General features: G+C 33.7%; 10 protein-coding genes and 2 non-coding genes across 14 annotated transcripts; 2 read left to right on the plus strand and 10 right to left on the minus strand.

The window, feature by feature from the left end:
- Positions 1-18: 18 nt before the first annotated feature.
- Positions 19-100, minus strand: TRNAS-UGA (transfer RNA serine (anticodon UGA)). The gene has a single exon. It is a non-coding gene; the product is annotated as a tRNA-Ser (tRNA).
- A 7,057-nt stretch (positions 101-7,157) lies between these two features.
- Positions 7,158-8,380, minus strand: LOC125223672 (uncharacterized). Its single transcript, XM_048126925.2, has 3 exons — positions 7,974-8,380; positions 7,797-7,865; positions 7,158-7,717 (listed from the first exon to the last, which is right to left on the minus strand). The coding sequence occupies exons 1-3, from the start codon at positions 8,271-8,273 to the stop codon at positions 7,457-7,459; spliced, it is 630 nt and encodes a 209-aa protein (XP_047982882.2). The 5' UTR covers positions 8,274-8,380; the 3' UTR covers positions 7,158-7,456.
- Positions 8,381-10,800: 2,420 nt separating this feature from the next.
- LOC125223477 (AP-2 complex subunit sigma) lies at positions 10,801-13,301 on the minus strand. The gene is made up of 6 exons (XM_048126645.2): positions 13,242-13,301; positions 13,044-13,142; positions 12,893-12,943; positions 12,325-12,498; positions 11,457-11,516; positions 10,801-11,094 (listed from the first exon to the last, which is right to left on the minus strand). Exons 1-6 carry the CDS (start codon positions 13,242-13,244, stop codon positions 11,053-11,055), a joined length of 429 nt encoding a protein of 142 aa, XP_047982602.1. The 5' UTR covers positions 13,245-13,301; the 3' UTR covers positions 10,801-11,052.
- Positions 13,302-15,766: 2,465 nt separating this feature from the next.
- LOC125218285 (S-adenosyl-L-methionine-dependent methyltransferases superfamily protein) lies at positions 15,767-18,745 on the minus strand. Its single transcript, XM_048119922.2, has 3 exons — positions 18,639-18,745; positions 16,682-17,889; positions 15,767-16,252 (listed from the first exon to the last, which is right to left on the minus strand). Exons 2-3 carry the CDS (start codon positions 17,857-17,859, stop codon positions 16,162-16,164), a joined length of 1,269 nt encoding a protein of 422 aa, XP_047975879.1. The 5' UTR covers positions 17,860-17,889; positions 18,639-18,745; the 3' UTR covers positions 15,767-16,161.
- An 862-nt stretch (positions 18,746-19,607) lies between these two features.
- On the minus strand, positions 19,608-21,347 carry LOC125223281 (translationally-controlled tumor protein homolog). The gene is made up of 5 exons (XM_048126359.2): positions 21,231-21,347; positions 20,640-20,713; positions 20,373-20,501; positions 20,131-20,288; positions 19,608-19,914 (listed from the first exon to the last, which is right to left on the minus strand). The coding sequence occupies exons 1-5, from the start codon at positions 21,256-21,258 to the stop codon at positions 19,797-19,799; spliced, it is 507 nt and encodes a 168-aa protein (XP_047982316.1). The 5' UTR covers positions 21,259-21,347; the 3' UTR covers positions 19,608-19,796.
- Positions 21,348-25,001: 3,654 nt separating this feature from the next.
- Positions 25,002-28,165, minus strand: LOC125219552 (putative HVA22-like protein g). Its single transcript, XM_048121563.2, has 7 exons — positions 27,986-28,165; positions 26,986-27,025; positions 26,792-26,890; positions 26,659-26,715; positions 26,500-26,563; positions 26,196-26,402; positions 25,002-25,722 (listed from the first exon to the last, which is right to left on the minus strand). Exons 2-7 carry the CDS (start codon positions 27,015-27,017, stop codon positions 25,267-25,269), a joined length of 915 nt encoding a protein of 304 aa, XP_047977520.1. The 5' UTR covers positions 27,018-27,025; positions 27,986-28,165; the 3' UTR covers positions 25,002-25,266.
- A 1,159-nt stretch (positions 28,166-29,324) lies between these two features.
- Positions 29,325-29,405, minus strand: TRNAL-AAG (transfer RNA leucine (anticodon AAG)). The gene has a single exon. It is a non-coding gene; the product is annotated as a tRNA-Leu (tRNA).
- A 7,569-nt stretch (positions 29,406-36,974) lies between these two features.
- Positions 36,975-39,108, plus strand: LOC125185524 (Tetrapyrrole (Corrin/Porphyrin) Methylase). Its single transcript, XM_048082073.2, has 6 exons — positions 36,975-37,314; positions 37,409-37,533; positions 37,770-37,999; positions 38,157-38,196; positions 38,294-38,385; positions 38,739-39,108. Exons 1-6 carry the CDS (start codon positions 37,165-37,167, stop codon positions 38,927-38,929), a joined length of 828 nt encoding a protein of 275 aa, XP_047938030.1. The 5' UTR covers positions 36,975-37,164; the 3' UTR covers positions 38,930-39,108.
- A 143-nt stretch (positions 39,109-39,251) lies between these two features.
- Positions 39,252-42,090, minus strand: LOC125185523 (L10-interacting MYB domain-containing protein-like). 2 transcript variants are annotated; one of them, XM_089064412.1, is made up of 4 exons: positions 42,001-42,090; positions 40,650-40,731; positions 40,166-40,495; positions 39,252-40,073 (listed from the first exon to the last, which is right to left on the minus strand). In XM_089064412.1, the coding sequence occupies exons 2-4, from the start codon at positions 40,725-40,727 to the stop codon at positions 39,483-39,485; spliced, it is 999 nt and encodes a 332-aa protein (XP_088920538.1). In that variant the 5' UTR covers positions 40,728-40,731; positions 42,001-42,090; the 3' UTR covers positions 39,252-39,482. The 2 variants fall into 2 exon arrangements, with proteins under 2 accessions (XP_088920538.1, XP_088920537.1); XM_089064411.1 differs by having other exon boundaries at positions 40,650-40,735; positions 42,001-42,052.
- Positions 42,091-45,997: 3,907 nt separating this feature from the next.
- LOC125219108 (endoglucanase 10-like) lies at positions 45,998-49,883 on the plus strand. The gene is made up of 6 exons (XM_089059821.1): positions 45,998-46,527; positions 47,023-47,306; positions 47,855-48,292; positions 48,445-48,586; positions 48,741-48,907; positions 49,356-49,883. Exons 1-6 carry the CDS (start codon positions 46,314-46,316, stop codon positions 49,686-49,688), a joined length of 1,578 nt encoding a protein of 525 aa, XP_088915947.1. The 5' UTR covers positions 45,998-46,313; the 3' UTR covers positions 49,689-49,883.
- A 931-nt stretch (positions 49,884-50,814) lies between these two features.
- LOC125219679 (cytokinin riboside 5'-monophosphate phosphoribohydrolase LOG1-like) lies at positions 50,815-53,813 on the minus strand. Its single transcript, XM_048121721.2, has 7 exons — positions 53,635-53,813; positions 53,283-53,380; positions 53,156-53,186; positions 52,974-53,073; positions 52,702-52,772; positions 51,959-52,102; positions 50,815-51,160 (listed from the first exon to the last, which is right to left on the minus strand). The coding sequence occupies exons 1-7, from the start codon at positions 53,764-53,766 to the stop codon at positions 51,065-51,067; spliced, it is 672 nt and encodes a 223-aa protein (XP_047977678.1). The 5' UTR covers positions 53,767-53,813; the 3' UTR covers positions 50,815-51,064.
- Positions 53,814-59,861: 6,048 nt separating this feature from the next.
- On the minus strand, positions 59,862-66,514 carry LOC125220513 (filament-like plant protein 4). Of its 2 annotated transcripts, none has more exons than XM_048122676.2 (6): positions 66,380-66,514; positions 64,509-64,616; positions 63,768-63,999; positions 61,283-63,677; positions 60,760-60,805; positions 59,862-60,389 (listed from the first exon to the last, which is right to left on the minus strand). In XM_048122676.2, exons 2-6 carry the CDS (start codon positions 64,608-64,610, stop codon positions 59,937-59,939), a joined length of 3,228 nt encoding a protein of 1,075 aa, XP_047978633.2. In that variant the 5' UTR covers positions 64,611-64,616; positions 66,380-66,514; the 3' UTR covers positions 59,862-59,936. The 2 variants fall into 2 exon arrangements, with proteins under 2 accessions (XP_047978633.2, XP_088915950.1); XM_089059824.1 differs by having other exon boundaries at positions 66,352-66,475.
- Positions 66,515-69,183: the final 2,669 nt, after the last annotated feature.

The following is a 69,183-nucleotide window of genomic DNA, read 5'->3' on the forward strand; positions in this document are numbered from 1 at the left end:
ACATATGAATAAATAAAGCGTCGACAGCAGGGTTCGAACCTGCGCGGGCGAAGCCCAACAGATTTCAAGTCTGTCTCCTTAACCACTCGGACATATCGACTAATGGTGTCTCCGAGAGGGTTGAATTTTCTTAAGGTTTGGCCGGAAAATCCCATGGTCGCCCCCTCCGTAGAAAAAAATTGATAGAAGAAGAAGACTCCTTAGCTAAGCGGCAATAGGGAGGAGGGAAGAAGAGAAGATGGAGTTATTGGAATACGAAAATAGTGGAGTTACGCCGGAATTGGAGATGTTAAGAGTCTGCGCAGAGACGGCGGGAAGAAGAGAAGATGGCATGTGGTTGGGCCTAATATTAATTGGGCAAATTTAAGAAATTAGTAGAGTGCATTTATTATTTATTAGGCTTATTATAAATTTTGATTTAATAGAGGACTTTCAACAGATATATTACTCCATTTCTCAATAGAGTTATTTCATAAAAATAATTACTAAACATATCCCTAGAGACTATATTACTTCAGGTCCTAATCAATAAATGAAATTTACAAAATAAATATTATTATGCTTATATATTAAATGGAGTATATATTAGTTGATTATATTTTTAAAGCATCTAGAGTTTGTTTTATACCGTATAACTTCAAAGTATAAGCTATACTTTTATACAATTTTATAAACTAGTTTCAGTTGAGTTGGCAAAAGAAAATTTTAGCTACCATATTGTCCATTATTAATTTTTGACCAAACCATTAATACTTGGAACAAAAGCTAAGACACTTAGTGTGTATGACTAAAAAGTTTTTAAGTTTTTTTTAGCAAAAGGCATGGAACCGATTTAGGACTTTAGGTTATTGGCTATATCAAATATAATAAGAAAATATGATGATGATCATGAGTGAAGCTGTCGTTTACGTGTACTAGAAGACGGCAAACAAAATATACGAGAACACTATTCCGCCCCCTCCGAAAAATATTTCTGGATCCGCCACTGGTTGGAACCATTGTGTACGTCTTAATAAGTTTATTCTAAGAAATATTTACTCTATCTAAGTTGGAGCTTTATTTATTTTGCCTTACAAACAGGCTCTCTTTTTTGGGCCTGTTATTGATTGTACTGTTATAGGCCCGTAATTTCTTTTCTTTTTTTTTCATTGCTGCTTTCATTTTCAATCTTAGTTGGCATACACATTGACAGCATTGTAATCCTAAAATAGCTGATTGAGATTCAGTTTCCCAAGTCCTCACAAAGGTAAGAAACATTGATCTAATTATGTTTATGTTTGAGAACTTAATAATCATTTTTAATTAGGCTAATAGTATTTCATGTAGTATGAAACAAAAAATACACTCCGAACCATTGTCTTCATAAGCTAAAGCGAACACTCCAAGAACCAATTTTCCTGCAATTCCAAAGCAAGCATTTGCCTTGGTTCAACATTTTATCGATTTAATTTACTTCCACCAAATCCCGATCTCCATCTCCCTTCTCTCCCTCTCCCACTCTTCCATTTTAATGAAAACATGATGAAAATTATGCATATGGAGCCCTTACCACACCTTAACAAAATAACTGCAAAACGGCCTACTCATAAACTGGTCCTAATTCACAACAACTTCATGTCCAAGAATCCATCCTACATCTCACTAAACAAACATATGATCATGAAAAAATCTACTAATAGTAAAATCAAGGCTGAGAAGACCAACAAAGGCCTCATCTCCACACGCCAAAAGCGTCTCCTCAGCCTCCTCGGTCCGTTCATCGACTGTGCTACGATTCAAGGTCTCAACTTCTCAAGCTTTGTTGTAGTGACAGCAGTAGTAGTTGCCGCATCTCTGTTATTGAGATTATTGGAGAATATCAAGCTCTGGCGATGGCTGGTGCATCGATACAAGGAGGCGAAAAGGCGAGTCGAAAAGAAGCCTCGTGTTGAAACAAGATCAGTGGCTGCGGGGGGTCGGAGATGGACGTGGTGGATTGAAGATTTTGTGGCCAATTTGGATGTGTCTGGTGGTGGTGATTTGTTTATCAGCACCTGCATTTTCATGGGATTGGGGCTTCTTTGGGGAGTATTGGTTCTTGTTCGAAGATTTAGCTACAAGAATGTGGAGGAATGGAAACAATTCAACCAAGGTTGGAAAGGCTTGAATTTTCAGTCAAACATGGATCTACACAAAGATAGATGATACATTTTCATATTATTGTTGTAATATTGAATTTCAAGACTTGATGAAATGCAAAATATTGTGTATGTCAAAAAATTGGCAGCTGTATAGCATGATTTTTTTAACTACTTTTAAATTTTGGGGGAAATGTCAAATTTGGTCTAAATTGGTGAATAATATCCCAATACATTATATAGTGTATATATTTATTTAAATTTTGGGTAATCCAAAATCTATGTAGATCTTTGTGTATTCAAATGAAAATCTACTCAAATTTTCACACCCTACCAAATCTACTCAAATCATTATCTTTAGGCTTGGGCAAAACAAATTTTTTGTGCCACCAAAACAAAAGCCTCGAAATAATGAATTTCAGAAAGTTATGATGCATCAGAGTCATGGAAGTAAAGATGGAGAATCATAGCTACAAAAATAGAGCTGCTCATCATCTCAAAGTTTTTCGTCATTTGCATCATCAATGATACTAATATTTTAGGGATTTTGGAGAGGAAATAAATAAGAAATGTAGAAATCTCAAATTGCAGTATTTAATGAAAGGATAAGGTATGCCGCAGGCGGAGAGTGAAGGAAGTAGCTGGATTTATATAGTAGAAGAAATGGACCATATATTGGGCTAAACAAAACTGATATTCCGGAATCTTAGCCCATATTTTCTCTACTGCAAATGCACGTTCTTGAAATATTAAATCTTAGAACTCCGATAATTATTTAAAACATTAATCTATACATATAAAAGGCGAGTTTTGGCCTTTTCTTGAAATATTTATATGTTTTGTCCTTATTCTGAAATATTTATAAGTTATGGACCAATTTGAGTATTTTAAGTAACTCATGAATATTTATTTAGATATTTTAATGAGTATTTGACTAATTTTTAAAACACTACAATAACTCATTGGTGGTTACAAATATTTAAATAAAATAATGAGCATTTAACAAATTTTGTAACCTATATTGTCTTGATTTTAAAATTATGATGTTTTAATTCCATGATCTCTCATTTACTAATTTTGTACCTATAAAAGGCATAGAATTATAGATGAAATACAATATACACACTAACAAAACATTCTTTATTCTCTCTCAAGCTCTCAACATTTTATTGCTCATTTTAGGAACATTGTTTTGCTCGATTTTGGAGCCCCATCAAGTTTATAGGTGCCTAGCAGGTTTGAGATGTTATATACGTTAGGAGGAAGTCGTTTTCATCTCTGGGGAAAATATGTCAATCCGAGAGCACTAACCGTGATGTAATTTGTCTTGCGGAAAGATGGTTTTTCTTGACTAATTTTCATTGTAATTTCCATTTCATTTATTGTTGTTTTTTTTCCTTTGATTACAAAAGTTAGAATACCGCGTGTATATGGTTCCAGAATTTTATCTCAATATTTCTTACAGTTCTTAGAGAGAGAAGAATTGTAACATCCTTAACTCAAACATACATAGTATTTATCTTCATCTTTACACAATTTATTATTTTTAGTAGAGAAATATGAAGGATTGTTTTAAACATATTTTTCAAAAATGTCAACACTTAATGTAGTCTCTTTATCATTGTCCAAATAATTGTGTTTGTCTCAATTCAATTTTAAATATGTTTAAGTTAATATCTTTAGGTGTAAAATGAATTGAGGAGTATATATTCATTGAATTTTTATTACATAGTAGTATATTTTTCTATTTTAAATCGTATATAATTATATTGTTTCTTATTTTAATTAATCGATTAACAATTTAAAATTGTATGACAAAAAAATATTCCGTCGTGCATCGCACGTGGGTTAAGACTAGTTCTAATTTAATTCCCACTTTTCGGATTATTTTTGTTGTGATTTACACGATCAGCATTCAATTTCTTCAAAGAAAATTTAAATATCAGTCTGATTCTAATTAGTTGCCTCGTAGTTAGATTTATTCAGATATACTTTTATTTATTTTTCTCTTTTAGCTTTTTGCCTTGGAAATGGATTTAAGAGATTGTTGTGTCACATCGCACAATTTTATGGTTTAAGTTATGCAATTATCTATCTTCGTTAAATCTTTTTCTATCAACTTGTATGCGTAACCTTTTCAGTTTTCAGTTTCACCATAAACAAAGCAATGAAAATTAAGGGAGGAAACGATAAGATCATACAAATGTTTAATTTATTATTTTTTAGAAACTTAAAGTGAACTTCGATGCATGTAGAGGTCCTATGTATCCATCTTAATAAACATTAATTAAATGAAATTTGATAACTTATAGTAATTCGGATGGATTCAGATATACACTTTAATTTTCTAAAATCTAGTATCATTGAAAACAGTTTTTAGCCCTTTCCAAATTAATAATAATTGAAGACTAAATCGCTGGAGCTGAATGATATGGAGGGTTAAATAAATTTGACAACAGAAAACTTGCAGAAGATTTGAAAGAAAAAAATGACTGCCGAATTTTAGGAAAAAGAAGATCTGTTTAAATAAAAAAAAATTCACTTTTAAAATGTGATATGGAGTACGCACTTTAATGCTATCAGATAAATCGTTTGAGCTCCCAATTAGACTTTTTCTAATAAATTTAATTGATTATTAAATTTAGTTAATTTATATAGTATAATTTTTTAGCAATGGAAATTTCTTAACAAGTTGCATAAATTGAGCAGAAACTAAAATTTACTCCAAATTAAAATTTAATTCCTTTAGCTAAAATACCACGGAGTATAAAAATATACTTCCTTCGTCTTATCCTATATGGAGCATTTCTTATTTGGCACGAGATTTTATACTCTATTAGTTTCATAGTAGTAGAGTCATTTCATTTTCTGCACTCGTTTTAAAAAAATAATTATAAATAGTTAAAGTTGAGGAAGAGTAAAGTAAGAGATAGAATACTTGTTTTGAAAATTAAATGGTGAGAGAATAAAATAGAGATAATGATGTTTTCATTTTAAAAATGTGTCAATTAAAGTTAGATATCCTAAAAAGAAAAATTATCACTTAGAGTGTCAAAAAAATACTATGGTTAAGCCCCTACCTTTAATAATTTTTGCGTCCGCCACTGTCAGCAACGATGTCCCTTAATCATCTCATCTCGTTCCATCAGGACAGGATGGTTAAGGGATGTCATTGCAAGTGTCCCGTCCCAAAGGGCATCCTAGTTGCGCGGTGATGCCCACTCTCCCCGTGAGTGTGAGTCGCTTTGCTATTTTGTCATTTTGTCCACCCCTCATTTATTGTCCACTTCACTTTTTACCATAAAATATTAAGTAAGTCTCATATCGCCACTAACTCATTTCACTCACTTGTACGAAAGAGATAAACTTACCAAAATTAAAAAAGATTGGTGGCCCTTCACACGAATAATTAATAGCATCTCCAAGGGGAGAGATAAATGGAAGGGTAAAGTCGTATAACTACTATATTACCTTTTCTCCATGAAAAATTATTCTCCAAAGGGAGAGGTATTTGAGAATGTATTATACTTTTTCCCATTTTGAAGAGGTATCTTTACCTCCATCAAATGGAGAGGTAAAATCATATAACCACTATATTTGTCTTCTTTTCATGAAAAACATTCTTCAATGGGAAGATATTTGAGAAGGTATTACACTTTATATTATTTAATGCATTTTATATTATTATTTTATTTTTTAAAAATAATATACCTTTCTATATATCTTTTTCCTTTGAAATATATTATTTTTAAAAAAGTAATTATAAATAAATTATATACTTCTTTTATTTACCTTTCTTTTTTGGAGATACTTATCCTTCCTTTTTGGAGAAGCTATAAGGATACCATTTGGTACCACTCAGTGTTTTAAAAATCGGACCGGACCGGCCGGTTCGACCGGTTCAACCGCGAACCGGCAGGTAGTCTGGTCCGGTTTATCCCTAAAAACCGCTAGTACATTGAACCGCCGTGAACCGGAAACCGGTTTTTCACCTTTTCAAAATATTTTTTTTAAAATTTGTTGTTGTTAGGACTTGAACACATGACCTCCTCTCTAAATACCAACTCCTTTACCACTCCACCACATCATCATTTTGTAATATTATGAACATTAATTATTCTTATACATTAAATCTGAAATTCTTTTTCCACTAAAACTAATAATTCATTTTAATTTTATATTATTTTAAGAGAATGTTAATTATAATATATTTCTTATATTTTAATTATACTTTTACAATCACTAATATTTTACAATATATGAGTTTATAATTATACATAGAGTTTAATATTAGTTTTTAATATTGTGTATTATAATTTATTATTGTATTTAAACATATGGTCATTAAAATTATTATATACTAATATAAGACTTGTTTTCTATAATAATACTATTAAATATATAACACTATAATATTTATTGATAAAATATTTAATTAAATCTTATTATTTACTACTACTAAATAAACATATATATATATATATATATATATAAACAGTATTCCGATTCAACCAATGGTTCGACCAGTGAACCGGTTGAACCAGTAACGACGCCGATTCGCCGGCCGATCCGATTTTTAAAACATTGGTACCACTGCACTATCTGAATATCTATTGAAACAAGTCAAACGACACTGCTTCGAGTCTAACTCTCTCGAGCAAAATATTATCAGTATACTATAGTGGATATGAATGGATATAGTATACACAAGTACACAACCAAATTAAAATTTCTATATGGTTGAAAGAGTTGTAGATATTTGACTACTACAACTTTTTAACATATAAAATAAAAATAAATATTTTCCACAAATATCGCAGGTAGCCGTAATAAACTTTATATTCCCTTACCCGATTACGCTCTCACACGTAGACGCAATCATTAATAAGAATGGCAATCGACAACACACTAACACACAGCTTCACGTATTCACATACTAAAAGCATGTTTTCATCAAATTCGTCTCTATGTAGTCACATATAGTACTAGTACTTTTCTAGAATCAAGTTTGGTAATTTATAACCAATGGGTCGCTCACAATAAAATGAAATATTCGAACTTACCATATATTTTAGGATAATAATAATAATAATAATAATAATAATAATAATAATAATAATAATAATAATAATAATAATAATAATAATAATAATAATAATAATAATAGTAATAGTAATAGTAATATAGTATGCGCGATTTAGCGCTTTCTCCAAATCTTGAAAGATTTGATGGAATATAGTACTACAAAAATATATCCCCAAAGAACATTACTCCTAGAGTGGCTAATTTGAAACAAAAAAGAATAAATTGATTTTAGTTTAGTTATTGAGCAGGTGTTACTATTTCCTAGTCGACTTGGACTTGATTATTCGTATCCTCTTCCTCCTTGCTTCGGCAGATCTGGCCCGTTTATCATCATCCAACGGCCAATATATCACCACGCCGCCTGATTCCTCTTCAGCTGGAAGGTTCAGATCGAATCCACGTGGCTCCCCGCTTTTCACCGATCCACACTTGGTCATCGCCTCCTGTTTCATTGCTCTGAGACGGCGGTTGGTTTCCTTGAGCTTGTCGTAGTATTTCTTCACATTCGCAATCTCCTATTTTTCAGATTAGAAGAAGATGATAATGAGAGAGAAATTACGCGATTTTCACAGAAATTCGATTTGACGAACTTACCCCTCTGAGCAACTTCTTCCGCTTTGTTTCTTCCTCAATCAAATCCAAGTAATCCTCCCTTCCTTTTGACTGCAAATCCAGAGGTTAAAATTGTAAATTAACGCCAATCAAGGAACAAATCGTGCTGAAATCCAGAAATCCAACCAATTTGATAAAATTGAGTAAATTAAGGCTCGCCTTATTCTTCTTGGAGGAATGCTTGGGTTTATCATCGGATTCAGTGGCGGAGAAGATGAGCGGCGTGTCGGGGCTGGCGGTGGTGCGAGTGGTTGGAGTTTTTCTGTGTTCAATTCTGTTAATTGAGGGCGGCGACACAAGGCAAGATCTCTTCCTCCGGCAGCCCCAATTGCAATCAGGCAGCGATTCAGATAGCGGCAACATCATGGTCTTGAGATTGAGCAGGATTTCGGCGACGGCGATTTCGTCCTCTGTTGGAGAAGCCAACGGAGAGCTGGTGGAAGTTGCGGCCTGCTCCATCTGTGACTTGGAATTTCGAAATCGCTTTCCGTAGTGATAAAAGGGGGATTAGAGGGATTTGAGAGAGAGAAGATTGTGTTGATTGAAGAGAATAGAGATGGAAGAATGGAGGGGGGTGTTTTAGTTTTAGCATTTGATTTGGGGTTAGCATAAAAGGGGCAAAGAAAATCCGTGTGTTGTGCCACGTGTCGGCTGATTTGAGATGGAAGGTCTCTGCTAGGGTTTAACCCAATTGTGGTGTGGTTTGTGAATTCAATATGACGCTAACATTCCAAATTGGGAATAAATATACACGCTCTGCTATTTATATTCAAATATGACTGGGAAATCATTTTCGCTGTAACTGACTCTGAATATTCAACTAAATAAATTCTATTGTATAAGCAGATTAAAATCTATTGTAAATTATGATTGGATAAATAGTATAGTACTTAGCACATTTCTTTTAATTTCTCTGCCATATTCTCTCTTACTTACTCTTTCTTATTTTACTATTTTTTTTTATTTTAACTATTTATTAATACAACGAAGGAGTACTTGTTACGGCGACTCTCCCAAATCTACCAATCAGACCGTTTATTACAAATTTCTAGTTTAAAAGTTATGGTCTCTTCTTTAGATTATGATCAAGAAATTGAAAATAAGTTTATTTTTTCTTAGATATAGAAATAGCCAAGATAAAATCAGTTGAAGTTAATACTACTATAATTCAATTTATTTTTTATCTGTGTACGCATATGTACTCGAGATTACTCCAAGTATTGATTTAAAAGCCGGAGAAAAAAGATTCTACCAAGTAAATTGTGTTAGCTGGTCGTAATTCAATATCTCATGGTAATATTACTCGAAAAGTTGTTTTGCCACACGCTTGTACTATCAGTTGGAAAATAAAAGCCAAAATCATACTACTATGTATTTTCACTCTTTATTTTTATGGATCCTAATTGCACTATATCAAGTACTCCATTTTGTTTCTACTCTTATTTATTATTTCAACCAGTCATTGTTTAATGTAATTAATAGAAATATTAACTTGTCCGTTAGCTAAGAGTCTATTTAGATAATGGAAGAGTTAATTGCTTCATAAATTCCATTAAATAAGAAATTATTGAAAGAAAAAGTAGAAGAACCAGCAGATGCATATTTGCCAAAATGAAATAAAAATGAGGATGTTAAAGTTGTTAACTGAGATAATACTGAAATTTGTGTATTGATCACTTAATTGAAAACTTCATTTCTGATCTTTAGATGTCTATAAATTTCTGGATGGTATAAATTTAAATCTTTCCTTGCATGAAAATTGCAGATAAAAGTGGTTTTGAAGCTTTAATATTAAAGGAAATTCAGATCTTAATTACCATACTTGGCAACCAATCGTTGATTATGGAGCGGTTTCTCTTTGCTCTTTTATTTTTTCAAACTTACCAATTGTAGCATAAGTCTTTTGTAATTTTCGGAAACAAACTTATTAAAATAATTGTTCTCTCAATCAATGCACATAATTAAACCAATTTCGCTTATTCGGATAAGAATCATTCCATTTCTAATAAATTTCAATTAATCAAGGGCAATTTGCCCCAAAAAACTTAAAGTTTGGTCAATTTAAAAAAAAAGTTCAATTATAACGTAACTTTGACATATTTATCAATTATTTCATAGTCTATAATTTGGAAGAAGTTAGGTATAATTTGACAATCGAAAATATTGTGAAGACAAAACATTAGCCTAGTTAAGAGACTGTTATTTAATACATTGAGTAAATCATGTCTTTAATATTTATGCATGTTTGTGTTACATTGATAAATTCAAAAACTCGGCATGATGAAATTTTTCGTAATGAGACACTTGAATAAAGTGTCAAAGTTATGATATAATTGGTCATTTTTTAAAATTGTAGAGTGAATCATAATTTAACCAAACTTATTCTCTTTGCAATTTTTCCATTAATCAATAAAGTGTTTTCTATTAGTTTTAATAATTTGACTGCTAATACTGCTAGGTGGTGTTCGGGTTCCTAGATAAAATGATTCTAAGATTGAATTGTGATATTATTTTAGCCATAAGGGGTTAGCTATAACTAATTATCCCAGATGATTATCCAGATTGAGTTGTGAAAATGAATCATATGAACCAAACACACTACATATTTAATATCGTGATACAATCTTGCAAACCGAACAGTTCCTAATATACATATAGACCAACTAATAATATTATGTTCCCCTGTTACCAATGGGAAAATTTTCCATGCATATATACTTCATATTTTAAATTTAATGTGTCGAAGATTCGACTTATTTTGTGGAAAATATATATGTATAGTCCATTAGGCTAGAAATCAGATTTATTCATAATAATACCCTTATATAAAAATGTTAGGAAGAAATTTGTAAACTGTAATATGTCAAACTTCTATTCAATGAAGTAAAAATACTCCTCATTAACTTTGTTTAATTTTAATTTATGCATTATATTGTCTAATTAAATTTTATAAGTTGTGATCATCACTCAAAACATAGAAACAGAATAACAAAAGAAACAGGAACCTGAACCGCCAGTACATCATGTGCATGCTGTATCCTTTTCAATTTCCTACAAAGCTCTTAATCAACAAGCATCCAAATAAAACTTCCAAATCAAGGATAATTTTGAGGGCATTCTTTACAAACCAGAAGTTAAAAATCTCAAATGATAAATATATAAGCCGATACAAGAGACGCAGGAGCTGATTTTAGCTGAATAACAGTATTGTGTAGCCCGATTGACCTCGTAGCAATCTTTAATCCAGCTTTTCCAATTCTCCCATTCTCTCAATGATTGCCTACAGTTCAGGTATAAGAAAATGAAATCAAGAAATTAGCAAGGAAGACTTCCATGGCATGAATGATTCATAAACCATTCTCTGAGGAGAGGGAAGAAGAACACCATTTCCCATTTTTCTCCGAACGATAAACATCTTTGTACATGACAGTAATAGATTAATGCAGATATAGCTACTACTGCAATTCATCTAATAACATTTAACTAACATTCATTTGTTTATATGTTAAGATGGCAGCTATATCCACTGTTAGTTTGTAGTTCAGATGAGATTAAGGGTGGTTATGTCATGCTCGCAAATAAAATTCCAAAATTGGAGTAACAATATATACCTCTACTAATAAAAATATAGGAGTATTATACCTTCTTGCTAGTTTCTTGGAGTTCCCCAGCAAGTATGAACTCATCTAGTATGAGATATACCTGTACAGTATAACGAATATTCATCAGATGTGCGGCCAATGAAATACTATGAATAAGTAGACATGATATTCTGAGTAATGCTCTGAAAAAAATGCACAAAGCACCATCAAATGAACTAAATTAATACATCCATCCGAGTTTTGAAGTGCAAAAATTCTCAGATCATACAATTATTCTCAAGTAATAACCTACAAATAGTAGGTACCCAAAGACAGGTTTGCTAGTTACTTACACACACCCACACATGTTGTTTACATTGTTCCACTGAATTTAGCATTCGGATACATATGCATTAAAAAGAATAATAAAGAAAGGGGGAGGAAAACAAACAGCACACACAGTGACACTAAAGCATTGACAGGCCAAATGTTCAATTATCATGATCATGACTGAGACAAAATTTCTTATAAATCCAAATACCAAAAGAATTAGAAATCAATCTGTGTTGGAAGCTGGGGCACACATAATTTTAGGCCCAAGATAATTGGTAGCGTCCATGTGTGAAACTAAGCTTGGATAGGTCCAACGGAAGATTTCCAGCTCATGAGGTAATAAGGTGCAAAACAAATACTTCAAAATATTGCTAACAATCAAGAATAGATACAAAACAATATGTACCCTTGAATTAACAAAGCATACTGAAACACAATCCCAATTGGCAAAGCTTAAAAGAAGATTAAACAACTCAATTGTAGGTAATGAAGCACAAAAGTTTCACTGCACTTTCTTAACGAAATATCAGACTATCCAACTGCCACGGTGAGCAAACAGTTGATCAGTAAAAGACATTGCCAAATGAGCAGCATACCTTGTGGAAATTAAATACGAGATCTAGCTCACACACATTGCTGAAAAAATGGTCCAGTATCTCGACAAATAAGTGAATGCTCTCCAAATAAGCCAATTCATTATCTGTAATGTCTACACACAATGAGAAAAATAAACCAGCATATCGCCTGTAGATGACCTTGTGGGTTCGGAACTGCAATTAAAAATTTGGTCAGCAACACATCAAGCTTCTTTAAACACAACCCAGACAAGAGCCTCGATGAATAAAATTCCGAAAGAGGTGTTTACTTTTAGCGATAGATTACACTAACATACATAGGATTGAATATTTGAAAACCATACAAACTCAAAATTGTTCACTTCATCGAAGTATAGATTAAATTAGCTTATGCTATCATCCAAAATCAACACCTCATAAGAGTATAAGCAATGAAAAAGACAGAAAGAACTAAAAGAATGTAACTTTTTGACACTCTATTCACCTTTCAATCCCCCAACACACACACAATACAAGAAATAACTAGAATAACAACATATGTGAAATGGAAACTTGAGAATCACAAACACGGATTGAGAGATATTATCACCTCCACGAAATTGGTGAATTTGGGATCCCTATTGACAACCAAACGATGAACCTGCAACAGAAAAGCGAATAGGATTTTTCAAGATTCACACATACAAATAGAGGAGGTTAAGAATTAAAATGAATTGAGAGATGAAGTAGGAGAAATTCACCTCGTACTCAACTTTATGCTTCTCGGATTCCTCGAGAGGAATGTAGTATTTGGCCAATCGGGTTTTCCCTTGCCTGTTCTGCAACAATATGAACCGGATCTGCGAGAAATAATCGACACAAATTCGTGATCCCGGAAATCAAACTAAAATTTGAATAATTAAAGATAGAAACAAATCCATGAGCAGAGAAAGGTTTACCATTTTTCAAGAGCCGCAATGAACAGTAGTAAGATTTTGAAGTTGAGGGAAGATTAATTGCTTTGTTTCGTTGATTCGGTCCGCGGTTCCCTATATTGACTGTTGTTGGAAAATCATCCATTTCAATTTCAATAATGTTTATTTTTATTGTTTACATTTTTATATTAATTTACTGTGACATAATCGTTAATTAAATCATCAAATTTGAATATTAAATCACAAAGTTTTAATTTTTCTCAATTGTCTTATTCATGCACAAAATGTCAAATAAATATTTTTTCTTATACAATCTTTTATTTTCTTAATTCCCCTCCTATTTATTGAAATATTTTTGATTTTGACATTGCTGTTGAGAAAAATTGAATCTTTGTGATTTAATATTTCAATTTAAAAAGTGGTGGAGCATACCAAAATCTAACCAAACTTAATAGTTTAATTATATCACCCCTTAATTTAATTATGTACTGTACCTATTTAATTGAAAATAATAGATAGGTTTTAAATGAATTTCCAGTTTACTTAATCATCCTCCATATTAAATAAGAAAAAGATGATGATCAATCCTCCATATTACTGATCAATATTTCCTTAATACTATAAAAAAAATTACGCTTCTCCAAAAGATAATGATCAATATCATATAATTACCTATTTTTGGTTATTTAATGAAAAATGAAACAATTTTAAAAAATAACACAAAAAAATACAAAAAACAAAAAGAGAATGCACAAGAAATAAACTTCAATCATTATAACTATATTATGCAATTCCAACTTCAATAAAGAAAATGGTTTATTTTTTATATATTTTTCCATATATTAAGATAAATGTCCATTGTTACTAATGGATGATTTATAGTACCTCAAGATAATTTTTGTCAATCGGAAAATAGTTATGTGGACAAAAAATGACATCGCGTTAGTAATTAAGATTGTTTTTGCCGATGTCCATTTTCTTTTCTTTTCTCCTTTTGTTACTTCATCTCGTATGCCTCTATATCTCTCACTTCCGTTTCTTCTATGTCAATATGTTGATTGGTCAAGCTAGAGAGCACATGAGAGAAAAGTGTGAGGTAGTCGACGGTGACAATTCGCAATCCACAACTCTTTTGTGTGGAGAGGGCGCCATAGAGTGTAATTGAGCAGATCCGTGTTTGTACGTAAGAGAGAGAACAAAGGAAAGAATGAGATATCAAATTTACTTAATATAGTAACAGTAGAAAGTAAAATAAAAGAAAAAATACTTATCCTAATGAAACAATGGATGAGACGAACGAAAAAATTTGATTTCATGATATGTTCTGTTTTGGAACCGTACACTTACATGGCTGGCCAGAATTTGACCATAATTTAAATGGTTACACGTATATGAAAATTTGTACACATGCCACAAAAAAAACTTTGAATAGGATGATTACGAATTATTCCAGCCAAAATTTGATCAAATTAATTAAGTGATTTACTATTTGACAATTATGTTGTACTAAAAATAACAGTAGTGTATACTTTAGTGGCAGGAATATCTTTGATTTTATTACCTTGTTCCAATCAATCTTGGAGCATGAAATATACATGCAAAAGCTGGCTATAGAACCAAACTTGTGCTTCCATTTTTACATATTAACAACCTCAAAAACAAGAAAAAAATACCGAAAGAGAAGATACATGGAGTAATAAATTAAATTCCAGATGGCTCCTGCGAAGACTTGTTTAAGAACTCAATGCAATCTGCAATGGCTTCATTCTTGTGTGAATTGGAGGAGAAATAATAAGAGCTGCTGCATGAGGTTTTCGGGGTCTCCGCCGCCCCATCAAACGACCTCCGCCTAGGCGCCACCGCCCCGGAACCACCTCTTGACGGGGCAGGGAAGATAGTGAACCCCTTTATAATCTTGCGAAAACGGCCCAACGACATTTTCATGTTAGCTAAATTGTGGATCAAGATATTAGAGAGAGACTATAATTTTGAGAGTTCAAAATGGGAAACTCATGAGTACTACTTATGGAGGCAAAAAAAGGAGTGGGGAAGTAGTATTGATTTTGTGATGATTTATTTTTGTGAAAAAGAGTTTAGTTGTTGCATAGTATATGTGAAAGAGGATAGGTTGATGCTTATTTAGAACAAAAGCACTTATCCAACCATGTGAACACATCATTCTATAGCTGCTTTTGCTTAAATAAGTGTAGGTTTTAGTATTCAAATATGTGTTGGATTATCATATTTATTTATATCAATAATTTTAATCAATTTTTGGAAATCGACACCAGCTATTGCTAGGTGTGTATGTTACATGTATATAGTACATATGTTATATATCCAACATTGGACACAATTGACATATAATTCTTCACAAATTATCGTTATGACTAATGATCATCAATCTGAAAGTCTAAATGGCCTAGAGATAAAATCTAACAAAATATGACTTTGTACATATAAGTAATTTGTAAATATTACGATCTTGATCATAATTTACTGAAATAACAATGCTAATGTTGATTTTCAGACTAATTCAGCAGTGGATGTACACTAGAACAAGGAGTATCTTTTATAGCAAATTGAATCTTTACAACCACAGTAAAATAAAAACACAGACAAGTCTAGCTTCATCTCTGGAAAAATAAGTTTCAAGAAGAATTTTCCTTAAATGTTGTGTGTCATCGTATATAATAATGACGACAGTCCATCGACAACAATAAGAAGCACAGACAATGGAGTAACAACACGGCTGAAGAAATCACAAAACAACCAAGTCCAAGTGCCGGGCACTGGTCTTATACCTCGTTGGAGTGTAGACGTGGGCCTGGTTTAGAATCATCCGAACAATAAATATCTTGTAAAACCAAGTTTTGTCCGAGGACAAATTCTCCCGGGTTGCAAGATCACCTACTCCAATACTTGCTGGTAACGAGACTCATTCTCATGATGAAGTTTTCTCAAGGATAATGCACCAGTTTGATTTGTCATAAAATCTGTCCACGATGACAGCACCTTCGACATTGCTGGCTAACCTGCAAACAGATATTCAAGACAGTATCAAGGTACCGCAAGTAGCAAGATATTGACTAGCGTGGGGTCAAAATAGTTATCAAGTTCTGTCATCTGTACTTCAGGCCTCAGCACTAATGATACTATCAATATACTATAAGAATGAAATGTCAATTATACACCAGTTAGCAAGTTAAGTTTGGTCGTTGTCATTGCAAAACATGAGTTCCTCATCAATGGAGAGCGGCCTTTTTTCCCACGAATTGGTTGAACTCGTTACCAGCACTATCACGGAATCACCAATCAAGGTTTTCAAAGAGATCTATAGCAGAGATTTAGAACTTCTACTACAACTCACAAAAGGTTAGTTTTCAAATTATTCTAATTATGCTTAGAAACAGTAGTATTATAAACTAGTATCATGTTAATGTAATATTAAAAAAATGCCTCACCTTTCAAGTTCACCTTCACTGAAAACATGATAATATCTGTCGTACACAACTGCACCCTTCTTATCATCTTTCCGTGCAAAACCATTAGATACAGCATTTGAAGAAGCTCCACTTACTTCAGCTCGATGATAAGGTAAGTGCCATGGCACAAAATATTCTTGCTGACATAGACTACTCTTTTTAACTGTAGAATCTGACGAAAGAGGCCCATAACTGGACTTTGGGTGTTTAATTTCATCAGACCTTTCATCCTCAGACTCTTTAGGTAAGCATATCGACTGCTCCCCAGACACACTTTCCTCAGTTTCTGAGATGCTCTCTAGATGAATTGAAGGTGAAGGGCTGCGTGTTAGATCACTACAGCTCGGGTACTTGATATCAGTGGATCTTTCATCTTCGGACTGATTAGGTAAATACATAGACTGCTCTGCAGAAACACTTTCCTCAGTTTCTGAGATGCTTTCTAGCGAAACTGAAGATGAAGGGCTACGCGTTCGAGGGCTACCAGGTCCAATCCATTCTTCGACGTATTTTGGACTAAGGGGAGTCCATTTCTTAATCAATGAGTTATCTTCCTGCTCCCTAGCCCAAACTGTGATTAAAATAAGACCACCTTTTTTCACAATTCGAATCAATTCTTCGACAGCTTTCTTTCTCCTACTTTCTGAGCTCAAGTGATGCAAGACTGCAATAGAGATTGCAGCATCACCATAACCAGTTCGGTAAGGAAGATTCACTGCATCAGCAACCAAAACTTCATTTCCTTTATCTGAACATATATTGATAAGGGGTGCACTGATATCACAACCGATGAAATAACAATTTGGATTCAACCCCAAATATTTCCCGTTGCCACACCCTGCATCTAAAATGAGAGATCCCGAGGGCAGAGCGTTCAAGAACCCTTGGACCTTGGGCCATTTTGCAAACCGGGTAGAGCTAAAGTGGGGAGCAATTGCATCATAAACACGATGAACATACTTCTTCTCTATTTCGGGTGTAACCTGGACTTTGGACGACGAAATTTTCTTGTTGTTCCCTGCAACTATAGGGGGTAAAACAGGAAATCCTTCCGAACCTAATGAATCATCTATGTTTTCTCCTTTCATGGTGCATAAACTTTTCAAGGAAGCCTCGACTTTTACAATGCTAAATCCCCTTCTAACAGCAAAGATCATCAGAAAATGCCATCACAAGCAGGAACAAGTCTGCAAATTAATACTCGATCAATAAAGTAAAATGCAGCTTTTCTTCTGCCTATACATATACTTGCATGATAGTATAAATCACCAGAAAAACAACAATTTACAATGGACTATTAAAATTAGTATATTTCAGAGAATAACAAAGCCATTGGAGGATATTGCAGTATATGCGCATGAATGTTTTAAAAAGAGAGAATTTTTTACACAATAGAACCCCTCTTGTTTTGAGGGGCGTATAATGGCCCGCCCCATCCAGATTGGAAGATATTCATTGTATTGAAAGACTTAATTTTTGTTGTAATTTGAGAAGAAAGAAGAATGAATAAAATCACCTGAAAAGCACATGAAAGACGGTGAAGAAGAATGAAGAACAAATGCAGATAGGAAGGAGAAATTTTACAGAAAGAGGAAGAAGAAGAAGAAGAAGAAGAAGAAGAAGACAGCGGCGCGTGTTCTAGGTTTGAGTTAATTGGGCTTTTCATGAATGAGATATGAAGTTGGAAATCCAATTAAAAGAGTAGAAAACCAATTTAAACACTCCAATTTCAGCTCCATGGTATCAACACCAAACTCTGGCTATATAGGTACGAGGTCTCCGTCTATATAAGCACACCAATTAGAAACTAACCTTAATCAAGAAGCAGATGAACAGTAAGTTTTTTAATATTACTCCATAAAAATTCAATCCTACAACAATGGGAATCCGGTTGAAAGTGTAATAAAAATAACTGAAAAGCAATAAAAGGACTTACGAATTCAGAGCAACAGTAGATTGAAGACGACGACGAAGAAGGCGATGTTAGGTAGATGGGAGGTTGAAAGCAATGAAAACCAGGGTCCAACCAAACCTAACCTTAATTAACCCAATAAATAATACTCCTAATATACATGGGCTTTGCTACCTTCCAATTTAGATTGGATTACGCTTCGGCCCTAATCCTCAACTCGCTTATTAAAATTAAAATTTAACCATGGGATTTGTTGTCATTTTAAGATGTAAAACCTTAAAAGTAGACCAACTATATTTAAATAAACTTTTATCCGTAGGTCTCATTCTCCACTAATAATACTCTAATCATTTTTTTTATACTAGCTCTCTTACTTTATCAATTGTGCATTAAAACTCGTGTCGTTTCAAATATTGTCTATTTTTTAGGAACGGATAAAGTATTATGGGCCACTAAATTTATAGTAGTTATTATATATCAATTAATTAGTGATCCCAATTTATTTATAAGGTATTTTAAGGGGTTGGGTGACTCATTTATAACATGGTATCATGCTAGATCCAAGTCGATGATGCGTTTTTGTTGCAAGTGTGTAAGTTTGAACCAACCCACACATATTGCAGGGCACTGAATCCCCTTATCGCCCAACATGCACAATTCGGTGATTCTAACTCTGGATGACCCTTACCCCTTATAACACTTTGTAATGGATTGAACGGCTTATTTCTAACATGATCGTCAAACTAATTAGGTACTATAAGACTTTATATAAATAGTTATGTGCGGAATATTGTGATTTAGTTAGTCATTTGTTATAAAAATACGTAATATCCTAGGGATTACAGAAAACTCTGTAAAATAACTTTATATATACTCCACTAATTAATTTTGATCATCGCAACTTCACAAGAATGTGACCAACATTTATGCCATAAATCAAAAGATGGTGCAGAATCTTTATGCAAAAAAGAAAAACAAAGATGCCTGCACAAATTCAAGAGAATCCAGCATATGATCACATACCGAATAATATGGTCACAATGGAAGCTACTTTATGGAAATTGAAGTTAAAATCAAGATGAATTCCAATGTCACACAGAGCGAGTACAGAGAAAAATGGCAGCACGCATTAAATATATGGTTATAAGAAACATTTTGGCAAGTGAGCAGTTTTGCAGCCACTCAACACTTGATTTCCTTCAAACCATGGCCAAAGTATAAAAATGTTGGATCAGTTGCACCTTCCTTGTAGTAAGCAAACACCAACGAGCTATCATCGGCCATGCTCTCTCCGACAAAACTACACAGAAAAAAAGTATACACGGTTGTCATTTAATATTAGCATGAACCTAGTAACCTATAAAGTAAAACCAAAGACAGAAATTGAACAACGGTTTGCTTCTTAACATGGAGATCAAGTCATATTTATAAATGCATAGATGTAAACATTACAATGGAAACATAATTATACAAGTATAAGGAGTGGAAAACAGAGGCAGAGAGCTGAGATTCTTACAATTGGAGATCTTTGAGTTTAGAGACGAGATATTTGGTCGCCCCCTCAATGGACTTCTTAAACTCCTCTTGCTTCTCGGCATCAAGCTTGGGCGTTAACACCTTGATATACTTCTTGATATATCCAATGAATTGCTTCTTGTCGAAAGGAGGTTGCTCCTATAAATGAATATGGTCAGACCATGAACTCCAAAAAATCATTGTCGAGGTGAATAACACATCAAAGTAGAAATAGCAAAAAACCTGCAGCCTAAAGGTGTCGACAATGTCAACCACTTTGACAGCCTGGTCATCAACTCCTTCATCCTCTCCACCACCTTCGGCCGAAGGATTTGCTCCAATGTCAACATCAACAGCTCCGGTGACTACCCACTGCGATGCATAAGAAAATTCAACAAATGAGGATAAGATCACTAGTAATCATGTAAGAGAAACAAAACAAACCGGCAGATAAATAATGACATTAAAACCACAAACACTACACTTGTTGGAAAAAGGGGAAGGTCTAACCTTTCCCTCGACTTCCCATAGAGCTCCATTCTCGATTTCCTTATACGGGAAAGAGTCGGAGAGGAGTTCATCACCTATAAACAAAAGAGCCATATGTATTTCTTAGAGAAACTTGATATCCACAGCAAATTCAACAAGCAAGAGCTAAAAAATGTATGAACTTAAAACAACCTAAAGCAATCCCATCACGAATTAGTGAATCTTAATTACAGTAATTAGCAAATACTAGTATCATATTCTGAATCCAAAAATCACAATTTATTCCCTAAACTAGAAGGCACCAGCGTAATTCATACTTCAATTAAACCCAAACCAAATAATAAAAGGCCAAAATACAAATCTCGGAATTAATATGCAGCAGAAAGGTCTAATTTTATCAAAATAAACCACAAAGCAGCCTAAAAAAACTCACAAACAACAAAAATTCAGTGAAATCAGAATCAGACCAATAGATCAATTAACCAACGATCAAAACCTACGAAAATATATAGATCCAGCACGAGCATTTTGAAGCATAACCACGTGAAAAATAAACACGCAAATTCAAATTCCAGTTGTGACCATCATAACAAAGGAGAGAGAGAGCTGTACCGGTGAGCAAATCTTGATAAACCAACATGATTGCAGCTCTCAATCAAGGGAGTGTAGAAAGAGAGACTGAAACGGAAACAAGAATTAGTCGAGAGAGTTTATATATGGAGAGTTTTTGTCTCTGGGTCCAAAACTAATCTCATATTTCATAAACAGATATGAATAATCTTTTATTTACGTTTGCGTCCTTGCAGTTTTCACATTTGGACTCGACTTCAGTTTAGGGGAATGTGATGATTTTTAGATGAATAAATTTTATTGTATTGCATTAGTATTTCTTAATGGGTTCTAATTTTATGGGTTTGCAAAATTGTTGTCTTCATTTTTGTATACGCTTTTTATGTATTTATCGTCCATTACTTTGATACTCCAAAATCATAATGCAAATATTACCAATACAGAATGTAGTTCATACGAAATTAAAAATAAAAGTTGGGAAAATCCTGAATAAAGTTATAAGTATTTAGAAGGTCAATTTAGTTTAAAAGATTAGTCATGATTCATGATTGAATATGCATTAGCAATGGCACGTTAGGCCTAGGAGGGCCATGACTTATCATAAACTTTTTGAAATATTACAAATTTTTAAAACATTTTATAAACTCTGAAAACTTGTAATTAAGTTCTCTAAAATATATTTAGCAATTGACGCCAATCCATCCGATACCTTTTATAATTGGTTTGACATACAACTAAATATAGCCTGTCCAAAAATTTCAAAAGACCTTGCAAGTTGCAAACATATTCCCTCATGGCTCATACCCATTTCCATGAATTAGTCTCTTTTGAGCAGAAGGCAGCGATAAAGTATGTCAAGCAAAAAGAATAGACAACTTGATTTGTTTAATGTCTTTAATTAAGGTTCACCCTTTAAAATCAGGTCAGAATCTTTTAAGTGGAAAAGGAGCATCTCACATGGATAAAGATATCTTGATTGCGCACTGTCTTGGCAACTCTTTTTTTAGCATATACCACCTGCATCCCAAAAATATGAACATATAGTTTAACATTAAATTTTATATATAATTGATAAAGTAGGAGAAAGAGTGAAAAATAGTATAACCATAACTCTTTATTAGAGCGTCCACCGCGCGGCTCGCCACTGGCTCGGTCTCGTCCCGGCGAGACGGATCGGCCGCGAGACCGCGTTGCGAAGAGCATCTCGTCCCGACGAGACGGGACGTCCTATCGCGCGTCACGCGCAGAAGGGTCGGCCTCGAGCTGTCTTGCCACGCGCGCGCGCTGGCGCTAGGCGTGACACCCACTCGTCGGCCCGCGAGTGAGCGTCATAATTTTAAAAAAAAACGAAATTTCGAAAAAAAAAATCCAAACGGTCGAATTTTCAAAAAAAAAAAATTAATTTTCTTTTATTATTCTATAAATACTCCATTCCTCTTCCATTCTCCATTTTACACACAAACACTACACTTATCTATTCTTCTCTCAAATATTTTATCTCTTTTCTCTCTAATTTTGGAAAAAATGTTCGGCGGTGGAAACTCCGGCGGCGGCGGCAGCGGCTCTGGCGGGTTCGACTTGAACTCGTTTGGCGATTGGGCGAACATGTACAACGTTTTGGGTACTCCCGGTTCGTCGCCGGGCACCCTAGGCTCGACGACTCCGCCGGCGTACCAAACACCACATTTTGATGTGGATGCATACTATCGTCCCTCCCCCCAGAGGTACGGGCAATCACCGGGATTATCACAAATTCTGGAGAATTTTCCGAATGGGTGGAGGCTCCGCCAGAGGTACGGGCACTTTGGAATACTGGCCGATAGGTGGAGGCTCCGCCAGGATCGGCGTCAATGCCGAGGAGGAAGAGGGCGACCACGAGGTTGTGGGGGACGGCGGCCGTCATCCATACAGCCACAAGGAGACGTTGGCTCTGTACGACGCTTGGATCACCGTCTCGTACGATCCTGTCGTCGGGAATCAACAAACCAACTTGTGTTTCTAGAAAAAAGTCACTGAAGTTTACAACGCACGAAGGCCGAAGAAGACCTTTGCCCGCAACGTGAAACTGTTCTGCGGTCATTGGGACCGATGCAACAAAGATGTCAAAAAATGTTGCGCGATATACAGGGCAGAAGAGGCGAATTACCAAAGCGGAGCCAGTGGAGCCGACATTCTGAGAGCGGCGTTGCGGGTCTTTAAAGACGACGTCGGTAAAGATTTCAAGCATGTCGATGTTTGGTCGCAAATCCACCACCTTGAAAGGTGGCCTGGCGGTGTCCAGTCGGGCGCAGGCCCAAAACGTACGAAGCACACGGCGCGTGGCCAATACTCGTCAAGTGATCGCGGCGAAGGAAACACCTCACGTGAGGGCACGCCAACCGATGATGCAGGGGGGTCTTCTTCCGGTTCACAACGTCGGCCGCAAGGAACCAAGGCGGCGAAGGCAGCTAGACCGAGGGGGAGAAGGAGGGGGAGGGGCCGCAGCGAATCAAGTCAGGCGGGCTCGGGCTCGAGCTTCGGCACGGGCTCGAACACCCTAATGTCCATGTACCTGCTCGCCACGATGGCTGACACTTCAAAAATGAGTCCTCCCCAATTTGAAGCCCATATGGACGGAATTGAGCATATGAAAGCTCAACTTGGTATTCGGTCTCGATCTAACTTGGGTGCACCGTCGACTTCGGGGGATGATTCGCCGGCGGAGTAGTTTTTATAATTTATTTTAGAGTATTTTAATTATGTATTTTTAATTTTTTTTAGGATTTTAATTGTGTATTTTTTAATTTTTTAGGCCTTTAAATTGTAATTTTTATTTTATTTAATGAAGTGTGTTTTTTATTAATTGAATTTGTTGGAATTAAAAATAAAAAATAAAATTGAATGAATAGTTAAAGGATGAAATGGTTAAGAGATGGAGGGATGCAAGTGTTGTCTCTTAGTTAAGAGATGGACTAAAAAGTACAGTGGGGCCCATGAATAGTTAAGGGATGAGACGGTTAAGGAATGAATAAGAGATAGGGATGCGGATGGACTTACTCCCTCCATTTCCTCATAGTTGAGGCAAAAGTGAGAGAATAATTTAAAAAAGTGAATACAGTAGAGAGGATAAAATAAGAGAGAGTAAAGTAAGAGCGAGAAAAAATGTTACTCAACTATTTAAGGAAATGACTCAAGTATAAGGGAATGGAGGGAGTAGCATAAACCTCATTCGACTCTGAAAAGTATAAACACTTGGTTTGACGCGAATTTTAATGTATAATTGATAAAGTAATAGAGAGAGATGAAGCCATAAAAGTAGTGTAAAGTTGTGTTACTAGAAAGTAGGTTCACATCATTAGTAGTGTAGTGTAATTGTACACGTTGTAAATAAAATGATGTATAGTAATATTGTGTTGATTAACCCCAAAATTAAAAGTTTCGGTACTTTTCAAAGGACTATTTTTTAGGGACGGATGGAGTATTAATTATTTATTTATATTTAAAAAATAGTTACACTAATTGAACAATGTATCATGAAATTAAACATCAAATCAATTGTTAAAATTGTCGAATAAAATGAATAAAGGAAGAATAATATTAGGAAGAGTAATTTAGTTGCTAAGGCGTTTCTTCTTTGCCAAATAGATTGAGGGGTTTGAATCGCTACATGAATAATTAATACTACTTCCATCCAAAAAAAGGACTCATTTTCAAGCTTTTTTTCTTTACAAAGAGTGTTCAATAATGGTTTATACTTAGCATTGTTTATGGAAGCCAATATTTCCTAATGAATATAGAGGGACATTCCTATTTAGTTTTGGCATTGGTAAAACATAGTCCACACTCACCCATCATCCTCAATTTATCAATGCATCATACCATGTATACAAAATATTGTTACCACTACTATACTACAATACAAATAATAAAATAAAATATCGAGCTAAAAGAAGCCACAAAAGACTTATCATCATATACTAATCACCAGAATGTATGTTAGTAATGCACCTATAGCTAGAAGAAAATGAAGAAATTTATGTTAACTAGTCACTATTGTGCATTTATCACCCGCAGCCTAAGAGCATGCAGACTACAATGCTCAGCGTTTTGATGCAGCAGCACGTGTTTTCCTAGATCTCATTTTCGGCGATCGTAAGGCTTCTTCTGATACAACAGTCTCTTGTATTGTAGGAGGTGTAGTCACACTCACAGAATCGATCTGCATTGCCTCTTCTTTAGAGGAACTCGACGCCTCAAGGGCTTGACTCAGTGTTACTTTTGGACCTTTTGCGAGTGCTGGAGCAGTAGCTGCTTTTGGCCCTTTGGAGACTGCTGGAGCAGGAGCTGCTTTTGGCCCTTTGGAGACTACTGGAGCAGGAGCTGCTTTTGGTTCGCCCGAAGATTCTGCAGCATCTATTGCATCCTCTTCTTGCTCGCTTGAAGATGTAGAGGAAGCCGGAGAAGAGAGCTGTTCAGTTTGGGGTTGCGTCGTGACATCTGTTACACGAGCTGATGGTGTAGTGGGTTTCAGGACTTTGGCTTCCTGCTGTGAAGGCTACAACATGAAATAAGAAACCATTATATTCAGTAAAATGATATCCTTAGAGAGGAGAAGTGTATACTTTAGGCTCATTGTGTCATTGACGGTTATAGACTGACAATTTTGATCAAACACCAGCATAGGCAAGTAGATGTTTGGCATACTACAGCATTGGTTTCAGACTCACTGAACTAATGTCTAAAAGCAAAATGTGATAATCGTGTAAGCTGGCGCCAAAATGCATAAAAAGTTTTTTATAAGAGTTAACATAGAGTGATGATGAGCATGCTTTTGCATAACAAGAAAAAGGAAATGGCATCAGTAAGAGATGGAAGAGTGCACCCTGCTTGACACAACTACAAGTTTTTATGCTGAAGAGGTGCATCGCCAAATTAGAAACCAACTTCTTAGTATCAGTGTACTGCAAACAGTATGCTTCAACGCATCATACTCATAGTTTTCATCCCAGTGACGCAAAGAAATTGTACCGGAGCTGATCGTTTGGGGGTTGATTGTGCAGCAACAAACTGCAAAATATCAAAAACTCTGGTCTGGGCATAACTTGCTGACTTTTGCCAGTACATAAATGCCAAGTCCCCTGCCCTTGTCTTCATTTCTAACAAGCTACGATCAATTTCTGTCTCATGTTTTGCAACATAAGGCCGAAAGAACGAATCATAAACATATGTTGTTCCCTGGATTGATATGGAAAGGGAAATGGCCAATGAGAAAAAATAATAATACTAATAAACAACTCGAGTTGGAGATGAATTAGTAGATTGCACTGCATACCTTAGTTTTAGGATACCACAGATATATAAAGAAGGCTAACTTAGCTTCACCATACATGGGAACCCTGCAAGATGCAAATCAAGATTAATAACAAAAATCATCCCCCTCACCAGAAAATGAGAGAATAACAAGTCAGTGTCTAAAGCACAAAAGTTCTACCAGCCAATAAATGTATCACCAATTCTTTCAAATACTGTCAAGCCCGCCACTAAGACCCTGCAACATTGAAAATGGGTTACAAGAAATAACTGGAACAAAAGCACTAGAATGGTAAATCAAGAGTGAAGTGTACCAGTATTGGCACCAAAAGCGAAGTTGCTCGATGTCAGGCTTATTCAGCTCCATAGATTTATAGCATTCATACGCAGGGTATGCATAGCCAAGAACCATCCTATCATGAAGGTAAAATGAAATTAAGATACTCCTTCGGCAAAAATGAAAGGAAATACAACTTTTCATAAACTAGAAACTGGATATGGTACATACACAAGTCCTCTAGTGAAAAGAGATCCAATCATTTTCCACTCTGAAAAAAAAGGAAAAGATGTTAGGTTAAGGACAGCAAACTAACTCAAAAAAGCTCAAAAAAGTTAAGTCGATGTAATCAGCATTGAATTTGGAATGTGCAGTTTATTTCACACTGTTTTTACAATTTCAAACACTACTTTGTGATGCCAAACTAAAGAACTTAAGTTGAACTCACTTAGGTTCATTGTGTTCTTTCGTAAGTAAATTGCAGAGAGAAAAACCTCACTTGCAATAATCCTAGATGAAACACAAAGAAAATGCACATAAAAATGTATATGCTATAAGAGTCGTGCATCAATTTCTTCCACATTATCAGAATTGAAGTACAAAAGCAGATAAAATCAAATTCGTGTGTTTTCTCTCATCCACTTCGGCAATAAACAACAAGATCTCAGAAGCATTACAATAACAAATATTCAAGGATTTTGTTCCTGCGCTAACTTGTTTGTCTGTCTTCTCCTCATCTCCAAATCATTCAACACTGAGATATAACTGAAATCCAAACACCGTAATTCGCCATTTCGATTGGAAATTAATTCTTATTTTCTCAATCAAATTCGGTGACGCGCTACACTAGTACATTGTATCAAATTTTACCAAATTCACGATTACCACTTCGCCATTGAAGATCTCAAAGTAGAAACACACACGCGAGAGCGCACATATACACACTCAATGAAGCAAAATTGCACTTATTCCGATAAATATAAAAAGCAGTACAATACTAATATCAAACACCTAATGCTGCATCTTAACATATATGCCTCCAGTCTCACTCTCACGGAACCGCAATCAAATTCACCGACAAAAAAATTACAATCATAAACACAATATGAAAAATGCCTTAGCAAATTTCAATCATAACACTAGAAAAAAAAAAGGAAGAGAATACAAATACAAAAAGGAAAAAGAGTGACGAGAAATGTGATTGAAATCGGAATCGTGCGCATTCCGCTACCTGAATGCGGCAAATACTCCAAATGAAAAAGAGATAGGAAACGGCAGTTGAAGGCGGCGGAGAGAGATTACTGCCGATAATTGAAGAAATTTCAAAGATTTGCTCTGCCGCAGACGACGGCGAACCGTTGCCAGATTTTTTTGGACGTCGTTTCAAAATTTTGCAATTAACTGGACTTCACTGCTATTTCTGTGTTCTAGTAGAAGCGAGGGGGAGCACTAATGTGCGGCAAGGAGCACGATCTTAACATGGGCTCAGCATTTGTGACCGTTGATGGTCGTTAGTTGACATCAATTTTTCTGAAATGTCATATTTACCCTTGAGGTTTAACTTTTACTTCTGTACATTAATGAGGCCCAAATTTTTGCATCAATCTTTTCTTATTGTAATGTTTGGATATTTCTTGGAATAGTATTTCAATCTTATAACTTTAGAAAATAAAGAGTATTTTATTACTATAGTAAAGATAAAAAAAAAAGTAGCCACGTTACTTCACAACATATAAAAACTTCAATATAACAAAAGTACCATTTGATATGCGACTAATATAAACTCACAATGTTTTTTAAATCATGTACTAACAAAAAAGTAGCTTTAACTCTATGTCCATTTAAGAATAAAAGTGACTATTTATATTTATTTATTTTTGCAGTAGAAATTGGTGTTATAAACATTAACGGTCTCAAGATTATTAAGTTACGTATGAGATTTGGACGGCTAGGTATTTGGAGTTTTCATGATATTCCATTGTTTAGACTTTTGTATACTGTACTATGTATATACTCCATTTACTATCATTGAAACAATATAGAGCATTTAATACATGACGTTTGTATCGTATGATGTCTATATATGCTAATAATAATTATTTTTACTTACAATACCAATAAGGTATATCAATAGCTTTCGAGATCATATTTTGGTATCAATATTTTTTTTTTTTTTTTTTTTTTTGCTTTTTATAGCATTCTAACTTTAACTTAGAATTACAAACATAACTGTCTTCTTTAAAGAATCATTTCGTTTTTTTTAGTGGGGCAAGGTTCGTTGGATATTCTTCAACTTAAAGTTAGTGTGTTATGTGTAATAGGATTATATTACTACTATATCACATCAGTTTCTGTTACTATAATTCTAAGAAAGAAGAAAGTGAAGACCCAAAAATATTAAACATTACTATTGTGTAATAGCATCATATTATATCACATCACTTTCTGTTAGTATAAGTAAAGACCTAACAATATTTAAAAATTAGTATTGTTGAGAGTGGGTACACTTAAAATGTGGAGTATAAAATTAATTATTGTTGAGAGTGGGTGGAATTAAAAAATTTAAGTATTGTTGAGAGTGGGATTTGAACCCACGCCCTTTCGGACCAGAACCTTAATCTGGCGCCTTAGACCAACTCGGCCATCTCAACTTTCTTGTTAGGTATCAAAATAATGTTATATTGATAAAATATATTGCGTTTGGCCTGTTGTAATTCAAATCTAAATTCTAGACTCCGTGAAAATATCTATAAATTTAAATTCAAGTGAACATTTATTGATATGAGCAAAAATGTCATGAATTTAAATTCAAACTGAAGACCTATTTGCACAAATATAAAATGTCTATAAATCAATATTTAAAACTCATTGGCAGACAATACAAAAATTGCAGAATCTCCCTTTAATTTCCTTTACAAAATGTATAGTTGCACTTTAACTACAGCCCCGATTAAAAGCTTTCTCATTCAAAAGACAGTTTATTTTGCTTAGTTTTATACTACTAATTGAACTCCTCTAACTTTTCAATTAATGATTCCATCCTTAATCACTAATATCTATCATTACCAATAAAAATGGGTTGTAATGAATATCCACATTCATGTTAAATCATCTTATACATTAAGTATTGTCCACCTCATATAATTGTCCACCACAATTAACTAAGTACATAACCAGGTACTGTACCATATTTTTCGAAGCATAATCCTTTTTTAATTTATGTCTTCTTCTTTTATGGACAATTTTGAAGGAAACACACCGCTGCAACGCATATATATATATAAAGGCGGTATTCGGTTTCCAAGATAAAATAATATCAAGATACATTCTAGGATTAAGTTGTGAGATTATTTTAGTCATAGGGGGTTAACTATGGCTAATTATCCCATGATTATCCATCTAGGATTGAATTGTGGGGTTGAATCTTAAACACACTACAAATTTAGTCTCAGATACAATCTTGCAAACCGAACACCCCCAATGATTATCATGCACAAACTTGAACAAACTACTTACTATATCACTATGATAAGTTTACTATTTATTTGAATTCTTCCCTAACTTTTTATGGGAAATTACTATTTTGCTTTTGCTACGTTCAATGTAATTTAGCGTATATATATTTATTTATTATTAAAAAATAAGTTGATGGTTAATTTTATGCTAAAAAAACTCTAATAAAGATAGGTAATCGTCGTTAAATAAATTAAAATAGGAGTAGCGTTTATACTATGCATACTGAATTCCATCAAATAAAAGAAAAGGTTTTGTGTTGAAGAAAAAGAAATAGTGGAATAGCAAAGAAAAGAAAAAGGAGAATAGTAAAGAAAGAAAAAACTTATGCTAAGAGATAGAATCTTCATATATATTGTCACGCTTGTTGAGCTTTTGAATTAACATTCAATCTAAATAATTGAGGCCATCCAACGGCTATTTGAACTTTAGTGCATAGAGCCACTTTATAAATTATTATTATAAATTATTATCTGTTTCATCTTGTTAGTGTCACCGTCAAATACCAGCAGCATAAAAATCACTTATTTTGTTAATTAGAAACTAATCAAGTCCCTGATCTGATTGATGGATAGACTTTTAATGAGATTATGTTTTTAGGCATAAAATAATATTGCCTATAATATTTAGTAGGAGTATCTTTTTTTAAGTCTATGTGGCTCATCATTACTTTTGGTGCGATAATTATATTATTTCATGCGGAATTGATAAAATAATCACTACTATCTTCATATATGGTCAATTAAAATCATTTTTATTTTATTTTAAATAATATAGAAAAAATGATCGATTCCTTATCTGAAGTGAGAAGAGCATTATTTAGGAGTACTAACAATATCCACTATGTAATTTATTGCACTGGAAAAAACCACCCTATATATATAAACACATGTAAAAAATATTTCCATCACAATTAATCACACAGTAAATTTCATATTTATTCAATACACATATACATATAAAGGATTCCTGAAATAAATTATGGAAATCCAGGCAAAATAGGTGTTGTTCTCGAAAGTGAAGGTAAACATTACAATAGTACTATAACTATATGTAAGACCTTTAATTTATTGTACTAGCATTAGCATAATAGACTCCCCAATATTGAATGATTCATTATTATTTGATCCACCAACCGTTTAAAGCATAGAATTGATGTTTTGTAGCTGATTCAATCATAATTTCGATCATACTAATATTTTGAAAATACTAAAAACAACATGAAAATGTCTACATGAACAATTAGTGATCTGCTTATAATCACATAAAATTAATTACTGTCATGGTTTTTCTGAATTACTTGATCATAAGTGAAGTGCATATATAGATTCATAATTAATAGGCATGACTTTTAAACTTAAAGCACATTTTGTATTAAATCCATCATTAACCATTCTGAAAAATTTCCCTCATAACCTAAAGAATGATAGACTCATTATAACCTCCAAAACATAGCCCTCTTTATTAGTTTTCTAATTAAGATGAAATTAATGTGTGTAAAAAAATGAAATTTCCTATAAAAAAATAGTTGGAAAAACCTGAAGAGAGTCTCTAGCCTGTACAAATATGTCCTTTACTTAGAAAAAGTGAGCTATCGGTTTAGGTACAAGATATTATCATTATTGCCTTGACAATTAGACATCATACTCGTAATTGCAATGACCCAATTGCAAGAGCGGAGCTCTACCAACTGAGCTATATTCCCCTGAGCCGAGTTTTTGCCATTTTCACTCAACAAACAAATATGTCATGGTTATAGGAGTCTATCCATCACGTATAAGCTTTAAAGGCATTATGGAGATACAACCAGGCCCTAAACAACCAACCATACACTAAACAAAATGTAAATAACCAATTTCTAAAATAATTATACAGACTATTTAATTCAATCTTGATAACTAATGATTATTCCCGTTTTGCTTAAGACCATACATCTTATCCAATGACTACACAGTTTTGGTTGTTTAGCCATTAATGTTAGGAGGCAAAATGTTCACAGTGGCTTAAAAATCACATAAAGAATGAAAAAGAATACCTCTCTCATTCTATATTAAAGGTATTTAAAAATAAAACCTTATTCTGTTAATAAAAAATTATTACGCATTATAATCATAAAGAGAGCATTATTATGCACACAAAAAAGTATAAATAATCATTAAAAATCACTTTTGCACATTCATGGAAGCAGTATTCCACAGGAAAATATTCAATCATAACCATTCATTAATCAAAATTTATAAAATTAAATTGATTTTAGATCATGATTTTCTCCCCAAAACTCACCCATAAATGTGAAATATTAGGGTGTACTTCAAGGGAAAAAGGGATATGATATGTCTTCAATTCCCCAAAAGCATTGGATCCTACCATACTTAAAAAAAGTTAAAAGTAAAAAATAATTTAGAAGCAATTCTTGATGGCCATAATAGCAAATGTGGTCACTCTCCCAACATGGCTTCATCATAAAATGGTTTGTTGGAATGTCACATTCATACCCCATGCCCATTGCCAATCTATACCAAAATTCCCAATTTTGCCTCACCTGGTGTTTGTGGGGACATATATGCCCATGTGCATTATATATAGTGTTCATTTGAAATTGGACTATACATATACATATATGGAACATGGGATGTGATCAAATGAAAACTCTAAATATTTTACAAACTCAAAACTATGATCTGGACCATTGAAAAATGTCAACAGATCACAAAAAAGCATCAACAGGAAAATGTCAACAGAATTTCAACGGTAGTCAATGATTGATGTTGTGTTGATATTGTATTGATACTGTGTTGATATTAAAATTTTGAAATTTTACATTATATTGATATTGTATTGAAATTGTATTGAAGCTGTGTTGAGGAGTTTTGAGTTTGTACAATATATAAGTTTGCATTTTATCACCGTCCCATGAAACAGTCTAGTCGATGCAGAAATGATTTTTCCTGAGTTATTAGGTGCTAATTAGGACTAATTTATTTATCAAATTTAAAAAGTCAATGTCACAATGGTCCAATCTAATCTTGAGCAGGTTGTCAACTGCTGTCAGGAACTAGCAAATATATTTAAATCAAACTTTCACAGTAGTATCAACCAATACTAAGTCAAATATTGAATTAAGTGGATGCTATCAAATAAATTATGTATTTTAATGGAAATGGATGATGTGATGTTTATAACCATTTAAGGTGGATTAAGGGACAGGCTCATAAATCACTTATTCTAGTATTTAATTTCTAATTCAGAGGCTACAGATCATACATTAGGAATTATGAATATAATTACTCTTAATAAATATCACACTCCTATATCTTACATAAAAAAAATTAGGTGAATACCTCTAATTTGATGGTAAGGGAGACCAACTTGGATAAGGCCTAGCAGTAATTGGGTACTGGGCCTGATAAATTGGAGTTTGTTACCGATTGAACCTTCAATTATGATATTCTTCTAGTGGTTATTCATGGCATTACTCCATATTAGGGGTGGGTAAACGGTTCGGTTAATTGGTTAACCGAGAATCGAACCGAAATCGGTCGGTATCAGTTAACCGATAATCGACATTTACGGTTATCGGTTCGGTAACGGTTATACGTTTTTGCTCTAAGTCGGTTATCAGTTATAACCGTCGGTTATCAGTTATAATAATAATAATAATAAAATAGATAATTTACTTTTAAACTTTGTCATTATAGAAGAATCTGTAATTTACTTCCAAATTTTGTCAAAGTCTCATATTGTAAATTTGCAATATCAAAAAAGTCTATTTTAATTTGTGTACTATCAGTTACTTATACTTATAATATCTCAAATTCAATAAAGTTTCTAAATATATTTTTAAAAATAAGATCTGTCAAAGTTAACAAGTGCTTAAGCAATACTACTATTTTAAAAATAAGATTACCTTTCACTTATTATTAGAGAAAAGGTTTTCAAATTTAAGATCATTTAAAGTTTAAGTCTATTAGAGAGCCTAAACAATATATGTATTGCTTGTAAATAGGAGTATAATAATAATAATAATAATAATAATAATAATAATAATAATAATAATAATAATAAATAAATAAATAAATAAATAAATAAATAAAAAATAAATAAAAATAGATAACAAGTTAAAAGGTATAACCATAAATAATTTTAATTTTTATTATATTTTTAATTAATAATAGAAGAAATTGTAATTTACTTTCAAATTTTATCACAATAGAAGAAATTGTAATTTACTTCCAAATTTTGTCACAATTAAAGAAATTATAATTTACTTCCAAATTTTATTAAAGTCTCATAAGTCATATTGCAATGTTAAAAAAAGTCAATTTTAATTTGTGTCACTATCAAATATCTCAAATTCAAGTATCTAAACATTATTTTAAAAATAAGATCTCTTAAAGTAAATAAAGTGCTTAAAAACTAGTACTAGTATGTTAAAATTAGTATAAACCAATTCGGTTAGTTCGGTTATAACCGATAATCGACCGGTTCTAACCGGGTCGGTTAATTAAGTAACCGAACCGAAGATCGGGTCGGTTCTGGTTAGTTTTTTGATGGAATATTGGGGTCGGTTAACCGACATGTCGGTTCGGTTATTAACCGAACCGTCCGAATACCCACCCCTACTCCATATAGGATATTTGACTCTGAGTGGGAATTTTATATACACATTGTTTTAAGAGTAAAATGAATGAATAAAGTAAGAGAAAAGAAAAAAAGTAAAAAGATTAATATTTTTATATTTAGAATTGTGTCATTTAGAGTGAGACATCTTAAAAGGAAAATTATATCACTTAGAATAAGACTAATGGAATAAATATTTACATTATTTATATGTGTAATATGCTTTCTTCTTCTCAAGTTAATCGATGCTTTGTGTTGGGATTTAAAATTTGATTTTAGTGAATTAAGATAGAGTTGATATAAAATAATTTTAAGTACAAAAAGAAATAAAAAAATAAATAAAGTGGGATTTAAATTATTGATAGTATTTGAGAAATGATTCATTAAATTTTGACGCCTAAAAGAAAAAAGAATCCATTAACTTGAGATTTTGACGCCCTAGAAGAAATATGAATCGATTAACTTGAGATTGTAGAAAGTAGTTACTCTCTCTATATTTTAAGAATAACAACCTTTTCATCTTAGTCCGTTCTTTAAAAATAGTAACTTTCAAACTTTATATTTTAAGAAATCTTTACACCCCTATACATCAATTTATTTACCACTTATACCATCAATGAATCGGACCCCATAATCCACTAACATTAATTTCATCATCTCACTTACTTTACCAATTTTTAGGGTTCGAACCAGTGCGGGCGAAGCCCAACAAATTTCAAGTATGTCTCATTAACCACTCAAACATATCTAGGGGTGGGGAATTATACCGAAGTATACAAATATACAAATACTCCCTCCGTCCTAAGGAAGATGACCCATTCCTTGGGCGGCACGAGATTTTATGCAGTTAATTTTTGTGTGTTAAGAGCATCTCCAATGGTCGGCTAGCGACCGGCTAGCCGATTCGTCGCGCTGGCCGATCGGCTAGCCGAACCATTGGAGTCGGCCAGCGCAAAATCGGCCAAAATTTCGGCGTGCGTTGGCCGATCGCTCGGCGCTAGCCGATGCGCTGGCCGCCATTGTGGCGTGCCGATCGGCCAGCGCCGATTTTCAATTTTTTTTTTAAAAAACCTATATAAACGCGATTTTCTCTCTCTCTAAATTTCTGTACAAGAGCAACATCTAACGATGGACAACAACAACTAGGCCCAATACAAAATTAAGAACTAAAACAGAAATTCAAGGCATACTAACATTTTTTTTATGTATTTTTTAAATAAATTAGTGAGGAGTAGAGTGGACATTCGGCTCGTGTGTGGAAGCCTGAATTTTTTTTATTATGTAATTTTTTTGATTTTTAGTTAATGTACTTTTTTTATTTAAATAAAATTAACGAATTTTTTCCGTATATGTCGTAAATTTAATTCCGTATTGTGATTTTAATTCCGTAAATGTAGTATTTTTTGAATTATTTTTATTGCGGCTGGCCTATGGCTGGCCTAAATCTGATGTGGCAGGTGGATTTTTAGTGCTGCTGACGTGGCAGGGGGAGAAACTGCTGGCCGATTTCTGGCCGAAGTACCATTGGAGATGCTCTAAGAGGAGAAAGTAAAGTAAGAGAGAGGGAATAAAGTAGAGATAAATGTGTTTCTATTTTAAGCAATGGGTTATCTTGATTGGGACAAACCAAAAAGGAAATTGAGTCATCTTCAATGGAACGGGGGGAGGACAAACCAAAAAGGAAATTGAGTCATCTTCAATGGGACGGGAGGAGTATAAGCTAATAATAATTTCAGTATACCAAGGACTAATTAATTTCTTATTTAAACCAACACTTTTATGTGGGTGTATGAATAAGTAATAAATGATTAATTATTATTATCATATAAATCCAAAAATTTAAATAATTTATCTGGGCTCAACAATTTAATTTAAACAGCCCAATGATTAGGTTATTAACAAATTCAATGCAAGGACAAATTAAATTTGAAATTAGGGCTGCAAATATTTTCTTCTTAACCTAAATTAAAACTTGGGCTGTATTTAAATAAAATTTTCAGCCCAATGAGGATGTCCAAATAGAATATGGCCTAGCCCATTGTATAAATATCTACTTCTTCTACCTCTTGCCGCTAAACCCCCGTCAATTCTCTCCCTCGGTGTGGCCTTCCTAGCCGTGACCGCCGACATCACCACCGCCGTCCAACAACCCGCACGGTGTTGTGCTGTCTACCCAATGATTACTGCAAATCGGTGAACGAATTTCACCGAATGCTGTTTTGTTTTCACCTAATTTGAGACAACATAGTTGGCATCTCTCATCCCAAAAAGGCAAGGATGTTATACATAATAGGATTAGGGTTAGGAGATGAGAAAGACATCACACTAAGAGGGCTTGAGGCAATCAAGAAATGCAGTAAAGTTTATATGGAGGCCTACACTTCTCTCCTCTCCTTCGGCATCACTTCTGATGGCCTCTCCAAACTGGTGGGTTTTAGTTAACTTCTCATTTTTTCTTTATCTTTTCAAGTTTTTTCTGTTGATTTAGCTATAAAGTTTGGATCTTTGTGAAAATTTGCAGGAAAAGGTTTATGGGAAATCTATAATTGTTTCAGACAGGGAAATGGTGGAGGAGAAGGCAGATGACATGCTGTTGGAAGCTCAGGTTTCTGACGTGGCATTTATGGTCGTTGGAGATCCTTTTGGGTATTTTTTTAATTCCTTTTTCATTTTTGGAATAATGATTTAAGATTTTATAGTTGGATGATATCTGGTTTTCAATGGTGTTGATGGATTGTGTAGTTTGGTGTCAGATGGAAGAGGTGATGTTGTATAGCTGCAATTGTAATTGTTTCTGTTATTGGCTAATGATGATGTTTCGGAATTTTGAGTTTGTTGGGATGTATTTGCAATGGTTTCAATTGTTATGTCCATTGTTGCAGAGCAACGACACATTCTGATCTCGTTGTCCGGGCTAAGAAGTTGGGCGTGGATGTTAAGGTTGTGCACAATGCCTCAGTTATGAACGCGATTGGAGTTTGTGGCTTGCAGCTCTATCGTTATGGAGAGACGATCTCAATCCCGTTTTTCACTGAAACTTGGAAGCCTGATAGCTTTTACGAAAAAATTAAAAGAAATCGGGAACTTGGATTGCATACGCTTTGCCTGTTAGGTAACGTTGATATTTTGCACACTTGCATCTCATGTCTCTAGAATTGAGTTTTTTCTGTTTAGATCAATAGATGCTTTGAAGATATGGTTAAAAGTGTAGATATCTTAAATTGTGCACTTAACTCTGTTAGTCTGATTGGTATGTTACAATTTTGCAGATATAAAGGTGAAAGAGCCTTCACTAGAGTCGCTATGCAGGTTAGTAATTGATATTGTGTTCCTGTGTATATGTTAACGTTCTGATTACTTAAAACTAGTTGGAGTTTTGTAACTTTTTGTCTGCATGGAATTCCAGAGGGAAGAAGGTTTACGAGCCACCAAGGTTTATGACTATAAACACAGCAATAGAACAACTCTTGGAGGTGGTGGAGAACCACCCGGATTCAGGTATTTCAGCTTGTTCTTGTCATGTTTTCAGAGTAGACAAATAAGTGATCTGTTTCATTAGCTTGCTGTAAGCATTTTAATTTGGAACCAAGTGTTTAGTTGATTTTCTGGTGAGGTGTACTACTTCATACTCTGTAAATAATTATTGAGTTGAGAACTCCTAGTGACATACATTATGCATTTTGATTCTCAACTAGATTATAGTATAAATTTTAGATCTTGATTCGTGTTCTAAAAACCCAATGCAAATGTTAGGGTGGCTGAAACATGGTTTCATTTCTAACCTTTGGCACTTATTTACATTTGACTAAAGTGGGGTTATATTGTTTAACTATTTCCTCTTCTTTTATCAGCTTACAGCAAAGACACGACGTGTGTTGGTTTGGCGCGGGTGGGTTGTGAGGATCAGATGATAGCTGCAGGCTCCATGGAGCAACTCTTGACGATAGACTTTGGCCCCCCTTTGCACTGCCTTGTGATTGTGGGTGATACTCACCCTGTAGAAGAAGAGATGCTCCAGTTTTATACAATTAACAGTAGTTGAAAAAATTTATCTTTTTCTAGGATAGTATTGTAAAACAATTTTGTTATATTATTCGAAACTGTGAATTCGATTTCCTTGCAGCATGCTTTTGGAAATATCTCTATCATTCAGTTTGAGGCTATAAATTGTAAGCCTATAAACTATTCAATGATTTGCAATTGAAAAGAAAACATTGTCAATTTGTCATAGCATTATATTGTCAACTTCAAGAAAAGCTTTATTTATACCTGTGTTTATGCCATTGAGTTTTCACCAGTGAGATCTGAATAAGGCCCATGAGCATGGCCTTTTGAACATGTATAAAAATAAGGACAATGCAAAATAATAAACAAAAAGCTACTCTTCCATAATACACCTGAGCATGCTAAGAAATGCCTTTTTCAGAGAGATTTTATCTGCAAACTAAAATTACTAACAATTTATGTAACCCACCTATAAAGTATCATCCTATTCCTATACATACACTGCTCTAATGGATCAAAAGATTTGTGTACTTTACAAGCAAAAGAGACACTGCACCCACGGTCAAAAAGAGGCATCATCGAACCAGAACTCAATAGCTAAATGGAGTAAAACCACCACATTTTTCCTGCAACCATGTTAGTCGAAGGTAGTCATTCTGCAGAGATAGGAACACCTCCCTGAAATTAGGATTCTCAAACAGATCTAAGGCAGCATAATAAAGATTGTCATCAATGCCTTCAATCTTGTCCAATGCTTTTATGCAGTTTGTGATTGAGAATCTTTCATCAATTTGAGGCTTTGTGGCTGTTCGAATCCTAGAGGACTGCATCATATCCAAGAAGGCTTCCGCCATAGTATCACTTAGCTCATGATTCCATTGACTTTGATCTGAGATAGATCCAACTTCGGATATACGCTTTCTCTTTTTGTCAGCCACGCTCTTGTTAATGTTCTGGGGTGAAGATCCATTTCCTAGCATAGATTTTGACGTGGATGGTGTTTTAGGACTTGGGTTTGCATCTTCTGAACCAAAATGATCAATCCCAGCTGACATGTTCAATTTTCCGTAGTGGCTTGATTGAGCATATTTTCCATCCACGCCTGAATCCGCAAATATTGTGCATAGCTGCTCATAAATAGAACATTCCTTCATCTTTGCTGGTTCCATCTTTGCTTGTGCCTGAATGCATGTTGGGATTCATTAAACATGAGTTAATTGAGAACTTCAACCATTGTCTTTATGCAGATAAGAGTGACAGGAAAGAGAGATACCCCGATATCTTCCCATTGATCAAAACCCATGTAGCATGAATCTGGCATTATTGCATCATTCTGTGTAAAAGTGGATTGCAAATTCTGATAACGTGTACGCAGAACGTCAAGATGCTTTCTTAATTGATTGTTATTAAAACTGAGACCAGTCAGCCTGTTAAATTCCACACGGATCTGACTCCATGTTTTCTTGTCGAAAATATTATTTGGTCTGTTTCCCTGTCGAATCTGTTCCACAACTATATCTGCGAAAACTTTATCAAGTGCGGGTGTCCATCTCGTCCTCAATCGTTCTTGCTTGGTTTGTTGCCCATTAGATTCACCATCCATCTGAAGAATCATGCAGGCAAAACACAGAAAAATATTTTCAGCAAAGTATGAAAATGATATAAAGAAGATAACCAAACTTTGAACTAACACTACTGAACAGCACATTAAGGATTATCAATATGTTTTCAGTTGAATGTTTATGAGACGAGCTTACCTTGGTTAGATCCTCACCCCAAATTTTGCATATGCGATTGAAATGTTGGCTCTGCTCTTCTGCAAGTGTGTCCCACATCACACTGTCCGAATTAAGTAGAATATAAACCTTAGACTGGGTTTCTTCATCCACCAGTAATTTTTTAAATGCAATGAAGACAAATCATTCTTTAAAGAAACAGATTAGGCTTAGCGAGTAAATTCATGTAACTATGTGAAAAGCTCAAATTAAGTTCAGGTATGCAAGATAAGGTATCCGGCAGAAAGAGCATAGCTTTTTTGGCCTCTCAGTTTTAATCCGGAAGCTTATCTTGCTCTCCGTTTCTTCAGTCTTTCTTAATAATCTCAAAGCCGAAATAGCAGGTTAGGCTAGTCAGACAAAAAGAAAAATGTTTGGAAGTTTGTATTCACACTTCACAGACATATTCTATCTTTCTGTAGTCAGAAAAAAGAGCATAGTTACTGTAGTTACTTGTAATGTTTCCATAACTAAAGCATAAAATATTTCAAATATTATTTCTGCTTATTACCAGCAAAACGAGACCTAACTGACTTGGAACTAGTTTTCTCAATATTTTACATCAAGGTATAAACTTTGTACATGTGTTTTAGAGTGGATACCATTGTAAAAGTGAACCTTGTAGCTATATTATTTCCTTTTATTGCTTAGTAGAAATCACTGATTCAATTAAATAATTAAATCATTCACTGCAAACCATGTACTAAAGTCTAAAACCATCATAACTACATGCCAAGTTCCAGTAGGAAGAGTTATTAAACAGAGAAACAAACTGGCCAAACAGAGAATTCATACTTCATTGTTTACTACTCCATCAGTTATCTTTTCTCCGAACATGCCGAATCTCCAATTTTAGAAGAAGCCACTATAGTTAATTATTATCATACCAAATATTTCAATAAATTCAACTAAGTGCCCTAAATCTAAACGAGGAAGGGAAAACAATAACTGATCAACTCAGCTGCTACTTCCATACACAACAACGCCGGATACATCATTCGTGGATTCTTTGAACAAAAGTGTACTAAAATGATCACTTTGTTTCATCAAAAACCCAAACAAGTAGTTGAATCACACACAACTCTGAAGCCTCGCCACAAAAAAACTGCCACTCAATCTCAATGAAAAGTTAAAAAATATCAATGCTGGTAAGTACAAAGCGATTGAAATCAAAATTTGTGTTGCAACCATAAATCCCCAGTCGTAGATTCCCAAACCAAATACCAAAACTTTAAAAATTCAATTGCAATTCAAAAATAAACGACATTTCGCGGAAAATAGACACGAGCAGTAACCAAAATGTGGATGAAGGTATGGAGGGAAGAAAATTCACCTGATCGGAAAAATAATGGGAGAGCTAACAGTTGAATTGGGACGCAGTGGAGATTCAATTCAGATCATATCATCAAAATGAAGAATTTAGGTTTTCAGTGAGAGAAAAATTAAATACGTACTCCACTACTTAATTAGCCCTTTGAAAAATTAGAATGTGACAACGACTCATATAACTATTAACTATTGGGCTTCCACATGGCATTAATTTAGGGCCAAACCCAAATTAATCGTCAAATAAATAAAAATTCTAATCACTGTTGTTTCCTTTCTCTTCATCGTTTTAATTGAGTTATCATGTTCATTTATTGCAAAGGATTTGCTCTTAATTTCGAATTAGCGTGGAATATATTTTGTAGTAGGAGTGGTAAATCGTACGTGTTGTGTCGTTATCATGTCGACACGATAACAACACGACACGATAACAACAAACGCGAACACGACCCGTTAAGAAAACTTCAAACACGAACACGAACACGGCTCGCTACCCTCAGACACGAACACGACACGAACCCATTAACAATACGAACCAGTTCATTTCAACACGACACGATAACAATACATATATGACACGACACAATAACGACACTATAATTTAGAGACGGAGAGGGACAAGAGCGGTTGCGGCGCTGCTAAACCCTAAACTGGAAAGTGATTTAGAAAGAAAAATGAAAAATCTATTTTCACGCTAATACTAAGCGCTTCATTAGATTAAATCTAATTTAAATTTTAAATAAAATAATAATAATAATAATAATAATATAAGATATTAATATTATTTCATATCGTATAACGCGAATACGACACGAAATTTTCGTGTCGACATGATAAGAACACGAACCCAATAAGCTTTTACACTTATCCATTAATTTCGTGCGAGTTTATATCGTGTTATTGTATCGTGCCAAAAATTGTCGGCCCTAGTCTGCAGTACCAAGTTATACCTCATTTATATATGTGGTGGTGGATGTGTAACTGTTAGCTTATTCGATTTTGTCATATCATTAAATATCGTTTGCTCAACTTTTTTCACATTGTTTAATGTGTTTACTTGATTGGTCGCATCGTTAGTTTTCTCGAGACGTTGCCTTCCTTATTAAGCTAATGTTTTATTTATCATTATATTGAGTATTTATTCCATGTTTGTAATGAGATAGATCATTGCACAATTTGTGTTTATATTTTAGTTATATGATAGTAGTAGTGATCATAGCCAGATTTTGTACTTCAAATTCAAAGTTATTTCCTTTGGTATTTATATACGTCAATCTTTAAGATTAGGACACTTTATATAAAATAATACCGCATATGAATTAAGTTAGTGTTTCAACATTAAAAAAAAAAAAAAAACTAGTGTTTAGACATAACAAAAACTTGAATTTCGACATCATATATTGAAACATAAATATGAATTGTGCAATGATTGTTTCATTAGATAAAATGACCAATATAACTTTATATAAAATGTTAGGTGTAATAAGAAAGACTGACATATGATGAATACTAAAAATGTAACAAAATCGAGTAAACATCTTACTCGATATGAAAAAATAAATGATGAGACAAAGTCAAATAACCAAACACATCCGGAGGTTACACATCAAATATTCGTTACCACATAGATAAGTGATGTGTAACTCTTCATCTGCCACGAAAATTTCAACGATCATCATATTTCATAAGTATATTCTCTTAATCCATGTTTATAAATTGATTTCATTATTCGAATTCAATCATGAATGTTGAAATAACACAAGCTCAAAAATATTATACACAATATGTATTTTTAATTTGAATACGATGCTCCCTCCATCCTCAATATTTTGTCCATTTTTGTCATTTCATTTATCTTCCATTTAGAGCATCTACAATGGGACGGATGATGCATCGTCCGCCCCTTAGTCCGCCATTGTAGCAACCCGCCCTAAGCCCATAGTCCGCAGACTATGCATCGTCCGCGCACTATGCACACATTTTTGCATAGTCCGGCATATAGTCAGCCCCATTGCAGGGGGGACGGACTATAGGGCGGACTATGGACACATTTTTCTTTTCTTTTTTTTTCTTTTTTTTGTATTTTCTTCTATATATATCACCAATTTTTTTTACTTCATTTCACACCTTTCACTTTACTCTCTCCCCCATCTCAATTTCTCTCTAAATTCAATAATGAATTCCGACGATTTCCATATTTGCAAGCATAAAATATAAAAAATAAAAAATAAATACTGACAATAGGATATGCCTTTAATTTGTGGTGTTTTTATATTTTTATTCTTGCTAATTGATATATTTGCAAACATAAAAAATAGGATTAATGAATTTTTATAGTGTTTAAATATTCAAATAATAAATAAAATGCTTAGGGCGGGACTTAGGGCGGGCTATAGTCCGCCTCATTGCAGATGGAAGAGGCGGAGGATAAAATGCTGATGTGGCGGTGCATAGGGCGGGGCTTAGGGCGTCGTATAGTACCCCATTGTGGATGCCCTTATTATTCACTTTCACTTTTTACCATAAATGCTAAGTATGTCCAATATTTCATTAACTAATTTACTCACCTTATATTTATATACTCCACTAATATATAAAAATTAGACTCGCATTCTTAATTTTTTTAAACTTGCTTTATTTAAAAGAATTTAAAATTTGTGTCCAACGTAAAAACAAATCATAACAATAATTTGTCTTTCTATAAAATATTTATAGACCGACAGAGATGCAATCTCAAATTCTCAATCATATGCGTAATCACATAATCACGGTTGGTATCAGATTCGGACACCTTAACTATTACACTAATTACCACTGTAATTGCAAATAATTAACCTACTCACTTTCTCTAGACCCACGTCATTCTCACGGCCCACTCACATAGCTGATTTGGGGAGGGTGACACTCACGCGCCAGTGTAAAGGATGAAAATCGATTCTTTTTAGGTGCACAAACACCGTCCCAAGTCCCAACTACCAAATCCCGTTTTCCATCTTTCTTTATTTTTAATATTTTCAATTCTTTTTGGAATTAGATCTCCATATTTATTTAGTCCAACTATTATTCAAATCTCATTTTTAGTACAGAAAATTCCTTCAATTATATTGCAAATTTAAATTCATTTTTGCATTTTTTTAGGGAATAATACTAATATAGGTGTATAGAGTAGCTATTGCAAAAATTTTGTAAGATATACAGTACTTAAAAATTGGTGTAAAATTTAAATTTGATATAAATAGTTAAAGTAGTGTATTATATACTTAAAAAATAAATTTAAAATAGTATAAATGGTTAGAGATGATCTTGTATACAAAATCAGTACATTATTCTTTTGGGATTTGTGGGTTAATACTCTTCATATTTTCATTAACATGGAGTATAAATTACTATGATCTTTCACTGTTTGTACTTTGTAGTATAGCAATTATATTAACTTATTATGGTTTATTTAAAAAATATTAACTTGTAATATTGCAATATGTTTCGTATTTAATGGTATTCATATCATAATTTAAAGAATTTATCCACCGACTAAAAAATAAATAAGATGGAAGAATAACAGAGTATGATTATTAAAATTTTAAATTCCTCATTTATTAATGGATGATAAGTACCACAGGATATTTAATTAATAACTTTTCCAAAGTAAATTTTCACTTCCATAAGAGACCAAATCAAACCTTGTAAACATCAACAATGTTCAAGTAGAACTTAAGGAATTTTTTAATTCTTTTGTTTAAGAAAAAAAATTAGTTATGTGATGTCAACAAATTGAAAAATGAAGGACTGGTTATTTGTGAGTCGGTACATTGTACATACACAAATTGAAATACTAATATTAAAAAAGAAAAGATCATTTGCATGCGAATTTTGGGATCCAATTGTAAATTTTGCAAGATATTTTTTTGTAAAAAGTATGAATAGACAAATTTTTAGTTACTACGTATATTAATAGAAATATTTTTGTTAAAACTCAATTTTCGAAGGTATAAAAGGTCAGGCGCGAAAGAGAGAGAAAAACGCTCGCTAACAACTGTAAGGTGTCGGTGGTGTAACCTTTACTCTAAAAATCCATTGTAGATCCAACAAATTTAGTCTAAAACCCTCCAAAGATATCGTTTTCATTCACAAGATTCCATCTTTACTGTTTTTCAATAGAGATCCCTTCAGCTGAAATCTAGTGTTTGGCATTTTCGTTTCACTCGTTTCTCAAATATTTGCCGAATGTCTCAAATTCCAACAACTTGGGTGTAGTCAAAATCTAGTCTTTGGCATTCGGGAAGATATATATTTCTCAGCTCTCTCTCTCTTTGGAAGAAAATGGGGGAGAAGAGTGGTTCGAAAGGGTGGTGTGGTTGGTTTCTGGCGTTTGTAGTTTTGGGGGCAGTGGTTTTGGCGGTTTTCTTCACTGTTAGATCCAAGATCCACAAATCTGATTCTGGGCCTGCCCCTGTTCCTGGCCCTCCTGGCGCCATTGCCAAGAAATATGCTGATGCTCTCAAGGTTGCAACTCAGTTTCTCGACATACAAAAAGGTACATTCTCTTTCTCTCTCTTCACATTCTGTTTTTTTATGTGTGGGATCAGATCTCATGTTTATGCATTTTAAGATTGCTTGTTTGGGAAAATGACTATGGTTTAGCTTCAGATTAGATTTGTGTCGAAGCAGATTAATAAAGTTGGAATAATTTGATTAATATGCTCAAGAAAAGATAATGCTGGAATTGGGAATGGATAGTTTATTGTGATTTGAGGTGATGCTGATAGGAGATTTCTTATTCAGTTGTGAAGCTATGAAGTTTGGAATAATTTGACTCATATGCTTAAGAAAGGATATTGTTGGATTTTGAGTAGAATAGTATCTTAAGATTTGAGCTAATAAATGAAACTTGATGGCTGTTGAATGGTGAAATTTGGACTAATTTGATTCATACGCTCTTGAAAGATAATGCTGGAGTTTGGAATATAAATTTTTCATGAGATTTGAGGTGATTCTTAGTTGATAGTGTGATTTCTTATTTAATTTTAAGCTGGGAAGCTGGAGGATAATCAAATTACGTGGAGGGGGGATTCGGCTTTGGATGATGGGAGTGAAGCGAAATTGGATCTCTCCAAGGGAATGTATGATGCCGGTGATCATATGAAGTTTGGATTTCCAATGGCCTTCACTGCCACAGTCTTGTCATGGGCCATCCTCGAGTATGGTGACCAAATGAAGGCTGTAGATCAGTTGGAGCCCGTTCAAGGCTCGCTTAAGTGGATCACAGACTTCCTCGTTAATGCTCATCCTACTGATAATGTGTTATACATTCAGGTGAAATTCCACTTTTTTCCTGCTGTACGCAGTGTTTCCTCTTATATCTAATATGTCGTTGCCCAATGCAATGCCAATGTATCTAATGCTGACAGATCTCGAGTTTGTTTATGAGAGTAATGATGTTGCTTCATTGCTTCAGATGCTTTTGCATATTAGACAGCTTTCCGCGACATCAAATATTTCCCCAAGATTTCTTCTTCTTCTTCTTGTTATTGAAGTATTTTCCTTTTCATAGTGTTGAGTTATGGAGCCTAAGTAGAGCCCTAATTAGGACTGAATTAGAGCTGTATTGTCATTATAAATAGCTGCATTTTCTCATGTAAATGTAGTAAAAAAATCTTGGATAGGCAGCACCCTAAACATAGTCACATAATGAGGAACTGGCTAACATTTCGTGTGTCTTTCTTGCTTTTGTAACACGTATTTAGTTACAAATTTGAAATACCTATCTAGCATTGCCTTCATTACTTTCTTGAGTTCATCACTATTTTCTGGGGAAGAAGGTTCTAACCAGGATAATTCCTTGATGTTAAATGGTTTGGCAGGTTGGGAGCCCTAAAGCGGACCATAGTTGTTGGGAGAGACCCGAGGATATGAAAGAGGCAAGGCCCCTCACACAAGTGAACACGTCTGCTCCGGGAACTGATGTTGCTGCAGAAACAGCAGCTGCTCTAGCATCGGCATCTCTGGTGTTTAGGAGCAGTGACTCTGCATACTCGGCTACTCTTCTTAAGCATGCCAAACAATTATTTACTTTCGCGGACAAATATAGAGGATCTTATAGCGTCAGTATTCCTGAAGTACAAACTTTCTACAACTCCACCGGCTATGGTGATGAGCTCTTGTGGGCAGCAAGTTGGCTCTTTCATGCTACACGGGATAAATCATATATGGAATACGTCACTGGAAAAAATGGTGAAGATTTTGCCGATTGGGGGAGTCCGACTTGGTTTAGCTGGGATAACAAGCTCGCGGGAGCTCAGGTACATTTCATATTTCAATGAGGATTATTTTTCTTCTGCTTTTCAGTTCATTTAGAATATGATCCCACAAGGATCTATGGTTTATGTGACATGCTTGTTCTAATCTTTATTTACTAAACTGTCGATTTTGCAAAAATTCCACCTTAATGCAGGTTCTGCTATCCCGAGTTTCCTTCTTTGGCTCAAAGGACGTCTCCAATTCCAATGTCCTCGACAAATATAGAGAGTCAGCAGAAGCCGTAATGTGTGGTCTATTACCCAAATCGCCAACTGCTACCACTAGCAGAACACGCAGTAATCTTCCTCATATGCTCATTTTTGGCCTTGAGTTACATCTATAATTCAGTAGTATCAAAGTTCACCTCGTCCTCATCTCCAACGTCATTTCATCATTAACATTTACGTAATTTAGTGGTCATAATGTTTAAATTTAATCTTATATATGCAGGTGGTTTAGTGTGGATAAGTCAATGGAACGCGTTACAGCATCCTGTTGCCTCAGCATTTCTAGCAGTCATATACAGCGATTACATGCTCTCGTCCCGAGCGGCAACACTATCTTGCAATGGAAGAGATTTTAGGCCATCAGATCTACGGAAGTTCGCACTCTCTCAGGTACACTTTGCCACCTTATACGAAAGTTCATACTCGTAGTTAGAACGGAGATTACAAAGTTTGATTGATGGATTGCCAAGATTGAATTTCAAAGGGGATCATGCCTTTTTACACATAATATAGTGCCATCCAGGGGTGCGTTATATTGCTAACTCATCAATACGGTGTATTAAAAATGTCAACACGGTGACATCAAAATATCAATACATAATATCAACACATTATATTGAAGTTCAATAAAATTATATGTTGATATTTTAATGTCATCGTGTTGACATTTTTAATGCACTGCGTTGAGGAGTTAGCAAGTTAGCAACTTAAGAAAGTTAGCAATTGATCACACCCCATGCCATCTATATATGACTAAGACTATAATGTGTTGTGTTCATAGTTAATAAATCTTGATTTTTTCCCATCTAATGTCATGCACCTTTTGTGATATTTTCAGGCAGATTTTGTATTGGGCAACAACCCATTAAAAATGAGTTTTCTTGTGGGCTATGGGGATAAGTATCCCCAATTTGTCCATCATAGAGGAGCCTCGATCCCGACTGATGCAACGACCGGTTGCAAAGACGGTTTCAAATGGCTCGAGTCGGAACAGCCAAACCCCAACGTCGCGATGGGGGCACTAGTCGGTGGACCATTTCTCAACGAGTCATTCGTGGATTCAAGAAACAACTCGATGCAAACTGAACCGAGCACCTACAACAGTGCAGTCATCGTAGGCCTCCTCTCAGCTCTGGTGACTACATCATCCGTGGCTCAATCCTTCACATAAGCAAACCGCTCGTCATTCGTTTGCTTCACCATTTCATCCTCAAATTCTTTAATATCTAGTGTGCGCTTGTTAGGGAATATGCTGTATATGCATATATCCATCCATATTGAGTGTAAATTTTGTAGTAGTAATGTGATGATTTGTGGAAAACGAGTGATTAAACTTGTCCCCATATATGCTTAATTTGCTAGTAAACATGAATGCTATATAGTTGGTTCTACATAGTGATTTTGGGTTCAAGAATTAATATGAACTGAATTAGGCCTAATGTAGATATTGTAGGTTTGTGTTTATATTGGTAGTAGCATGTTATAGACAAGATTATCCATGTGGTCTTGTCAACCACCCAACCCCCAACACCATTTGCACTCACACACACACAACACATATCTTTGTGGTGGTAACCATGCGTGGCATCAACTACATGATCAAATTATTACTTTAGTATCAAGCAAAGTGGAGAGCCTACTTTGAAATGGACACACTTTATGTGTTCTTATCCTAAACATTATATGGACATAGCATATCACTTCACTATCACTCTTCTCTTATCCTTGTTAAATGTTACCAACACGTGTTGTGAGTGCACTTGTACATATGCTATATTTGTATAATGAATAATGTGGAGCATGTGATGATATGCAATACACTTTTTTTCTTTTCATGGCTAGGCAAAGCATATTCCAATATGGATTGACCACTAAAAAGAATACAAGTGGACCATTTACTTTAAAACGAGTTTTGGATTGGTTTAATTAAAAAAGTAGTGACGATATTTGTGAATCGAATTAATGTCTAGTGAAATGTTCATTGTTAATAGTTTGAATGGAATTGACCTTATTGAGTCATTCTATTAGAGGAATAGTTTTGGTACGAAGGAAAAGAAACATATTGGTGAATTGGCTTACTATTTAAATTTTACAACGTGATTATTTTAGAGAATGAAGAAAGTTTGAAAGAATCTCATTCTAAAAGACATCCGGAGATATTGACACATTTGATATATAAACTCCACGTCAGTTGTTCTTTTACGTATCGAAGAAAATTTGAAGAAAACATAAGAACACATATGTACATATTTTATTTTTAGACACTAATCAAGTAAAAAAAAAATACTTTGAAAACATTAATCGCTAAATATATAGTATTATATATACATGGGAACAAGTACAAATAGACATTTTCTAAGCAAATTAATGGATTGGGATTATCACTTAAAACCGACGACCAAACCAAGCCAATAACACTAGGCACATAAATATAGAATCAATAATCAAATGTGTGATCCCTAGGGCCTAGCTAGACCTTTTGCTGTTCATGTCACGTTTCTTGTGTCAAAATTAAAAATATATACTTTGCCTAAATAATATTGGAAGTCAACGAGCAATATCTGATCTTGTGGTATAGCCCAATTGTTGCTCCATCTCCCAACTAAGCTTTGGGGCAACCCCATTATGTTTTGGAACATAATCCTGCATTTTAAAAATACTAATTAAGTAAGGGATAAAAAAATTGCACGTCATATACAAAGCTCACATGTCAAAACATAAATGAACCATTTAAAATTTAAGGTGAAATCAACAATATTATCTAGTTTATGTAACATCAAAATTGTTAGAAAATAGACAATTGAATTCGTGAAACTTCTCTAGTCGGGTGACTCTTAACCCAACTTCAGTATTATATTTAAGTAAGATGAATTAGGTAGTTCAGGGTGCCATTGGATAAAAAAAACTGTTGATTTTGATTTGAAATACACAGTTACAGTTCTAAGAGAAGCGGAAATGTAACTTATCCAACATCATGTTTGATGATTTCTATTTTAAATCGATAATTGACAATCTGATTATAGTTCATAATCAACATTTTTAGCCTTTTTAGCCAACTTTTTGACCTTGTCTCTTAACAAATTTTCACTATTTTTCTAATTCAAAAATATTGGAACTAAAATCGAACAGGTAGAATAGATAATTAGTTGGTTCTGGTTGTGCCCATAAGGGCTGGTTATGGTTCAGAAACCGAAACCTCTAGCTCAGCCTAAGGCTAAACCGACTGTTCTGATTTAACCATGCATATCTTGACGTAGTATATACAAATATTTCATGAATTACAGGTTAATAAATTTTTACCAAACATTAAATTAAACATGTAAATATTTTGATTTGATCTCGTAAGTAAACGAACTCTAATTTGAACCCACAAGTGAAATCAAATGTGGGGACCATGGTGACAACGAAATTAAGGAAATTGACGTTGGTGTGGAGTGGTACCTCAAGCTTTGACATTAGTTCATGTGCAGTTTGGGCAGATAAAATGATGTGACGGGCAGATGGTGCAATGAAACCCTCATCCACTGCTTTGTCTATGAACGACAGTAGTGAGTTGTAATACCCATCTACATTGAGCAAACCAACCTGCAAAAATTCATTAATTTCAAATTACAATGCCTTTTTTTTTTTTTTTTTCCCCTTTTAATCAAATAATAATAATAATAAAAAAACTACTAGAATTGTACTATGACCGTTTTAACTCTTGAATCGTGATACACTGATATCCTTCTTATTTTATCTCTATTTAATATTTTCTATAATTTGGCCTTTGAAAATATAATAATAGTAATTGATAAAGTCATAAATGTAAATTTTCATGTTTTTTACTCGAGGGAAGGAGATTAATTATGATTCCTAATATGTGCAAATTGACTACATGAAGGTGTGTGCTTTTTGAAGCTTAAGTTAAGCATATCAATTTAAAAAGTGGAGTACTTAGCTACAAAAACAGAAAAATGTAAAATATATTGGTTTCTCTCAAATTTTGAAAAAGAGGAACTCTTATTGGAGCAAGAAAAAAAAAATATGACACTTAAATGAAAGGAAAGTTTGTAGTGCAATTCCCACAAGGACAGACATAGTTGCACGGAAGTATATCTGTGACACCCACATCGCACATGCCCCTATTAAATATAGTTACATACATATGTAGCTATCATTGAAAAATTGGATACAATAAATACCGGTTTGTCATGAATTCCAAGTTGAGCCCAAGTTATGACTTCCAACAATTCTTCCAATGTGCCATACCCACCTGCACCCCACAATTAATATTTAAATTATATCAACCACACATTTTCAGCTAGCTCTTGATTTTATTCCAAAATATCATGTTATGTTTATTAATTATTATGGTCATCAAACCAAATCAACAAGAGTGTGACTAAGACAAGTAGAATAATTTATTTGGTAGGTAATAAAATGAGGAGGAATGAAGACTAAGTAAAATTATTACCTGGCAAGGCTATAAATGCATCAGCTTGTCTAGCCATCTCTGCCTTCCTTTGATGCATACTTGAAACTGCTCTCACTTCACCTACTGGATCCCCTGTTATCTGAAATAGTATTTTTTTTAATAATTTATTTTATGCAATATTTTATATGGAAAAATAGAGTGTTGTTGGGTGTTAGTTATACCTCTCTAGGCATAAGAGTTTTGGGAATTACCCTGTGGAAATGGGATGAAGTTTCATGAATTAGTAAGTAGTGCAAAATATAGAAATAGGAAATATGAATAAATAAAGAATGGAAATAATTTGTGTACCCCAACACGTGGCGGCCACCATTATACACAGCTTCTGAAATCAAGCCCATCAATCCTATGCTTCCACCTCCATACACCAAGTCTATGTTTCTCTCAACCTGTGCATCAATTCATAGTTTTTCAAAATCTCAAAGAAAATTAAAAAAAATATAAAAAAATAAAAGTTTCTGTTCAATTTGTCTCAGTGCTAACATCAAAATTAGCATAATTTTTCACATTTGTTGATAACTAAGTTGTAACAATCAACCAAACAAAATTTGACTTCCTTTAATAGGTCAAAAAGGCATGAAACACCTATTTCTTGTTTAACAAAGAATTGGAGTTTTAAGCCAAAAAAAGGGATTGAAATTACCAGTTCTTTTCCAAGCTGAACTGCTGCAAGCTGGTAGATAGGTTTCTTGCCAGGGCTGCTTCCACAGAAAACACAGATTCTGTTGAATCTTGATGTTTTTGTGACTTGCTGCAAATTCTTTTCCATTGCCATAATTAGAACCTTCAAGATTGAAAAGAGTTGTGCAAATTGTGAAATGATAAACAACAATGGTTTAGAAAGGAATGGAGAGATTGCATAGGAATATTTGGGAGGCAATTGGTCCCTTTTTATATCCAATTCCAATCCACCTCTACACTTGGCTCTTGCATTTTTCACTACTTTTTTTATTGTTATTATTTTAGTTTGGTTTAGATAGAATTATACTATTTGGCAATTTTGTGTCATTTTCAGCCTAAAGTCCACAGGAAAAAAAGGACCTGTTATACAGTGTGTGTTTTCATATTTCTTTTTATGGGTTTTTCCCTTTTTCATAAGTTATGGAATTTTTGTATGCTGCAGAGCAATCCCATGTGTTCTCCTCATCCAAATTATAAGTTGAAACAGTGTTTTATTTCATATTTTATTATGTTGATAGAAATTATTTATATGTAGCGATTGATATAAGAAAATAAAACTGATATTGAATTGGGGTTCATTTAAATTAAAGTGCTTGATGTGACTAAACTACTAATTCAGTGATTTTTTAGTGGAAAATTCCGTGTGAATGAAACTCCAAGTTTCAGAAAAATTTCTGCTCAAATTTTAAAATTTGGTTAAAATAATTATTATTTCATGCTACCATTATAGAAACCGAGTCAATTTCAGATTTCCTAAGTTAATGATGAAGATCGATATTATAATTCCATGCGATATGGATTATCCTTTTAATGTGTATAAATACAAGTATAGTTGATCTTTTTAATGAGTTTGATCTTCTTTATTTGTTTACTTTAATATGATAAAAAATATACTATTAAAATTTGCTTAACGAGAGTGTGTCAACATTTCAAACCACATTAATATTAATATAATTTCGATCTTCATAAATATCTAAACATATAGGAGTAGATATTAATACTCATGTTCCTCTTCACCTACACACATACTATGTGAGAATCGGATGGATTCAAAATTGATTCAATTGATTATTTCGTCGAATTATTAAGTACTTCCAGTACAATAAAATACTATGGAAAAAATTCATATGAGAACGCCTTACTTCAAATTGGATTAAGATTCACATTGTAGAATAATAAATACAACCCCAAAAATATAAATTCAAATTAAAATCTATATTACAATAGTTTCGCAAAGGAAAAAAAATATTTTTACTAGGAGAATAGATTTAGCTAGAGAGGAATAATAGATAATAGGTAGGTGATTGGTACGAACCAATGAAATTAGATTGTGAAACATAATGATAGTAGAAATGGAATAACATTTTTAATTATTGGTTTGTTTGTAGAATGAACTCAACTATTATTATACTACAGACAGTTTAATTTTATCTTAGAAATTCAATATCTTTTGAAGTAAAACGTATGCCAATAATACAAGATTACCCTTCATATCTAAACCGTAAATTTAAATAATTAAATTACAATTATAAAAGAAGTACAACCAAAAAATAAAGAAACAACTTGTTTGACAATTAATGAGACGGTGCCGTATTAGGGTTGTGCACGTGCAGTGGCCTTTTATGGGCTAAACTCCAAATATTAAGCATTAGAAGTATTAAATTGCATCCACATATTGGAATTATTGTTTTAATTTGGAATGAAACACAATGTGCCCATTCTTCTATCTACCTATTTTAACACTTCCAAAAATATCAGAACCAGACTACATTTATGAGTTAAAATCAGACCTGCATCTTGACAGCCTACCAACTTTCAATTTGGTTTAATTGGCACAATTGGTATGATTGCATATTTCAGTACAAACCTTGTAACAAGAATTCATAAATGTTATTAGCACAATCAATTTCCAATGAATTGATACCACAAAATATAAAAAAACTCTAAGATTAATTGTACAAAATGTTTAATTATCCAAAAGTATAATCATCTACCCAATATTCCAATAAGCAGTCTGTTTTCATTTTTTATTTTCTTAATACAAATTTTGTTGTAAACGTTAGCTATTTTAAATTTTAATTTTTTACTATAATTAGAGCACTCAATTAAATGATCAGAAAAGGAAAAAGACAAAGCTTGTAAGTTTCCAGGTGGCTTGGCCTAAAGTTGTTGTTGGGGCTACACGATTTACACTTACACTAACTAATCATTATTTCAATAATGTGTTATTTTGCGTATAATAAAACACCACTATCTCACCGTGAAGAAAATAAGTGGACGTGTCACGGGCGTTAACCATTAATTTCGTTGATTAGATGATAATTAGTTGGACCAAAAGGTGTGAGAAAAGGATACTGCCAAAAAGATTCGCTCTCTAAGAAAATTATGATGTTTTTATGAAAATATTTATAAAAATAGTATGATTATGAGTTGTATTTTCTTACTAATCCGTTCTTTCTTGAAAAGTACCAACTCTTTAATTTTGAAATACTTAAATAACACATTATCTTTACACATTATTTTATTTACAAATTACTATTATTATTATACACTACATTATTAATAATGTGGAGTCCACTCTCTAATAATATTACTTACAGTCTTACACTAACATTTATTCCATTTCTTTTACTTACTAAATTATACATAAAACTTGAGTCGAATCAAATATGCATATTTTTAGATGGGAATATTAACTATATGCTTGTAAAAGATAAAGTGTGTTTGAAATTGCAATTTGTGCTGCAACTTCCACTTACCGAATGGGGAAATCTTAGTAGGTGAAACTTCAGTGCAAATTAAAATGGGGCATATATTCTTGAGGTAAGAATAAATTCGGAATTATTTAGGTAAATTATATTCCCTCCGTGCGGAATGAAACTAAAGTTTAATTTTGAAATGACGCAACTTTTAACGCGCAATTGATAAAGTAAGAAAAAAAAAGTGATTGAATTATTATTCGTGGAGAATGAGACTAATTACCTTATTAAAGAAAAAAATTCTCTATTTTGAATTGCCTAAAATGGAAAATTAGTAGTATACTATTTTTAAGGGATGAAGGAAAAGGAGTAAACGATTGCTTATAAGATGGGAGTAGTTGTTTAGCAAATTATCCCTATATCTGATAATTTTAGTTAAAAATCCCAAATTTTGCACCTTAAATGAGGATTTTGGCATCCAAGGATATTTGAATGATTTTCTCAAAATAATAATTGGGGATCAGTTAATTTCGCATGCTCAATATAATCTAAAATATATATTCAACATTTTTTCATCTTTCCCCTGTTGAATTGTTCTAATCGAGAAAATTACTAAAGGATATTGATAGTGATACGAAAGTAACCGGCTCTGCATTTATCCTAAACATATCCATAAATAATTTGCATTTTTAAATTTCTTGAAAAGTTTGAACACATTAAACTAACGTGAAGAATGAAATATGTCTTCATGCCGCCACTACAATTATGTTGGACTTTTGAGTTTTAAGGAATATTCTATCTCAAATTGTAGACTATGACTATCTACCTCATAGTCAATTTTTTGCTTGTTTGTTGATCACTACGAAGTATTTTTAAATGGATAGAAACATTGATAGACATTATTTATATTTTTGGACACTTAAGTTTGTTTGTTTTTTCAAATAATCACATGAAAGAAAACAAGTAACGTGAGCATACCACAATGAAAAGTAGTTTTGGCGAATACTATTTCCACCAAACATTAATATCGTTTGTTTGGTCATGAAGACTACTTACATTATGCTAAACACGTTATAGTAATTTTTTTTGAAAAAATCATAATATATGTGTTCTTGATCTTGCTAGCTATCATACTTGTTTTGCGGTTTGTCGCTTGATTTGATGATGCTGGTTTGTTTTAGTTTATTTAAAGTCAGTTTGAAGTGTCTACCTTTTATAGATGGTGATTAATTTTTCAATATCAAATGAATTGACTTAGACAAGCAACAATGGCGCAACAATAAGCTGTGAGATAAAGATAATGAAATAAAAATGAGATAGAGTGACGTGCATGAGACAACAACGAATGCGACAAATGCGGCGAATGTATAGTAAGACAAAGAGAAAAGTGATATCTTAGAAATTTGAACCAATTTTAACGTTAATACAAAAGTAGTACTCCGTATTAAATAACACAATTAATAGTATATCTCTTTTTTTTCTTCTAGTTACTAGATCAAGACTCGTGATACGAGTAGACACACTTTATCCATCAATAAGTCTTGTGTGGAATGCGTGGCAAAGTAGGAGTAATACTTAGACGTTGAAAAAGTGCATAATCATACACATTATTTCTTTTCTTTTTTCCACAAACTCACACATCAAAATTAAGAAAGAGAGTGATAAAGCTTAAATCTAAAAGGAGCTCAGGGGGGATGGAAAATGAATTAAATAGCATTTCAATTTGAAAATGGGGTTTGTAAAAGAAAAAATAAAGAAGGGGTGGAAAATGATGTATCAAGGAGGAGGAGAAATTGAATAGTAGTTTCACCAAACGTTACCCATTAATATTGTTTGTTTGGTTGATGAAAACTATCATATATTCATGCATGTTCCCACTAGCATAAAGATAAACGATTCTTCTTCTTCTTCTTCTTGTAATTAAATTAATTATTATACTATAATTTGGGTGCGTTGGAATCTTAATTTTGCTCCCTCTACTCTAACCCAACAACTTTACTACTCCCTCTCATTAGAATTTAGAGGTTGCGTTAATATATACTAGTATTTTATTAGTACTATAAAATCTAGAGAATTCAAATTGTCAAATAAATCAATAAAAAAAGTTAAATTTTGAGATATTTCATATTTTTTCAAATTAAAATATTAAATCACCAAGTTAGCCTTTTGTCACACAAATCACCTTCAGTTGATCAGAAAATTTGACTCAAATAAATAAGTGAATAACGGAGTATTTGAGATAAAACTCATATAATTTCATAATAACCTCTTAACTAGTATAATCTCCAAAGCGTTGAAGAAATATAAAAACATATTCTCAATTTGGCCATACACGCACATAATAGATTAAATGTTGTAGAAATTTACAACTTTTATTTAGAATTAAGCGGTATAGCATGGAATTAAAGAATATAATCAAGCTCAATTAAAGCGTGTATAAAGTAATTACACTAGCTTGTTATTAACGCGCAAAATGTATTTATATTTTATGATTAATCATCAAATCCCTTAAATTAGTGCAACATGAGACTTTTCTTACTTCAAATTTTAATGCGCATCTCTTTAATTATTCTCTTTAATTAATTAATTAATTAATACCTCTAAATTGTCAAGTAGATTAGATTGGATTCATGTGGCATAAAGTAGTGGCACGTAAAAATGTAGCCATGAACGATTGCAACATTACGACTTTTAGCTGACTCGATCAAATCAAATCGTAGTGTGCAAGCAACTATTAAATTATTTTATAATTTGTATTTTGTTACTATTAAAAGTGTGATCAAGAGTGAAACACGATACATAAAAATATATACTTTTCTGATAGCAACAAAAAAGCAATTTATATATCTTTTTCAGACATTGAAATTTTGTATTGGTGTTATTAACGACCGGAACATTAGTTAAATTATGCGAGTGGGGCATTCGGTTTATTATTATTGAATTTTTTTCATTTTCGAAAGCCGTTTTCATGAAAACTATGGACTTGGGGAGTTTTATTGACAAATAGCTTCTTCCGTTTCGGACAAAAATGATATATAAATACTAACTACATCAAAAACCCATTTTTGTGTAGGATTTAGACCATCTGTAATGGTATTGCAAAACTCAAGTAATCTTATTGTTTTAATTACGTAATTTTTGTAAGCTTTAAACAATAGAGCATGTATATTGTTCAACAACGAACTGTACATGAATGAACAAAAATACGCATTCAAATTGTACTATTACAAACTTTCTTCCATTGATTTTTTGATGTTTTCTTTTTTTTGGTGGGCAACGCTCGAACGAGACTACATGCTACCGATCATAAGAAATTCCTAGCCTATCATGTAATAACCTACGATTTTTTTATGTTTTCTACTAATTGTTTCGTTAGATATTTCTGTTGTGGTTATCGTTCTCAGCTCAGGCTTCCCTGAAATCTCACAGCCACACCTTCACCACACACACAAGTTTTTATTTGAAAAAATAACCATATATATATAACAAGGGGAAAAAGGTTCATCATCTTTATTTACAGAAAGTGCTCATATTGCATGAGCTAAATATCAATATAGACCAGTAATCAGTAGCCGTTCTTTCCTTTCGAGGAAAAGAATCTGCTGAAGCCGCGACTTTGTTTCTCTGGTGTAGGTGTAGAAGAAGCCGACGAGGAGCTCGACTTTGTAGGGCGGTGTTTCTGATGGTTTGGTCCTGCTGGGGATCTCTGTGGGTTGTTTGCTTCGGAGTCGGATGGACTGAACTCGGCCTCAAATATATCCGAGGGGGATTCTGAGCCTGCCCTGTTCAGATAGAACAAGCGTGTGTTATCCATTCCGTATGCATTATGGTCTGGGAACACTATGTCATTCGTTATTGGTTCTCCCTCGATCGAAGCCTCCATCTTTTGACTCCTGCTCCTGGTTGGAAAACTGAGAGAATCTGACTGAGGATGCAAAGCTTTCAACTGCTTACCAAGAAGATATATGGTTTCTTGACACTCCGCCAGCTTTTCAGCTGCTGCAGCCAAGTCTTTTTCCTGACAAGTAAAAAAATATTAAAACTGGTTAAAAATATAGAAATCTGAAAACTATCTTGATCTAGTACAGTAGTAAAACTTGGAAAATTACAAGTTCAGATATTAAAATTTGGTTATTTGGTTAAAACTACAAACTTAAATGCGTATGCAGAACAAATTATTTGATATCTGTCTGCGTAACGTTCTACAAAGAGTTTCAAAGAATAAATTGTGTATCCAGAAACACCAAAGAGAAGCATATATTTAAGTACGAATGCAACATGCCTCAGGAAAGCTTTTCACAGCAGCTCTAGTATTTATTCCAAAACAGGGCCATATCTATAGTAGCAGATGCTAATTGCAAATCACGAAATACTTTTGTAGGGCTTACCTGGCTAGACTTTTCATCATTGCCAGCTACTCCATGAGTTTCAATCCTGAGATGGAAATAATAAGACAAGCCCAGTGATAGGTTAGAAACTACATACTACATTGATACATCCAAGTATCTGTAATCTAAGCAAGAACAATGAACAATAATATTTCAGTGATTCTTAGAATAACAAAGCTTAAAAGGTAAAGCAAGAACATATGTGATATGCCAACAATTAAGTAGTTTCGTTCGCATAAACAAGTGGCAAATAGAACAATTAGGTGTCAAAAGTCATATTGTGTAGATATTAAAGAGCATTTTATAAGTTTGAAACCACATTAGTACTGAACTTAGCATCTTGAACTAAATATTTGAACAGCTTCAGATATGTTTCCACATGCCCTATTTAGTTTAATGAAATGCCATATTCTAAAACTACAATAATGCACCTACGTAAAACAAGACTTGGGATATCTATTATAAATATCTCAGAAATCAAAGAAATATGGAAGCACGCATAGTGAAAAAAATTCATCTGTACCTTTGGAGCTGGTCTAAGAGATCATTGCATCTGTTCAGTGCATTTTGATGACTTCTTCTTTCCTCTTGCAGCTCGAGGTCCAAATTTCCAATTTTCCCTTCAAGAAGTTTAACTTCGGTTTGTAATCCCTCTGCCCTTGTTTCGAGTGATTTGTAGGATTCTGTCATGCATTTGAGTTGTGTCTCTGCCAAGCTGTTGCCTTTTTGTACTGAAGTTAATTGCGACTTGGCATCAGCAAGCTGCTGTTCTGTTTCCAGCAACTGAATCTTCGTGCTTTCATACTTTTCCATGCATCTAGCAAGTTCCACCGCCAAATTATCCTTATCCATTTTCAATTCGTCAAACTCCTCCGGTGAGCATTTCCGTGAGGCGGCTGATTCAGAGGTTGGAACAAGATTTCCAGCGCTTGGAGTATCAGGATCGGAGACAGAATCAGAAAAGTGGGAGCAACCATTCCGATACATCTCCCCTGATGAGTCCACCACACCCTTATTCTCTGGTAGTGCAATCTTGTCTATACAATCAGAACTACTGGTTTCAACTTCAGAACTCTTAATCCCCAGTACATTGAAGTGCAGCTTGCTTGCTTCTCGCAACACATAAGATATGTCAAGAACAAAATCAAAAAGATTAATCCCACTCTCAGATTCAGTATATCTGGCGGAAAACTTGTTGAGGCTTTCAGATAGCCCCTCTCCATCAGGGGATGCACCTGGGACAACCTTGGCCTCTTTACCAAGAATCATAATAAAACTATGAATGTCCGAGATGGCTATTTTGAGTTCTTGATTGAATTGCACATTGTCAATACTGTTAACATTTCCAGACAATGTTGTACCATTTGTGGATGTTATCTGGGCACCATCAGCAATACTTTCTGTACCAAAATCAGGAACTGCGTCAACATCATTCTGTAACTGGTGCTTTGAAGTATCAAACACATCCTGCATAATGTGTCTAATATCAACTATAACCTTTTCCATATCATTCCCCTCAGACATTGACTCAATCACTCTGGATAATTCTGCTTTGAGCTTCGCAAAGAAAGGTTGATCAGCTTGCAGTTGAGGATCTGCAACAGCTGAATCTACTTTCGAGAGCACTTGATACTCAGATGCAAGTCCGTCTTTAGATGGAGAACCTACAAGTTTTGCTTGTTCGGGACATGTACTGCCTGTATCACCAGAAACATCTGGACTTGATACAGTTTCATGTGATCCATGGGATTGGTATGCTAATTTCTCCATCTCCAGAAAGTCATCCATTAGGTCGAGGTTTTTGGTGTTTTCAGATTTCCGAGGGGTGTCAGTGTTCTTGTCCTTCTGGACGCTGGAGAGGTCAGACATAGATAATGTAGCACACGAACCAGCATAACTTACATTATCATCATTTCCGCATTCAGACACTGAGGCAAAACTTGGTGGATTGCTAGCCTTGCGACTAGAGAAACCTTCAACAGATACTGAACCATGAGTTACAGGACTTCTCCATTCACCATTAGCTTGTAAATGTGATTCTAAACTTTGAAGCTTGCTAGCTGTCTGTGCATATATACTTCTACAACTTTGCAATTCACCATTACGCTTTGTTAATGCTTCTTTCAACATCTTTGTTTCTTCATCCATTGACAGTAGACGTTCTGCTAGTAGCTCGTTCTCTTTCTGGCACTTCAGCAAATTGTCAAGTGTAAAGTCAGGCAGCTGTGACAAGTTTGCTGTTGGAGACCTCGCTGTGGACCTCCGTACACGGGATTCTCCATAGTCGCGTCCCATATTTTCAACTTCAAGTTTCATTTGTGCCAGTGCAGCTGGACCAGGCAGTTTCTTGCGAACAAGCCCCCGTAACCTTTGACACTCAGCTTCAAGCTTGGCAATTTTCTTTACTCCCTCAAGATGCTGCTTATTTGCCACGTCTGCTGACCGCATACTCATGTTCTTTTCCTCATTGCGGATTTCCACTTCTTTCTTAGCAATGTGAACCTCATATTTTAATGAGTTCACTTCTTTTTCACAGGACTCAATGTTGCTCCTCAAACGTTCTATCTCAGCTTGAGCTTGTGATTTATCCTCACTGAGCTGGAACAGCATGTTGGAGCGTTCCTGCAAAGTTCTTGATAGTGCAGCATTGTCAGCAGCAGACCTCAGTAATTGTTGTTCAAACTTTGCGATTCGAGTTTCAAGCTCATGCTTCATCTTGTCAAATATTTTATTCTTGCTAAGAATAACTTCCTGATACTTTAGCTCATGGTCTTCCTTCAAATTTCGTATCTGCCTCATGTGTTCCTTGAGAGCAGAATCCAAATGGGCCGCCCGATCTTCAGCAGTAAGCTTTAGTAGTGTGACAGACTCCACATTATTTTTCAATGCCGCCGCTTCTGCATCAGCCTTTTCCCATCCTGTGCAGAAATTTTTTTTGTTAATAAAGTCCAGTTACTTATCATCCGAAAAAATATATTTGATGTACTGTACATAAAATAAGTTCAAACCTGAGACAGCTTCTTCAGCAACTTTAGCATGCTGTTTCACCAGGTTTTCTTTATTAATCATTTCTAAATGCGCTTCAGATAGCTTTTCATTGAGTTCTTTTATTTCATCCTCCAAGTTATGCACTTGATCTTCATAGGATTTCACACGATTTTCAAGTCCAGTAAGATGCGTATACGATTCAATTGAGATTTGAACATACTTGGGCTGTTTATTGTTATTATCCAACTTTCCCTGCAACAGAAGAAGGACAATGAAAAAAATACTACAATATTGTAGAACAAGGTATGGCCAATTAAAGCTGATGGATGGAAGGAGATTATATATTAAAAATAAATTTAATGATCACAAATAATCTCAGTGGAACTCTTGAATCAGTTTCCAGAACTGTAGTGCAGTAGAAGAAAAAAATCTAACACTGATATCACAGGCAACCCCTTTATCAGGAACACCAAAATAAGCATAAAATGGAAATGGTTCCTATTCAAGAGTATAAGCTACAATGGAAACAGAGGAATTGGGACATGGAAATAGAAGAGGAAAAGTCAAGGGAATACATGAATGGCTCAATAGCTTGCAAAAGAAATATACAACAGGTCACTTGAGCAATCACTATTGTTGCCACAACTGGTTGATATGATGTAGAAAAATATGACATGAGAAAAGGGAAGCACAAGAGTATATATTTAAAGATAATAATCACAATAAAATGAATAAACCTTGTCTAATTGTGTTGAGCTTACATCTGAATCAGTGGCACAAGAGTCTGATCCTGAAACATTTGCTTTCTCAGCTGCTAGCTTATCGGATGATTTTTTCTTCCAGGGCCAACTCCTTTTGTCCATTGCAGGCTGTTAGAGTAAAAAAAATTTATGAAAGGTAATACTATAAGATTAAGGATTCATCAACAAAAGTAAACATTGGTAAATTGCACAATGCACCAGAAGCATTACTCGGCAAAAAGTACCAGTAATATTAGAATATATTCTGAAACTGCCAAAGGAACAGTTGACTACAATGACAAATATGGTCCTAGCTTTGTATCAACATTGAACTTTTTCAACCAACGTTTTAATCCTTTTCTTTTGTGTTCTGCACTACCCAACAATACTAATAAATGCCCTAATCCTGTCTTGTTTTGCTGATCATTTTCTTTACCAAACAATATCTCTCTCTTTCATACTATTCATGATTGTGGGGAATACTGTGGGTCGGAACTTACCCAACGATGAGTTTCACTACCTTAGGATCATATAGTTAGGTTGCATGCGTCCATAATCTATCACTTTGTTTACACTAGCATTTCAAATGACTATAAAGGTTCCTGAACAATGCCCCAGATGTTCTATTCAGCATATTGACTAACAAGAAGCGAAATGCACAATTAATGAAATCTAAATATGAACTACCAATAAAATACATAGTACTCATAAAGTTACTCTACCAATCAAATTCCCATATGAACTAAAATCTGAATATTCAGCAACAAATATATGCCTGGATGTACTGATAATTGCATTTAAGATAGTTCTGATTAGGTGAGGCAGCATAAATCAAACTAACAAAGTTTTGTACCAGAAAGTTGGATAGCATAGGGTTTAAAAAAGCTAAAGCATAGTCTGTTAGCCAAAAATATGTTCACAGATTAACAGTGTCGAAATTCTCCAGCTATATTAACATGCCAGATATCTTGGCATAGTTGGATTTCAGATATACAACCACAAGATATTCCAATCAAATCTTCAGTGCAGATTCTGCATTATAGATATGATAAAAAAATTTGAAGGCATGCAACTGTCTTGAATAATTTTAAAAATAGGCCAACAAGGACAAAGAAATTGATAGGCCACCAAAAACCATCAAAATGCACCATGAATATGACATCCATCATCTTGAAATTAAAAAGGGAAAAAAAAGCAGAAAAAGTTAACCCGCAATCTCGATGAAATCTTTCCTAAGCTGGTATGGTATTTCATTCATGAATTGCTACATGTAATGATTTAAATATCGATTTCCTAAAAATACTGTACATTAAATTTATCTCTCCATTGAAAACTCTCCCTCTCTCAAAATCAACGAATAGGCATACTATTCAATCTGCTGCATCGGAAATTAAACGAGTATCCAAATCAAACTCACTGAACATGAGAAATGCTCCATAGATTCACAATTAAGGAAAAACGATACAATGAGAACTCTTACTTGAACTCTTCTGCTCCTACTAAACTAATCTCGAACAAAGTTAGGAGCGTAGAAAATCAAATTAAAAAGAGAAATAAAAGGATGAATCACAGCGACATCTGAAAAAGAAGGACGCTCACAGATAAATAGAAAAAGTAAAAAAAGGCGATAGATACCTCTAAAAACAAACACACAGAACAGAATGAAAGCAGAGCGGAAAAAAGCGAAAAATGCTGTGAGGCTGAGGAGAGAGAAAGAGGTTCCGCAAAAGAACAAGCAGAGTAATTGCTCCACCGAGCGCAGAATACAAAGCGCAAGTAAAAAGTATGGGATGACGCCAATTCACACCATCATAAGAAATCAAATGCAATTGAACATCAATCAAACGCAAACGCAAACACGTGCCTCTGCGCTGCCAAATTCCCACACTCACCAGCAGCGAATCTGCGATCGGATTGGGATCCGAGGTTAGGGAATGCGAGCGGTGTGACGCGTTTTCCAGAGCAGAGGAGACGATTGTAGCGGTGGCGGAGTGGTGGTGGTGAGGTGAGGTGTGGGGTGTGAATGTCGTTTGGAGCAGAGGGAGCGTTAAATTGTTTCTAGTGCTACTTGTCGCTTAAAAAGGCCAACTATGTTCCCACTCTCTCTCTTTTTCTCTACCTCAATTGCATTTGCATGCAATGGTAATACTCCTATATGAATTAAATACATTTTTAATACGGAGTATTCATTTTTACAATTGTAGCGGTGGTATATAATATAACCAAATAAAATTTTAATTTTAACTTTTCGGAAACATACTTTTACTTACATCTTTAATGCTTATTTCTTCCTAAACAGTTGATTTCTCTTTTTCTCAGCGGAAGCAACGAATATGGCGCTTACAATAAAATTGATTCATTTAAGATATTTTGGGTAAATTGATTTAATTAAATTGAAAACAATACTAGAACTAACCAGGCAATAAGAATTTACATTTTGCTAAAATAAAACGAAGTGGTGAATCACTTGGGAAGATGACATCTACATTTTCATAAATACGTATTTTATGTATTTATTTTATATGCTATCGCATCAAAAATAACGATCTCGTGCACAATTTTTTTTATAAATCTCCAAAACTACTGAAAAAAATACTACTACTACGATTTATGCTATTTTATACATGTACAAATACTCCATTAGTTAGTTTCTATTTAGAGACATCATCTGTAATATATAGGGTACTAATATTAATACATTTATTCTATTTTTCCACACGGCCTACCAATTTCTTCACTAATAATATATTTTTAGTCATTATTCATTAATAACAGAACCTATAGATTTGAGATTATTTCTACATTTATAATACATTAATTACATTTATTAAAATTTGTTCTCATTGGATCTATATTTAAGGGTGTGATTAAGATTTAAGAGTATTTAGTTGTAAAGGATTGGAATGACGAAAATGCCCCGAGTGGGATAAAAGGTGAGCTGTAATTGTTGGACAAATTGGACCACCGTCACTTTAATCTTTATAAAATCTGCCTGTGGCGCGCCTGCGTCTCCACTTTTATGAAACCTGCACCCCGCTCCACATGATTCTTCCAATTTAATTATTAAATCCAAAAATCAATTGTCTTTATATCATTATTTGACTTTTAAACATTGGACAAAAATAAAATCAATTTGGCTTCACGTTTGCCTTAGGTAATGTTTGGTACAAGAACTATTGTAAAAATTTTAACATATTCACATTGTATGAAGTAGAAGTGAGTTTACTTGACTCATTTGTACTTTTGTTTATTATCTTATTTTTTATTTGTTAGCTGTTTATGGCACATTGCCTCATTCAAATAAAAGCATATTTCATTAATCAGGATGTAACTGGTTAAAATAAAGTTGAAATTAGTGGAGTTGGTTGAGCTTGAGATTTTTTAATTTACATTTTGTATTTGGATTTGACTGTATAATTGATTGATTCAAACAAATTAAATAAAATGTTAAAGTAGAGTAGTACTTATAAACACATATTTTAAGAACATTTTCCAACTGGTCATCTATTGTTTGTTAAGGCCTAATTACTCAATTATCTGAGGGATTAAGAAAATCGATTCCTTGGAAGATTGATTCATATCCAAATCTGTGTTACTAATACTTTAAATTAAAGCCTATTATATTGGCTTTTGAAGAGGAGTAATATTGAATTTAGGTATCCATTAGGATTTAGGCCCCACCTAATTTTCAAATTTTAATAATATTCATATTCCTATTTAAGGGTGAAAACGAATTAACATAAGAATATTTATAATGTTGCTAGTTTTAGTGCCTATGATTTAGGCATTTAGCTTACGAAATTCAGAAACCCTTCTTCTTATTTTTCTTCTTTTTTGACTTAATTAAGAAACACATTTTGTTTTATTAAATAACATGTCTTCTGAATATTTGACAGATTTTTATTTAAATATCATTTAACAGACATCGTAATCGCATTTTCGTGATGACTGTTTGTTTTAGGAAAAAAGTTTATATCTAGAGCTTTTTTTCAGGCACTTTGATCCAAAACAAATGAATAAATAAATAATCATGCCATTGTTATCATTAATTCATCACGCGTCAATGACTACATAATTTGTTTTGTTTTCCTTGGTTTGTAGCTAGTAATTATTACTTGATTTGTTTATTATTGTTGTTCTTGCTGCAATTAGAATTAACCATTTTGATATTCATGAAAGCTCATCTTTTAGTGGTCTCGTTTAGGGGCAAATTATTGATATGATGTATAACTGATTCTATTTTTGTTCTATGACAATGAATTCAAGAGAACTTTGAAGTTTTTGACATATTATTTTTAGAAAAAAAAATGCAATTTTAATACCAAGTCCGAATTCACGAGGTTTACAACCTACGACTTCTACCTACATAACGCAATTAATTTTTCTTTTTAATTATGATTATATCAGTGATTGTTTAATTTATTTGAAAATTGTATATTTAACTTGGGTATGATTTTGTTAATGTTTAATTATATGAACTTAAAACTTTTTTTTTGTCAGAAATGGTTATAATTTTACTTTGTTATATTCCAATTATATATAGTAGTATTATACTTTGTTATTTGATTTTTATCTTGAAATTTATTTAATTTTTGTGAAATTAATAGTATGAACTACTCAATGTATTTGGGAAAACAGAATAATTGCGTACATCTACGTTCCAAAAATCATTAAATATATTTATTCGATATGTGCC

This window comes from Salvia hispanica, chromosome 1 (genome assembly GCF_029641045.1).
Source record: "Salvia hispanica isolate PSC_SH4W2 chromosome 1, Shi_PSC_v1, whole genome shotgun sequence".
In the NCBI taxonomy this organism is placed as follows: Eukaryota; Viridiplantae; Streptophyta; class Magnoliopsida; order Lamiales; family Lamiaceae; genus Salvia; species Salvia hispanica.

What these genes read in the sequence shown, in the direction of transcription:
- LOC125223281 (XM_048126359.2), bottom strand. Translation starts at nt 21,258, where the DNA reads ATGTTGGTTTATCAAGATTTGCTCACCG. An exon ending in TTATCAAGATTTGCTCACCG is followed by an intron (nt 20,714 to 21,230) that starts GTACAGCTCTCT and finishes TTTTGTTTATAG; the next exon opens with GTGATGAACTCCTCTCCGAC. An exon ending in TCGACACCTTTAGGCTGCAG is followed by an intron (nt 20,289 to 20,372) that starts GTTTTTTGCTAT and finishes ATTCATTTATAG; the next exon opens with GAGCAACCTCCTTTCGACAA.
- LOC125185523 (XM_089064412.1), bottom strand. Translation starts at nt 40,727, where the DNA reads ATGTGGGACACACTTGCAGAAGAGCAGAGCCAACATTTCAATCGCATA. An exon ending in GGGGTGAGGATCTAACCAAG is followed by an intron (nt 40,496 to 40,649) that starts GTAAGCTCGTCT and finishes ATGATTCTTCAG; the next exon opens with ATGGATGGTGAATCTAATGG. An exon ending in ATCAATGGGAAGATATCGGG is followed by an intron (nt 40,074 to 40,165) that starts GTATCTCTCTTT and finishes ACATGCATTCAG; the next exon opens with GCACAAGCAAAGATGGAACC.
- LOC125223672 (XM_048126925.2), bottom strand. Translation starts at nt 8,273, where the DNA reads ATGGAGCAGGCCGCAACTTCCACCAGCTCTCCGTTGGCTTCTCCAACA. An exon ending in ATTCCTCCAAGAAGAATAAG is followed by an intron (nt 7,866 to 7,973) that starts GCGAGCCTTAAT and finishes CTGGATTTGCAG; the next exon opens with TCAAAAGGAAGGGAGGATTA. An exon ending in GGAAGAAGTTGCTCAGAGGG is followed by an intron (nt 7,718 to 7,796) that starts GTAAGTTCGTCA and finishes TCTGAAAAATAG; the next exon opens with GAGATTGCGAATGTGAAGAA.
- LOC125223477 (XM_048126645.2), bottom strand. An exon ending in AGCATAAAGTTGAGTACGAG is followed by an intron (nt 12,944 to 13,043) that starts GTGAATTTCTCC and finishes TTTCTGTTGCAG; the next exon opens with GTTCATCGTTTGGTTGTCAA. An exon ending in TCGTATTTAATTTCCACAAG is followed by an intron (nt 11,517 to 12,324) that starts GTATGCTGCTCA and finishes TATACTGTACAG; the next exon opens with GTATATCTCATACTAGATGA.
- LOC125218285 (XM_048119922.2), bottom strand. Translation starts at nt 17,859, where the DNA reads ATGATCTTTGCTGTTAGAAGGGGATTTAGCATTGTAAAAGTCGAGGCT. An exon ending in AGTGAAGGTGAACTTGAAAG is followed by an intron (nt 16,253 to 16,681) that starts GTGAGGCATTTT and finishes ATCTGTTTGCAG; the next exon opens with GTTAGCCAGCAATGTCGAAG.
- LOC125219679 (XM_048121721.2), bottom strand. Translation starts at nt 53,766, where the DNA reads ATGGCAATGGAAAAGAATTTGCAGCAAGTCACAAAAACATCAAGATTC. An exon ending in TTCAGCTTGGAAAAGAACTG is followed by an intron (nt 53,381 to 53,634) that starts GTAATTTCAATC and finishes ATTGATGCACAG; the next exon opens with GTTGAGAGAAACATAGACTT. An exon ending in AAACTCTTATGCCTAGAGAG is followed by an intron (nt 53,074 to 53,155) that starts GTATAACTAACA and finishes ATACTATTTCAG; the next exon opens with ATAACAGGGGATCCAGTAGG.
- LOC125185524 (XM_048082073.2), top strand. Translation starts at nt 37,165, where the DNA reads ATGTTATACATAATAGGATTAGGGTTAGGAGATGAGAAAGACATCACA. An exon ending in GTCGTTGGAGATCCTTTTGG is followed by an intron (nt 37,534 to 37,769) that starts GTATTTTTTTAA and finishes CCATTGTTGCAG; the next exon opens with AGCAACGACACATTCTGATC. An exon ending in GGAGAACCACCCGGATTCAG is followed by an intron (nt 38,386 to 38,738) that starts GTATTTCAGCTT and finishes TTCTTTTATCAG; the next exon opens with CTTACAGCAAAGACACGACG.
- LOC125219552 (XM_048121563.2), bottom strand. Translation starts at nt 27,017, where the DNA reads ATGATTGGATCTCTTTTCACTAGAGGACTTGT. An exon ending in CTTTTCACTAGAGGACTTGT is followed by an intron (nt 26,891 to 26,985) that starts GTATGTACCATA and finishes CCTTCATGATAG; the next exon opens with GATGGTTCTTGGCTATGCAT. An exon ending in CGCTTTTGGTGCCAATACTG is followed by an intron (nt 26,716 to 26,791) that starts GTACACTTCACT and finishes TCAATGTTGCAG; the next exon opens with GGTCTTAGTGGCGGGCTTGA.
- LOC125219108 (XM_089059821.1), top strand. Translation starts at nt 46,314, where the DNA reads ATGGGGGAGAAGAGTGGTTCGAAAGGGTGGTGTGGTTGGTTTCTGGCG. An exon ending in ACAAGCTCGCGGGAGCTCAG is followed by an intron (nt 48,293 to 48,444) that starts GTACATTTCATA and finishes ACCTTAATGCAG; the next exon opens with GTTCTGCTATCCCGAGTTTC. An exon ending in GGAAGTTCGCACTCTCTCAG is followed by an intron (nt 48,908 to 49,355) that starts GTACACTTTGCC and finishes TGATATTTTCAG; the next exon opens with GCAGATTTTGTATTGGGCAA.
- LOC125220513 (XM_048122676.2), bottom strand. Translation starts at nt 64,610, where the DNA reads ATGGACAAAAGGAGTTGGCCCTGGAAGAAAAAATCATCCGATAAGCTA. An exon ending in TGCTGAAGAAGCTGTCTCAG is followed by an intron (nt 63,678 to 63,767) that starts GTTTGAACTTAT and finishes ATTTCTGCACAG; the next exon opens with GATGGGAAAAGGCTGATGCA. An exon ending in CTCTTAGACCAGCTCCAAAG is followed by an intron (nt 60,806 to 61,282) that starts GTACAGATGAAT and finishes TTTCCATCTCAG; the next exon opens with GATTGAAACTCATGGAGTAG.